This window comes from Microtus oregoni, unplaced genomic scaffold (assembly GCF_018167655.1).
Source record: "Microtus oregoni isolate MIOR12 unplaced genomic scaffold, Mior012 000015F_ref0000493, whole genome shotgun sequence".
NCBI classification, from domain to species: domain Eukaryota; kingdom Metazoa; phylum Chordata; class Mammalia; order Rodentia; family Cricetidae; genus Microtus; species Microtus oregoni.
The window spans coordinates 45,855,125-45,926,259 of NW_024543074.1; the positions used below are offsets into that span (position 1 = coordinate 45,855,125).

The window sequence follows — 71,135 nt, forward strand, 5'->3', positions numbered from 1 at the left end:
TAAGAAGTGGTAGAATCAGGCAAGGCTGAAGGAAAGAGGGCGTGGGCCCTGGCGGAGGAGCCAGAAGGACGTATGCCACTTCCTGCTAGAAGCTAATGTCCATGGGCTCTGCTTAGAGGTGGATGACGAAGCTGCTACGTACACCCTGTGGGCCCTCCCACTGCCACAGCAAGGCTCTGGCCAGCCCTGTCATCTGGAGCATGCACCTATGTGCTGAATCTGCTGTCCTCACTCCCAGAACAGACCCTCCGCACCCTGGCAGTCCCCAGAGCTCCCTCACTGGGACCCCTCTGACTCAGCTTGACTGAAGCTCTACTGGACAGAATCTCAAATGAGCCAACGTGACCTTGCTGTTTCCAGTTCCATCGAGATAAGAAAACCGCACAAGAAGTCCTTCAGAGAGTTAATAATTTAACAATGCAATAGACCTTGTAATTAAAAATAAGCTGAAGAAGGCCACAAAATGATTACAGCCATGTTTCAAGGGCCAATTACCTCTGACTCGCTGAGTCAGAAGAGAGAAGGGGAATGGGGCCCACCAGGCCTCGGTGAGGTCACCAAACACGAGTATCATTTCTAGTCCATGCAAACACCTCGGGTGCACGCGGTCAATACCGGCAGACATCTGTTTTCCCCAAGAACTTGGACCTCTACCCTCTCCCCTGTCCCTTCTCCCTTTTCTGAGGCATTTCTGAAAAGTCTCAAGCTTCGCCCCACCCCACCCTTTAGCCTCCCCTCCCTGGTGAGCTCTAGCAAGTATTATCCAATGGCCTCCTTGTTTTCTGTCCCACGCCAATGAATAAAGCAGTGTTCTCTCCCCAAGCCCAGCATCCATGCCTGCCCCGCTGAGAACAGGGGGAGCCTTGCGGCCCTGGCCCAGGTCACAGCTACTGGCCCCCCGAGGCTCTATGCAGTTTTCTCTGTCTTCACAGAGTTCAGTGACCCACTCTACCCTCAAATCACAGCATCCCACTGGGTCCAAATATTTGTACTTGAAGGCTTTCGGGAATGTAATTTCCAGACCTAATTGTTCTCTTTAATTTTTAATGCATAAGCTTCTGTCGTCTTCATTAATCCTGGTCATCGTATCACAGATATTTCCTCCCTAGAAATAAATATGTCTTCTGATGAGTCTCGGCTTACCCACGGAAGGCATCGTGCATATAAACATCACCCTGCCAGGAGAGATGGAGGAAAGGGTGACAGCGGGAGGTGCAGAGAGTAAAGGTGGGCACAGGACAAGGAATGGCCAAGGCGCATACCACGCTGAACCCCAACCTGGCAGCTTTATTCACCATTGTGTCCAAAACAACTCCTCAAACGACAGCCCTACCTTCTTCTCCTTTTCTATACTGGAGTCAGAGGACCCAAAGACCGTGACCAAGGAAGGAAGTCAGGAGTATAACTCCACGATGCAAAGAGGAAGTCAGGCCTGTGCTTCTGCAGCCCTAGCAGCTTCCTGAAGCCTGAGGCACAGGGCCTTTCAGACCCCCTTTCATGAAAAACTGAAGTTTCAGAGAAAATTCAGGCACAGGAACCACAAGACCCATGCCAATTCCTGCCCCAGTGTACAGGGGCACAGGAAAGAGAACTACCACTTTCTGCTTCTTAGAAACTTACCCACGGGTGGGGGTGGGGTGCTAGGAGGCTACTGCTCCCACAGAAGACTATTTGGGTCCCAGGGCCCATACCAGGTAGCTAATGTACCACACCAGCTCCAGGGGATCCAATGTACTCTTCTGGGTTCTGTGAGCACCTGCCCTCACATGCACACACACATAATGTACACACACACACACACATATAAATAAAAATAAATCTTACTGCCGGGCAGTGGTGGCACACTCCTTTAATCCCAGCACTCAGGACGCAGAGGCAGGTGGATCTCTACGAGTTTGAAATCAGCCTGGTCTACAGAGTGAGTTCCAGGACATCCACAGCTATTACACAGAGAAACCCTATCTCAAAAAATCAATAAACAAACAAACCTTACAGAAAGAAACCCAGAGAGAGATTGAGGAGATTGAGGGATTTTGAGGATGCTGAGAGGCCAGGACCAGCCACCCTCATGGCAGTTATCCCTTTCCAAAACACCAAGTGGTCCATATGCTGTGTTCTTCTAAGAAAGGGAGTTCACTGGAAGACTTTTTCTCAATTGTCTTTGGTGCTAAGACTTGATCAGAGAGCAATTTAAGTGCTGAGGCTTGAAGAATCTTGCCCTTGCCCGTGCCCTGTATCTGTAACTCAGCCGAGGCCTGGCTCGGTATGTGCCATCATTAAATGCCTTTGGCGTGAATGGACTGCCTATGGGTTCCTGGGGCTGAAGGAGAAGCCAAGCTCTCATTACTCTGTAGGTACAGTATGTCTTGGTGCCAGGCTCTATGCTGGTGTTTGGCTTGGCTGAGCCACCTTCCTAATGAACTCAAAGACATCCCTTGTGGGCCCCTTCTTCTGGAACACTGCTTGTTGATATGTGGTTTTCTGCCTGCAGGCCCAAAGCCAAGAGCCTGGCTTATGTGTCAAAGGCATTCAGCAGGAAAGTATCAGTACACCTTAGAGAAGACGGTTTCCATCCCCCCTCCGTGGAGCACCAGGACAGCCTCAGCCTTGGCCTCCTCGTAAACAGGCAGAATCAGATACTTAATGAGAGACAAACAGACTTTCTTATTGACAACAACAAGGCCAATGACTCCCAGGATCCCAAATACTCTTACCAGGTCACGTGGGGGAACCGCCTCTGCTTGGAGTATGACTAGGAAAGCTCTCACACACACATTCTCCAGCCCACCATGGCACTGTATTGCTGCTCGTGGGCACCCGACTGAGGCACAGGACCAGGGAGGGAGGCTGGCTCCTCCTCATGCCAGTCTCAGCACCTCTACCAACACATGGTTCGCTTCATCCAGAAATAACCAGCAAAAAGGGGCTAGGGGGAAGTTGGGGATGTAGCTCAGTTGGTAGAGCTCACCTTCCATGCACAAAGCCCTGGGTTCGACCCCCAGCACAGCATGTACCAGGCCTGGTGGCATGTGTCTGGAATGCCAGCACTTGGGAGATAGAGGTAGAAACAGGAGCATCAGAAGCTCAAAGTCATCCTTAACTACATAGAGGTCAGCCTGGGTAGCTGCCTCAACAGAAGGAAGGGAAAGGAGATGAAGGAAAGGGAGGGAGGAAAGAAGGGGAGGAGAAACAGGGGAGGGGAGAAAGAGCTTTCTGATGGAGTATGGTCCTTCTACCACAAACAACTATAAAACAGGGGCCAGGGAAACAGCTCACAGGCAAAGGTACATTCCATGCAAGCCTGGAGACTTCGATCTCTGAAACACACAGAAGTGGAAAAGGAGAGCCGGGCGGTGGTGGCAGGAGGATCTCTGCGAGTTTGAGGCCAGCCTGGTCTACAAGAGTTAGTTCCAGGACAGGCTCCAAAGCTACACAGAGAAACCCTTCAAAAAACAAAAAAAGAAAAGAAAAAGTGGAAAAGGAAAGCCAACTTCACAAGTCGCCTCTGACCTTGAACACACACATCCACATGCATACCATGAACACACACAATAATAAACAAACTAGAAATAAAATGAACAGAACCTACAGGACCCATGTGGGACTCCAATATAGGCGTTGTGGAAGCCCCAGAAGTAGAGAGGCAAGAAAGAATAAAAGAATATTTGAAGGAATAATGATCAAAAAGCTTCCCACATTAAACTAAGAACTCAGCATTCAGGAGGCAGAGACAGGGAGATCTCTCTGAGTCTGAGTTCAGCCTGTCTACAAGCAAGTTCCAGAGTAGCCAAGGCTGCACAGAAAGACCCTGTCTCAAACCATGAATCACACATCAAGGCAGTAGCTCACCAAACTCCGAGTAGGATGAACTCAGGAGGTCCTCGCCAGCATGACACACTAGACCAAGCTGTGAAAAGAAAAAGACGAGGACCTTGAAAAAGGAAGGAGAAGCAACTCACCACAAGCAGGAGACACCAGCGAGGCTACAGGCAGGGTCTCATCAGAGACTCAGGAAACTGAAGACAATGCCACAACCAAGGTGCTGAAAGAGCTGCTGGCGGCAACACACACCTATAAATCCCAGCCCTAGGGAGGCCGAGGCGGGAGGATTGCCTGAGCTACACAGTGAGGACAAAGTCAGCCAGGACTGCATAGCAAGACCCTGTGCTCGGCATCTAAGAGCACTTCCTGCTTCTCCAGGGATTCCAAGTTCAGTTCCCAGCGCCAACACCAGGTGGTTTACAAATGCCTATAACTACTGCCCAAGGAATCCAATTCCCCCTGCTAGCTTCTGTGAGAAACACACGTGTGCACACACACATACAAGTAAAATAAAGCCGATGAGATGGCCCAGCTGGTAAAGGCATCTGCCACACCAAGCCTGATGATCTAAATTCAATCCCTGGAACCTGTATGATCAAAGAGAAAAAGTGACTCGTGCAATTTGTCTCCTGATGTCCACGTGTGTGCACACATAAATCTAAACAAACAAACAATAGACCTTGCCTCAATAAACTGAAGCCAGAAAGAGAAGCAGGGAGGTAGGGAGGGAGAGGGGAGGCAGGGAGGTAGGGAGGTCAGTTAAGACTTTCACGAATTAATAAAAGATGAAAGATGTTTGTGGAAGGGGTAGCAGTGATGGTGGTGGGATGGTGATGTTGGTGACACTGGAAGTCACGATGGTGGTGGGTGTGATCATGGTGATGATGTAGTAGCTGTGGTGGTGATGGTGCCATAGGAGAATATTTCAGAGGGCTTCTAGTCTAGGGATGGAATCACTGCTCACAGGTATGTCTGCCCCACTGGATGCTGTCCACAAGCTCTCTAGGTGGCCCAAGCCATCCTCCCCATGTCTAACATTATGAGATTTGTTTTATTATCTATGAGACATTTCACTATGTGACTCAGGCTAGCCTTGAGCGCTCAATCCTGCCTCAGTTTCCCACATACTAGGATTACAAGCTTATGTTATAAACCTTGTAAAATCTTTATAAAGATGGTTTTTTAACTTATTTTATGTGTCCAAGTGTTTGCCTGCATATATGACTACTGTACCACATGCATCCTGGTAACCACAAAGGCCAGAAGAGGGTGCTGGATCTCCTGGCACTGTAGTTAGAGAAGTTTATCAGCTGCCATGTGGGTGCTGAGACTCAAACCTGGTCCTCTGGAAGAGTAGCTCTTAACCAGTGAGCATTTTCCCGGGCTCCTTTATTTTAACGATGTTTATTATTTAGCCATTTATCCCAGCACTCACAAGGCAGATCTCTGAGTTCAAGACCAGCCTGGTCTACAGAGAGGGTTCCAGGACAACCTGAGCAATGTTACACAGAGAAACCCTGTCTCAAAAAAAAAAAAAGTGTATTTTTTAACTAAGTATGTCTGTGTGTGGGCAGGTGCCTGCAGCACTCAGATGAGGGCATCAGATTCCCTGGAGCTGACAGTTGTGAGCAGCCACGTGGGTGCTGGGAACTGAACTTGGGTCCTCTGCAAAGCCAGCAGGTGCTCTCGACACTGAGCTGTCTCTCCTGCCCTCTGGGAAACATATTGTGCTCCACCGCAGCTTTACCTTTTTATTGTATTTATTGTGTATAAGATATGTGTGTGTGCAGAATGCAAGGGCCATGGCATGTATGTGAAGGTCAGAGGATAACTTTAGGGAGTCAGTTCTTCCACCTCTCCTTCGGGGTTCAAACTTCACTTGTCAGATTCAGTAGCACCCACTTTGACCTGCTGAGCCCCTTTCTAGCTCGAATACTCATTTTCCCCATGGCTGGCAGGCTGGCTGTCCGCCGATGTCACCAGCATATCACACCCTTTCTCCCTTTGCAAAGCTGCCGTTTTTATTTATGTGTGGCTGTTTTTCCTGTTCACGTGTGTGCACCATGTGTGTAGTGCTGGTGTTTTGCCTGTTCGTGTGTGTGCACCATATGTGTGTGCACCATATGTGTGCAGTGCTGGTCTTTTTCCTGTTCATGTGTGTGCACCATGTGTGTGCTGTGCTGGTGGAGTCCAGAGGAGGGCATGTGATACCCTGGATCTGGAGTTCCAGACTCTTGATAACAGCCACGTGGACAGTGGGGATTGAACCCAGGGCCTCTGGAAGAACAGTCAGTGCTCTTAACTACTGAACCATCCCTCCAGCCTGCCTCGCATCCTTTCTTAAAGCCATTTTCTTCACTTATTTGAAGTTACTCTACCCTAACAAAGTGTTTCAAACATTAAGAATAAAGACATCACAACTATAAACATATGTAAGTTAAACAACAAAGGCCCAGAATGTATGAAGCAACCTGAGGAGAGACGGGAACGAGACAGCGCTATAAGAGTAACTGGAAACTTCCACAGACCACTTCGTTAATGGATAGAGGAGCTAATGAAAGAGCAGTAAATGGGGCTGGAAGATGGCTCAGCAGTTAAGAAAATGTACTTCTTAAACCCGCATAATTCCTAACTACTTTCTAAGTATTTCTCCTTATAGATAAGACAGGTCTCACCCCTCATTAAGAACATCAAGCAACAGATGGAGGCCATTACAGAAAAACCACAACCATCAAAAGGCAGAGAACTCGTGACCCTGTGGTGCCCAGTGGGGGCCTCGGATTCCCTGAACTGAGCACCACTGAAATCTACAACTCCTATCCCTAAGTCCAATGACTGCGGAAAAACGGCTCCCATAGGCTCATGGAGGTGGCACTGTTTGAAAGGATCAGGGTGGGTGGCCTGGGAGGAAGTGTTGTCACTGGGCATGGGCTTTGACTCTGCCTGCTGCCTGCAGATCCAGATGTAGAACTCTCAGCACCTTCTCCAGCACTGTGTCTGCCTGTGTTTTGCCATAACGATAATGGACTAAACCTCTGAACCTGTAAGCCATTCTCAATTCAATGTTTTCCTTATAAGAGCTGGTGTGGTCACGGTTTTCCTAAGACACAGCAGAAAGGTTGTAATGGCCAGAAGACCCTAAGTTTGCTGTGTGGTTGCATCTCCTAGAAATGTCAGATTAGTTCTATCTGTCAGGCCTCATCAACATGGCCTAAACAATACCAGGACAAGGACACACCAATAGACACGTTAACATGGAATGGGAAAATCTTAGGGCCTCGACCCTGAATAAAGAGCTACAGGCAACTAAAAGGTGCTGAGCTGGAAAAGAAATCTTGCCAAGCAAAGGCACTTGAAAGCAGCCCTGCGGCCCGGCCCGTGTCTTGCTCAGTCCTCACTCCCCAAGCAGAGGAGCCTAAAGTCAGTTTCTCTCTCCTCCCACCTCTCTCCATCCCTCCTCTCTCTCTCCATCCCTCTCCCTCCCCCATCCCATTGGCCCATTGTTTCAAGACAAGGAGGGAGAAGAGTGCGACTGGAAAGCTCTGTCACCTAGCAGGGTAACACACATCTGGAAGGCTCAGCACGGCACAAACCTACCCTTGACCAACCGTGTGCCTCAGCAGCCCTAGGACTATAGCCCACTCCTGCAGTTTCCTAAAGAACTCCCTCTCTGGTGGGCCCAAGGCTTGTGCTGGCCCTTCTGTGGCCAATGACAAGGTAAGAAATTTCTCCACCTATGACATCTTTGGGAACAATTAATCCACTTACTTTTCCCAACAGCTCTAAGAACTAATCAATTACCCATCTCACTCAGCACAAAGCTCAAGTGTGCCCAGCACTGGCTTCAACCCACACTCCTCCTTTCCCTCCATGACTGCCTCATCTGATTTTCCAGCAGATGAGCTAAGAGCAACATGGACCAGCATTACCTCAGCTCCAGAGGACGGAGCAGCATGGACCAGGACTACCTCAGCTCCAGAGAGGACAGAGCAGCATGGACCAGGACTACCTCAGCTCCAGAGGACGGAGCAGCATGGACCAGGACTACCTCAGCTTCCATGAGGATGGGACATTTAAGTCAGCCCTTGAGATACCTCTCTTCCTCCCAAGAAACAGACATGAATGTATTGACTTCTCCCTAAGATTGAAAATGGGAGGCCTGAGCCTGGAGGCCAGATCTAGCGGGGGAATCCAGCACAGGCCCTGTGACTCCAAGGCACACTGTAGCTCCCACCCAAGGGTGCTATCTCCCTGGGGAGCCTCAGGTGCACCACATATGCACCAGGAAGTGCGGCACAAAAGAAGGGTGACAGGTGTGTCAGGACATGAGTCAGCAGAAGACAGTGTCTCTGGAGTTCTCTACTAGGTTTCACTACAAAAGTACTAGGGCGACAGATGGCTCTGTGAGCAGGGGCCTTAAAGGCCTTTCGTGAGCAGGCGATAAACATGCCTGGGCTCCAACAGGGTTGCAGGAGCACTAGGCTTAGGGCTCATCAGGTAGAAACTGCTGCTTGCCCCAGATCAGACCTCAGCAACATAAACGGCAGGCCACCACCACAGAAGGCTAAAGACCTGTCAGTATGGCCCCCACTCTGACCCCAACATCTCCCCTCCTAAGAAAGTTAGACCGCAAATGAACAGAGCCCGAGTTAAGGACTGTGACATTGTGAATCTGGCTGAAGTTCTGCCCCGGCAGGCTACACAAATCTCAACTGCTTCATGGGGATCCCAGAATGGGTACAAGCTGCTGCAGCATCAAACCCGGTGGAAAACTGAAGTGCAGCCTCCTCAACACACCTGTCACATCCAAACACCACGGAGGCCTCACCATCAGCGGGCTCTATCTTCCCAGAGGGCTGTGCAGGTGTCACCCTGCAGGCTGGTTCCTACCCACCCTGCAGGCAGGTGTGTCCTCACTGCTAGCGCAGGAGACCAGGTGTCAACTATACAATCCTGGGAGGAGCCAGGGGCTGCTTTGCTCCTAATTCCTCAGATACTGTAATTTAAATAAGGGTTAAAGGAATGTGGGAACTGCCCAGGCTGGGGGTGGGGAAAGCAACAGCCATTTCCTGGTCAAGCAGTCTGTGGAACAATCCACAGGAGCAGCCCTCACCCCAAAGATACCCTAGCCAAGCCAGGCATGGCGACACATGCAAGATCTTGTCTCAAAACATGAAAGACAGACAGACATATCAAGACAGGCCTGCCCACAGACAAACACCATTTCCTCCTACCTGACAAGTTTTACCACGTGCCTCTTCAGCTAACAAAGAGAGAAGTCATGCAGGGCCAACCCTGGTGGCCAGTCTGGATCCACCAGTGCTGAGGTTCAAATGTGGATCATGGGTCCCTCACCCAGCAGCTCAGGCGCCTGTCTGACCCCAGCATGACCTGGTACTCCCAAAGTCGGAAGCTACTGCAGGCAGCACCTTTAGCACCTACCAACACCAGGAGGTTCCTGGGAAGCCCAGATCTGCCACCAGGGACACAGACAAGGAGCCCACGCAGGGAAACCCTGCACTGACCTGCACCTGCAAGCCTTTTTCGCCATCCCAGTTTGCTGGTGTTAGCAGACGTCAGCACCCAGTGACAACCTGGGCCTAAGGAAGTATTCAGAATGTAAGTGGATCCTAGAGGCAGAGTTCCTAGGCTGAACAGGCCTCGCAACAACTGGCTGGGGCTCACTTCCTCCCAGCACAGGCCTGCTGTAACCACCAAAAGTCAGTACTATAATAAACACACTGATAAAAGCACAGATTTATACCTTTGCCATTTATTTCTTAAAATCTTATTCAAAATATTAAATAATACAATTTCAAATATGAAAAAAACTACTGCAATAAAACAGTCCAGGTACATTTCACTACGCTGCCCATCCTTCGGACAGTCACCTGTCCTGAAGGGGAGGACAGCGCTGCTGCTTCTGTGCTCACACAGGCAGCGTGGCTGCTGGCTCGCCTGGGCTCTGCAGAACATACAGTGAAGGCTATGCTTTCTGGAGAGTTGCAGTGAAGCTCGGTAGTCAACCATGGTTCAAATCACACATTTACATTCTGACCAACTCTAAAAGACAGGCTAACATGAAACACATAAAGAATTCCAGTTTGGGGGGGGGGCAACATAATAAAACACGGCAGGGAGTCTGAATGTCACTGCTATATTCAGATTATCACGTTAACTGCAGGCACCATTTAAGTGATAATGGTCTCTAAAGTCTCTTCAAATTTACTGTGCAGCAAAAAACAAACTGAAAAAACTCTGACTGGAGTTTTAAACTCTGCTCATCGCCTGAACCCTTGGAACCTGGGCTGAAATCAAATGCTTGACTGACTGTTCTCCCAGCTTCCCCTGAAGCGCCATCCAGCAGCCCTAGCCAATGGCTGATATCACCTATCACCTGGCTGCCTTCACTGGGAACTGCAGGCCATTTTGCAGGGATTCCTAACCAGCTTAATGTGTGGTGAGTGAAACAGCGGCCACGTCATCTTACACTGTCTCAAGTGCCAAAAAACATCCAAAGCGGGTTTCTTCTTAATAATTACATTTATTTACTATGTGTGTATAAGCATGTGTGTAGGTGCACGAATGCCATGCACACATGTGGAGGTCAGAGAACAACTGCAAGAATTCACTCTGTCCTTCTACCATGCAGGTCCTGGGGACTGAACCCGGGCTGTCAGGCTTGGCGGCAGGCGCCCTCACTGACTGAGCCTGCCTTGCCATCCATCTTTCAAAGCAGTTTGGAAAGAGTGGCAAACATGTTGCTGTAAAACAAAGCAATATATCATGATATCCTTGTATAATAAAGTTTGTACCACACACAAACAGAAATATGTTTGAAAATAGGCTATCTGGAAGTGGGTGGGGCAGCCACACCTGTAGTACCAGCATCTGAGAATCCAACGACCAACTGTTCGAGGCCAGCCTAGGCTGTTCAGTAAGACCCCATCTCAAAATTAGAAACAGAATAATAGAAAGAGGAAAACCAGCATTTGGACAGCAGCGAGTGATTAAAAACAGCAGTGCTGGGCCCCATGAGACTTTAGTTCTGGTTTGGGGTCTTTCAAAGGGAACAGTGCTGCCAGAGGCGCGATAAATGGAAAATAATAACTACTACAAAAAATATACAATAAGGTTTAACTCACACTTCAGATACCTGATTGAATCTAGCTCTAAAGAACCAATTAAAAAATTATATATTCCACGGGCGGTGATGGCGCACGCCTTTAATCCCAGCACTCGGGAGGCAGAGGCAGGCGGATCTCTGTGAGTTCAAGACCAGCCTGGTCTACAAGAGCTAGTTCCAGGACAGGCTCCAAAACCACAGAGAAACCCTGTCTAGAAAAAAACAAAAAAAAAAATTATATTCCTTGTTTGTGACATTTAGTTCCCAAAGCACCAAGGCAAAAGAGAGGGCCCCCTCTTGGTTAAGCGCCACTTGCTTGTGACAGAATTTGCAGGACATCATATAAAAGTCAAGCAAATAAAATGACAGAAGAAGCAGACTCCAATCACAGTGCTTTAGAAAATATAATCATTGGTGATCTTCAGAGAAGGCATGGCCTCATTCACATTCTGGTCTAAACGACGGTACTCCACTGTTTTAGAACACAAGCCATCACGCCACTTCCTGCTTTGAACCAGAAGGAAGATCTGAAATAAAACAAAGCAATTAGACATGCCAAAGAGAAAACTTATCTGGTAGTGGTTTTGTAACAAGAGCAGGATCTTGATTAGGCTTTGGGACACAAAACTAATTATCACAATAATAAAATGACACCTGTTTCCAGCCTGTGAACAAGGCTGCATGATGCTTCTCAGTGGGCACGGGGTGGAGACCAGGAGACTACCTGCCCCCCAAGTGCCAGCACACAGCTCAGGTCAGTTAAGAAGGGACTCCAGGGTTTGTCTGCTGCCTTCTGTCACTGGGTCACCAACACTCAGAGCTGAAAGACATTCTGAAATTAACTGGTCCATGTTGTAATTTTTCAGGTAAGAAAATTAATGCCTCAACGAGGAAGACAGACAGCTTGAGTCACAAGGCAAGTCACAAGAACCACGCTCTCGAGAGGATCATATATTGAGAAAGCTGTGCCTGAACTCCTCTAGCATTCTGAAAGGCGCATCACCTCCATTAGCTTATGCCTAGTTTATTAGGTTACTCCTTAACCCAGGAAAGCAATTCCAGCACAGACATGGTCATCATGAACCAAAACTTGGAATCATCTAACTGTCCAATAGGATCAGAGCATAATCAATTATGCAAATATAAAACTATATTTTTAAATAGTATGTTATGGTGCCTAAGTGGACAGGGAAACCTAATGAGACCTCAACCCTACACAAAGAAATACAGGCAACTAAGAAATGTTGAGAACTGGTAAGAGCACACCAATTGCTTATTCAATACTAAACAGTCAGCTCTGAAAACATATACAAGTCAGGCAGTGGCACCTCTTCAATCCCAGCACTCGGGAGGCAGAGACAGGCGGATCTCTGTGAGTTCAAGGCCAACCTGCTCTACACAGTGAGTTCCAGGACAGCCAGGGCTACACAGAGAAACCCTGTCTTGAGAAAGAAAAAAAAAATTACAGCATACATGTATATGTATATTTGTGGACCAGAAATACACTAAAATGTATTTTAATGCTCTGAGTAGCAGCTTAAATTTTTTTTTCCCCTAAAGTCTTCAGATTTCTGAATTTTCTACATTAAACATATTGTTCTGGGCATCCGGGGTTTTTTTTATGGCCAGATCCATTTATTTATTTAACTTACTTAATTACTTATTGCCAGAACCTCTGGAACTGGAGTTACAGGTTATGAACCTGTGGGTGGTGGGAATAGAAACCTAGTCCTCTGACCAATGCTCTTAATCACCGAGCCATCTCGCCATCCCTGGTTGTGTGTTTAGTTTGGAGACACACAGTTTTGCATACTCTAGTTTGGCCTTGAACAACAGTGGTCCACCTGCCTCTACCTCTACCTCCCAAGTGTCAAGATGCCAAAATTACAAGCATGTACCTACCACTACACCTGGCTATACATAAAGACCTTTTATTTCCTCCTTTTTTGGTGGAGGGGGGAGCATGAGGGGCATGGTCTTAAATATATATCCCAAACTAGCCTGATCCTCAATATGCAGTCAGAGATGACAATGACTAGCCTTGAATCCCTGATCCTCCTGATTTTCCTGTTACTACAGAAGTGTGCTGTCATCACAGGTTTATGTAGTGCTAGGAAGTGAGCCCAGGGCTTCATGGATGCTAAGAAAGCACTCCTATCAATGGGGCCACATCCTCAGCCCAATCCTCGTACAACCAGAAAATAACATTACTGTCAAATCATTGTCAATACATAATAAATTAAAAGGAGCATTCAATTAGTATTCACGCCCCACAAGTATTCCCACCAAACTATCATTACTAAATTAAGAAATGCAGATGAGGAGTGCATGCCTTTGACCCCAGGACTTGGAAGGGAGACAGAGACAGGTGGACCTTTGAGTTCAAAGGTCAGCTTGATCTATACAGTGAATACCATACAGCCAGGGCTATATAGTAAGACCCTGTCTGAAAAATAAGTAACTTGCTAGACTTTGGCTTCATTCATTATGGGGGAAAAACAAGTAATTTCCTAGAAGCACATGGAGCATATCCCCACTGTCTAATGTACCAGAGTCACAGCTTCAATAGAAACACTACCATTTTATCACCACGGTCAACCCAACTGAAAGGATATACACAGTATGGCTGAGACAATGGAGCACTACAGAAGGGGCTAAAATCCCAACTTACCTTCCTTTTGTTGTGGTACGTTACATAAACAACAGCTGCACAGAAAGCAAAAATAAGGAGATGGAAAAAGAAATGGCTATCTTCTCTGTTTGGGGGCGGGAGCTTCACCACCTTCACTGAGTCCTCAAAGCCCCTGAAGTGCCTGTCCTCTCTGCTTATCTCTATGTTTATATTATCATCAGGCTCCTCGTCCCTGGGGTTGGTGGTCCAGTCGTAGTCTGGCTCTCCATAGTCCCCATTGTCCAGAGTGTCTTTGGCTGTGGACGGGGAACTGTTGAGCGCCAGAAGATCCTCCTCCTCCATGCTGGGATCTTCATTGCTATCAGCCTCGTCCTGGGACACAGAAGGAGCAGTGGAGAGGATGGGTGCCACAGAGGTGCCTCCATTTTTCTGTGTACTGGCTGGCGGAGGAGAAGTGGTGCTGATCTGGGAAACAGAAGGTTCGGTGCTGTTTCCAGCTGTCAGTGCAGCTGGAGGAGAAGCAGTGGGGCTGTGTGGCATGTTCTCTGCAGTATCTGAAAAACAAAAGCACCCCAACATTGCCAACTTTTTCTCTCTAGTAAGAGAAAACAGCATTTATCAATTTTTTTACTAAGCATTTCTCTTCAGTATAATAAATTCCTGCAGCTTTCTCTTAAGATCCAGTGAAGTCTCAATGACCAGCATTCAATTACATTTCTTCTTGGTCAATTAATCTCAGGTAATAATTGTTTTGCTCAGTAACAAATTGAACAAAGCAAAAAACTCATTGCTTTGCTACTCAAAGAGCAAGCGAACATTTGATTTCAGGTCAGGCAAAGTCAGCACAGACAACCTACTGTTTCCCTTTACCAAAGAATGGATTTCAGCCAGTCTTGTCCAGACTCCACTTCACCCCCACAGCAGAAAGAGGGGAGGCTAATCCTAGGTCAAGTGAGTCACAGAAATCACCTACTACTACTACACACACACACACACACACACACACACACACACACACGTACACACACACGCACACACAAGCTAGAACTAAGCACACTATGAGACAGGTACTTAGAAACTGCTTTTGCTAAAAATTGGCCCCTCAACTGGAGAAAGTGACCACGCTTAAAAGTCTTCATTTCTCTGTGTCCTGCTTCCCTCTGCAGGCAAGACGAGCACTCAGGACACATCTGTCTAGTCTGCATCATCCCCTTTCAAGGCTGCAAGCAGAGAAATAAGTTGCTGCCCTAACCCTGCAGGCACGCAAGTCTGCTGAGCAGACCCTCCAAGGACAGAGCAGTTGCCCACTGGAGAGACGGTGCACCCCGAAACAGAAGTGCATCCCCCAAACCACCATGTCTCCTCAAGCAATAGGATCTTCTGATCACCTTGCAAAACCAAACTAGAGACAAGAATCCCAGGCCACACCCTGAACAGGATGCTCAGTTATGCGCAATCTGCCCCCTCCCTGCCCCATGCATAAACTTAAAAGGTTTTAGGATCCCAAAAAGAGGACTTTGGGGTCACTGTGCCCCTTTCTTGGTTTCTACCTCTTCCCAGTATGGCCACATTAATTCTCTGCTTTTCACCAGTCCTTGATCTAACTTGCATATTGGGGATAGGTGGCAGAGCCTAGTTTGCCAGGGCAGCCAGAGTCCAGGCTTTTACTCTAAAAATTCCTGTTTCAAGCACATAACCAGCACACAAGGTTACAGACTCGTTGTTGACAGCATTTCTAAGTCATACTTGAAGATTCTTCAAAAAAAAATAAAAATAAAAAATAAATAAAATTTAAAAAATTTACAAAACACCAAAATTCTAAGGGATGGGAACCTGAAACTAGAACTTGCAAGCAAAGTTACAGCCTATTTTAAAAATAAAGGCAACCTCCGGGTGGAAAATGAAGCCGAATGCTTGCACAATCTTCCAGCCTGTGCTAAACTTCCAGAAGGAACTCCTCACAGTAGAAAGAACCAATGCGGTCTAGTCCAGAGGACAGCTGTTGAAGCTAAACAGGCCAGTCTCTAGCTGAATGTCGCCTCTGCTGAAGAACTTTGGGGCCACCTTTAATTACTCTTCAAACAAACAAACATATCTTGTTATGTGTGCTCTAAACCTTCAGCCTAGGAAGACAAGTCCCAGGCCTTCACAAATATGCACACGCACAGAAAACAACTGTTCATACGAACACTGCTCTTTTAAGTAACACAGCTGACATCTACTTCGTACACAGAAAAGGGGACTGGGTCTTAATAGGACAGAAGTCTCCCAGAAAAATACTTTCTAACAACAAAAATCCTTTCAAAAGACAGTAGGATTAGGGATGTAGTCTAGTATATGTGGGGCACTAGGTTTGATTCCTAGCACCAGAAAAATAAATATTAATATAGTAAATTAGAGCCAAGCATAGCAACACACACGAGCGATGCCAGCATGGAGCAGAGGAGGCAGGAGGCTCACCTTAGTCTACACAGTTACATTGAGGGTACCCTGGGCTATATGAGACCCTGTCTCCAAAACAAACAAACAAACAAGTCAGCCTTCCTGTCTAACTCTTTGGAGGTCTCTAAAGGACCTGAGCTGGGACGGGCAGGGGTGACTACACAGAAACCCTCACTGGGCCCTGGGGAATCTCCTCAGGCATCCCTGTTGGTCTAACAGAAACCTGATTCCTTCTAAACACACTGGTCCTGCAGCCCTTCTACTCCACAGCTGGCTTCTCCCCCGCAGCCTTGCAGATTGGAGGAGGGGTGCAGCCCTCTATGCACACCATTTCCCCATTCTTCTCCGGAAAATGGGGCACACATCTCCCTATCACCAACTCCTAGAAGGCCCCTCATTCTAAGACTTTAGCTGCTAATTACAGGGTCCTCACTCAGCCAAAGAGCTCCTATCTGGATTTCAAAATCCACAACCTCTCTTCTGCTGAGTCAGCCCAACCTACCCCAGGGCCTCTGGGCCCACCATGACCAGCTCTCCCCCACACCCTCTGCAGCACGCTGCTTCCAGGAATGCTGGTGGCTTTCTGATTCATTCGCTGGTCTTCTCAATCCATTAAGGCTTAAACACCCACCCTCCCTTTTTCAGCACCTGGTGGCCACCACCAAATCTTACCGATAAAATCTCTTCTCCTAACGGTTCAGTGCTGTGGCCAATGCCCAGTTGCCTTCATGCTCACACACTGCCTCACTCATCTGGCAAGAGCGTCTGTCCCCAAGTGCACCACGTAGCTGCCCACAGCTTTCATTTCATCTGAAATTCAATGTGGAAGCTTCTACACTGTACTTAACACTAAGTGCTTATTCTGTAATTTCCTAGTCCATTTCCTTCCTGCTCCCTGAAGCGTCCTCACACCTCCAACACCTTCTCTGGTACTCCCCACCCCATCCCCACCCCTTCACCCGGTGACAACCACTGTCTAACTTCTCTCAGAAAAATGATCATCCGAAGAGAACTTCCACAAACCAGCAGAACGCTGTTCATTCAGGCTCTACAGGTAAGCAGCCTCCTCTGCCACACGTTCCTCCACGCTCCAGCTCACCACAGAGCAGCAGCGATGCACCAGGCATCCACAGACGGAACCCTCTGAAATAACAGGCACTAACCCTGCCTCCTGTCAAGTCTCCTCAGGTTCTCTACCCCAGCAACAGTAAGGAATGATGGACCCAGCTGTGTGAGACAAGGTCCTGGGTTCAACCCCCAACACTCACAGAAGTTAGGAAGAGCACATGGGGGAGCTGCTGCTGTTTACGCTGCAAGACCGACAAGATGTATAAAGTCCACCAGTGTAATCCACACACTATCGAGCCAGAGGAACCCACAGGGAACTTTTACACCTTAAACAAAAATTAACTAGGCATAAGTCATGCAAAATATAAAAAAATTAAAGGATAAAACTAGAAAAAGACAAAGCAGAAAAGTCTTTGATATCTGGAGCTGGGAAAGGAGTTCTTAAATTTCACCTAGAAAGAGAAAGCACAATGCATTAAAGGGAAAACTGGCAACTGCTAGTCTCCAAAAGACAAAATTCTTGTTCTGTCAGAGTCTCACAAGATAAAAAGACAGCTACTTGCAAGTCCCATACCCAACAAAGTATGTGTTCCTAAAATAAAGAACTCTCAGAATTCAAAAGTGAAGGAAGCAAACTAATCCAACTAGAACAAAAGACATGGTGGAAACTGAGAACCCTGAGTTCCTCTGGCCTCCATTCACACTCTGGCACCCCACCCCACCCTACAAACACACACACACACAAGTAAATAAATGCCTATACCTAGCACCAAGCATAAGAGTTGAAGGTTTTCACTTCCATGCAATGGCTAGTCCAAGCCACCATCCTCTCAGCTTTGCAAGTGACCAGCCTATCTCCACTCCAACCCCACTGCCATCCTGTAGAAACTTACACAAGTTTCTACACATTCTTCTATTTAAAACTTCCTTTAGCGGGCTCGAGAGATGGCTCGGAGGTTAAGGTGACACACTGCTTTCCAGAGAAACAGATTTCTGTTCCCAACACCCATACAGGGTGGCTCACAACCACCTGCAACTCAACAACGCTCTGCCCTCGGCTGACACCCACCACACATGTCCATAGACAGCAGGCAGGCCTAGAGACTAACAGTACACAATTTTTTTCTAAGCCTTTAAGCTCCCATTTCTTGAAAATGCCAGTCTTAGTAACTGTCCACAAGATCCGATCTGAGGGACAGAGAAGTGGCTGAGCAAGTAAGGGAGTCTGTACTTTAGAACTCACACAGTGGAAGCAAGGACTCCTCAGTCCTATACACATACAGAGAGAGAGAGAGAGAGAGAGAGAGAGAAAGAGAGAGAGAGAGAGAGAGAGATAGAACACCAACAACCTGATCTTCGGAACTTTGGCCACTTCCTAATCTCCCTAACTGCTCCCCATACCATCTTCTGAAAAGGTCACACCACTCAAAGAACAAACACTAACCACACTCACATCCGACCTGATCTCCTCACAATGCACACTACACCCTAAAGAGCATCTCTACACCACTGTGCCTCCTCAAAGGCCCTTCCCTCAATCCGTCAGGCGGGCTCCCTCCTCATTGGTGAATGCCTACACCTACGCACCCAGGAAGCCAGGACATAAAATGTGGAAGAAACACACCAGTAGAGCACAGAAAAACAAGCCAAGGTTTTACCTGGACCACCTGATGCAAAGATGAGTTGATCTAGTCAGATAAAGAGAACTCAGGACCAGGGAAGTCAGACAGCTCCGACTTCACGGACTTCATGTCTGAGCTTCACAAACACAGATATCACTGAGAGTCGGCTAAATGTCCCTTCTGGACCCCATCCAAATTGGTACTGCCCCTAGTTTAAAGGCAACAGGTGTAGGCATGTGTGAGACACACACACACACAAGCTTAGGAGTGGGGGGGTGGTTTGTGTGACACACACCTAGGTGCAGCCCACAGAGGCCAGGGGTGTCAGATCCCTCCTGGAGCTGCCGTTAGATGATTAAATAATCAAAGCAATTACGTCTGCATCCACCGGGAAATCCTCATTATATTCTACAACGATAGAAGAGCCCTGGAAAGGCCAGTTCTTCCCCACAAACTCCAAAATCCTCCTGGTAGGACAGTCGGTTACCTGTCTTCAGTGTTGCTGAGGAAAACTGTGTATGCAACCTAGCACTAAAATAAAGGAATCAGTGATTGGCTGGACCGTTCCCCTTGGCAAAGAAAACTATCGCTGGTCATGCTATTTTTCATCTGAAGAAAAAAAACAAAAAACTCAACAAGGATTTGGGGAGAGAAGGATGGCAGCTTGGACGGAATGAAAAACATAACTACTCAAATGTTGCTTAACTATTAAGTTCTCAACAGTAGGGTTTTCCCACTAAATCTCAGCCAGAGTTTACAGATTTCCTTTTCAATAAAGGCTTTAATATCCTGATTTATGGTGTAACATCTGCAAAAACTTCTGTCTCAAATACTACAGATCCATTAGAATGAGGCAAAGGTGTTCTAGTTAAATCTCAAGGCCAGGAGGTATCACTACTGACAAAGACTGTCCTTTGTTTCTAAACTCCGCTCCTCCTCCCAAGACCCTCAGCAGTCCAGAGCCCCTGGACTCCGCCTGTCAACCGCCCCAGAACCACCCAGAGATGGAACCCACAAATAGTTGCCCCCTCTTCCACTCTGAAATAATCAGTTCAGTCCGGGCACTGGGTCACTGACGCTATCTTATCTCTGACCTCACCTTTTCCAGGAGAAAACAAAACAAAACAAAAACTTGCCTAGCCTTGCTTGCCCCCCAACTTCAATCCTCTCTCTAGATGACATAGCTCTCCCCAACCCCGGCCATCACTTCAAGCTGTCTCCCAACCAATCCGCAAGACCTCCGAACGCCCCATTCTCAAGCACAGTGGGGACCTCCCGCCCCCACCCCGAGCGCTCTTCCTCCAAGGAGCGTACTCTTCGAGACTCTGTCCACGCCACGGCCACCTCCCGTCCCCGCCCACCCACTGGGGTCCCGGAATCTCACGACCCCACTTATCGGGCCTGGGGAGACCGCACTGGGAGCGCTCCAGACGCCCGGGCCCAGCTCCGGCCGCGGGAACTCCGCGGGTGAGAAGCGCCGTGAGTCGGCGGCGCTCGGTCCCCACTGAACCCGGCCCGCACCCTCGCCGCCACCCCGCGTCCATTACCAGAGCACAGGACGGGCGCGAGCAGCAACGCCAGCACCAGTGACCGCACCAGCGCTCCGAGGCCCCGGGTGCCCGGCCCGGGAAGCATCTTCTCTCGCGCAGCCCGGCTCATCCTGCCCAGGGCGGCGGCAGCCATAACGGACTCGGCCCCGAGCCTGCGCTGTTGCTAGGTTCTGCGTGGTGACGTCATGTACACGTCTGAAGGCGCGCGCCCGAAGCAGCTACGTCCCTACGTGATGACGCCGCATCCCTGAAGCTGGGGAGGACAAGAAGGTTAACCCAGGAGGATTGCAGAGGGGAGCTGAGAAAGATGGTTTATTTTCAACTGCTTCTTGTTGTTGCCATCATCGTCTTTGAGATTTATTTTAGGGGCTGGAGAGGTGGCTCATCTGTTAAGAGAGCTAACTGATCCTCCAGAGGACTTGGGTTCTTTTCCCAGCACCCATGCAACTGGTGCAGAGACACACAGGCAAAACACCCAGACAGATAGTTAAATAGGTTTTTTAAAGATTGTATGTATGGGCCTGAAAGATGGTTCAGCTGTTGAGAGCACTTGCTACTCTTGCAGAGAACTGGGTTCCCAGCACCCAGGTTAGGCAGTTCACAAATGGCCCCAATGCCAAGGGATCTGACCCCCTCTTCTGGCCTCCACAGCGCAGCCTCCTCCTACGCACTTCACGCCTAAACTAAAAATAAATCTTACTTTGCTTTTTCAAAACAGGGTTTCTCTGTATTAGGACCGCTAATGAGTTTCCTCGTTTTTTCACGCTCCATCTGTTATGAATGTTAGGTGTCAATACACGGTCTTGTCCATATCGAATGAAGCAATCTCACTGATGGAAACCATGCAGGCTAATCTTAAATAATAATAAAAAAAACTGTATAATTGCACAAACCCATTACAGTTGCATTGTGTTTTGGTCATTCAAATAGTCTTCATCTTCAAGTTCCTGACGCTTTTAGAAATGCCCTTTCTCGGCCGGCGGTGGTGGCACACGCCTTTAATCCCTGCACTCGGGAGGCAGAGGCAGGTGGATCTCAATGAGTTCCAGGCCAGCCTGGTCTACAAGAGCTAGTTCCAGGACAGGCTCCAAAGCTACAGAGAGACCCTGTCTCGAAAAATAAAAAAAAAATAAAAAAATAAAAAAAATGCCCTTTCTCAGAAAAAGAAAAACAACTGATGTACTTCCAGAAGTATTTAATAATAATTTATCAGATATTCCCAGTGATATTGAAGATGTGAATAGCTGGTTGGACGATTGTACTGACAGTGAAATTATTAGACCTGTAAGGAAGGGCAAGGTGGCCGTGCTTCCGAAAGATCCCTACACAGATGAAGCCACTGATAATTGTTGGTCAGGAATTGACACACCGCCATACTCACAGATGTGTGAAGGTCATGCTGGGGTCACTACATTTCTGTCTCAGTGTTACTCTGTACTCTCTGGGACCAATTTCTTTTTTGGTGGTGAATTGTTTGAGATGCTGTACAAAGAGCCGTTTAACTATCAGGTTCAAACTGCAATGAACACAAAACACCATCTAAAACGCTCAAGTGGTTTCCAGTTACACAGAAGAACATCAGAAAATTCCTTGGCCTAATCTGATGGATCAAACAAGAAAAGATAGTTTGAAAGACTAGGTTAATAGAGAGTCATCTTGGGGGCTGGAGAGATGGCTCAGAGGTTAAGAGCATTGCCTGCTCTTCCTAAAGGTCCTGAGTTCAATTCCCAGCAACCACATGGTGGCTCACAACCATCTGTACTGAGGTCTGGTGCCCTCTTCTGGCCTGCAGGCATACACAGAGACAGAATATTGTATACATAATAAATAAATAAATATTAAAAAAAATAGAGAGTCATCTTTAATAGTCAAGCTTGTAGTCATGTTAGTTAGATTTTCTAGATTTATAGAGATATATTTCAGTTAGATAGGTATTCTTCAAGTCTTTCAGAATATGGCATTTAAATGTTTTAATAACTTAGGACAATGAGACGCATCTGCTCCTGGCAGCACCAGCTACTTTAAGAGGAAGATGGGCATCGAAGAGACTCCTTATGGAGTTTGCTAGTCATTTGTGCAAGAAACCTCTTTTGCCTGGACTGCTTCACTGGACATGCAGGACCTGTAGAGAAATGACTACTGAACTTGCCTAAAGGTGAGATGGTCTTTCGGGGTTCCTACTTCATAAGAGTCTGTGAGACATTCTGCAGGATACAGAAGAAAGTGACTGAACTGTCTTTGAATTTTCCTACTTCATGGAAAAGTCTGCTGGATACTATGGGCCTGTAGGCTGAAGATGGATGCCCCAATGGTATAGAAGAACTTCAGGTAACTGTTCAGGCAGTGAAATGTCTCTGTCATTTCTAGAGTTTTGGAAGTTGCTTACAATGCACTTTCTGTTTACTTAGGTAATATTATATCCTTCTGGAGTCTTTGATGGAGTTAAAGAATTTATGGTTATAGTTTTCCTTAGTTATGATAAAAGATAAAGTTGATATAAATATTGTAACTGTAATTCTTGCTTGATAACTGTTTTGTTATATGTAATTTTACTATGTTAAAGTTAAAGCCTTCCTTTTTGTTTAAACAGAAAAGGGGAAATGGTGTAGCAGTTCCTTCTGTTTGTGTGTCACTTTCATTGGTTAATAAAGAAACTGCCTTGGCCTAGTTGATAGGGTGGAACTTAGGTAGGCAGAGAAGACAGAACTGAATGCTGGGAAGAAGGGCATAGTGAGAGAAGCCATGGATCTTCTGCCTGAGACAGACACTGGTTAGAATCTTGCCAGTAAGCCACAGTCATGTGGCGATACACGGATTAATAGAAATGGGTTAAATTAAAATGTAAGAATTAGCCAATAAGAAACTAGAGCTAGGGCTGGAGAGATGGCTCAGAGATTAAGAGCATTGCCTGCTCTTCCAAAGGTCCTGAGTTCAATTCCCAGCAACCACATGGTGGCTCACAACCAACTGTAATGGGGTCTGGTGCCCTCTTCTGGCCTTCAGGCATATACACAGACAGAATACTGTATACCTAATAAATAAATAAAGAAGCCGGGCGGTGGTGGCGCACGCCTTTAATCCCAGCACTTGGGAGGCAGAGGCAGGCGGATCTCTGTGAGTTCGAGGCCAGCCTGGTCTACAAGAGCTAGTGCCAGGACAGGCTCCAAAGCTACAGAGAAACCCTGTCTCGAAAAACTAAAAAAAAAAAAAAAAAAAAAAAAAAAAAAAAAAAAAAAAAAAAAAAAAGAAACTAGAGCTAATGGGCCAAGCAATGTTTTAATGAATACAGTTTCTGTGTGGTTATTTTGGGTGTAAGCTAGCCGAGTGGCAGAATAAACTAGCTGCCCCTCCTTACAACACGTTGCCCAGGGAAAAAGAAGTGAATCTAGATACTTACATAAACTGTTAAGATGGACATGGTGGTGCACATCTCTAATCCTAGCACTCGGGAGGCAGAGGCAGGCGAATCTCTGTGAGTTCGAGACCAGCCTGATCTACGACGAAGCGAGTTCCAGGACAGCCAAATATAGAGTAACCCTGTCTCAAAAAAAAAAATTTTTTTGTTTGGTCCCTCTTCATAGAGGAAAATGTTTTACGGAGTACCATACGTTAAAAAAAAATACTAGTAACTTCAATTGTTTAGTTAATTGTTTTTGTAAGTAAAAATATTATAATTATTGAAAAACAACACCTAAAGTGCACTATGATCTGTAATTATGATGATTTAAATCATGTGCAATTTGCCCAAAAATGTACCATCCCTGGTGTATGTCTTAGCTATTTCTATATGGCACTCAATGTGTCAAAGGCATGCGCCACCATGCCCAGCAAAAACTGAATGTTAAAATTGTGTGTAAGAGGCCGGAGACATGGCTCAGAGGTTAGGAGCACTGGCCACTCTTCCAGAAGTCCTGAGTTCAAGTCCCAACAACCACATGGTGGCTCACAACCATTTATAAGATCTGGTACTCACTTCTGGCCTGCAGGAATACATGCAGGCAGAACATTGTATGCATAATTAATAAATACAATCTAAAAAAATTGTGTGTAAGTGCAGGTGCCTTCAGATGCCAGAAGAGGGCGTGAGACCCCCTGAAGGGGGTGTTAGATGAGCCATGAGTGTGAACCACCCCATGTGGATGCTGAAAACCACTCCAGTATTCTTTCTTTTTTTTTTTATTTTCGAGACAGGGTTTCTCTGTAGTTTTTGGTGCCTGTCCTGGAACTAGCTCTTGTAGACCAGGCTGGCCTCGAACTCACAGAGATCCGCCTGCTTCTGCCTCCCAAGTGTTGGGATTAAAGGCGTGCGCCACTACCAGTGTTCTTAACTGCTGAATAATTTCTCCAGTACCCTTTTGTACTGGGTACAAAAAAACAAGATCTCATGTAGCCCAGGCTGGCCTCCAAATCCCTTTGTACCCAAGGATGACTTTGAACTCCTGCACCTCCACCTCCCAGGTGCTGAAATTTCAGGTATAAACCACTATCCCGGTTTATCCTTTAGTGTTTCCTCAAATATTTAACATTTCTCCATACTTAAGGGTGCATCAATAAACAAAGCAAACTCAAGCCAGCCTTTGCAGGCCTTGCTTCCCCATGAGGCACATTGTAGAATGTATAGTATGTAACGGTGCGATAGTGTTACGAAAGAAAAGCAAAAACATTGGCCAGAGTCAGAATGAAAGACTGCCATTGAGAATAGCCTCAAATTTTCCAAAAATATATTACTATCACCTTTTTTACATTTTGTAAAACAAAGCCCTCAGTATATGAAAATGTAAATTTAGAAAGTTTGCCTAGGGCCTTGGTACAGAGTGTGTCTGTGGGTACATTGTGTGACTGTCTCCTCAACAAACAGCTATAGGTTTCAATTCGTCTGTTCCACTTTATTAATTTTCAGGAAAATCGGTGTAGCATCAAGCTGTCATTTACACATAAATGCCATCTCTTCGCTTTCCAAAGAGAGCAGAGCTGCCTCTGCAGGATAGAGAAGGGCTTGTGTTCTCCCAAATCTGATATATTTGGCCCGAGGACAGCTCAAAAACAGACTCAGTGTTAGAACTAAGAAGTCAGTCCTCCCAACTCAGTCTACCCAAGTCCGTGCGCATGGAATGGAGCCCAAACCTTCCAGGTCAGCATGCAAAGGCCCTGTCCTTCCAAATGCCCCAAGCTTTGCTTTCTGCTGGTCCAGAAAATACTGGTGTTCAGAGAATAACCTCAGCCCTGCATTCTGCCTGTTTAGAGGTGGTTTTCAGATGAGTGACTTCTATGACACCCTCCGTCCTCCTCCCAAATCTACTGTGTTCTTTTCTCCTCAGTGACAGATTAGTGAAATTCATTTTTTTGTTGTTATCTTAGTTTGGTTTGGTTTTCTTCGTGGCAGGGTTTCTCTGTGTAGCCCTGGCTGTCCTGGAACCTGCTCTGTAGCCCAGGCTGGCGTTGAACTAAGAGATCCACCTTCCTCTGCCTCCCAAGTGCTAGGACTAAAGGCGTGTGCCACCACCACCCAGCTTCAGATTTATTTTTAAGTACGAGTATGTGTCCTGTGGGATTTCTACATGTGAGTAGAGGATCATCAGAGACTGAATGAAAAAGGAAAGGACCCGACTGCTCCTGGGCACAGTGGAGGAGAACGTTTAGATAAAAGGAAGAAAGAAAAGCGTAGCCAGAGGCAGAGACATCTGGGAGAGTCCAGAGTGCTGGCGACCAGACTGAGCTGGGCCATATGGGGAGAGGGGGAGGGGAGAGGAGAAAGGAGAGAGGGAGACCAGGTGCAGCAGGTACGAGGGCAAAGGTACAAAAGGAGCAGATAACCACAATGTCTAGATTATACAGGGAAGAGCCTCTGGGGAAAAAGCAGTTCAACCCTGCACTGGAGGGGGGTAGGGGGCTATACCAGCCATACCCTGTAACAGGTAAGGACGGAGGGATGTTGGGAGAACCTGGCCAGGTCCACTTGATTTGTTACATATGCACCACAGCCATTTGTCCCATGGTGGCATCAGATCCCCTGGAACTGGAATTACAGTTGTGAGCCACCGTGCAGGTGCTAGGAACCAATCATGGATCCTCTGCAAGAAGAGTCAGTGTTCTAACTGCTGAGCCACCCAGCTCATCTAAATTCTTTTAATTAATTGAGTTATTATGAACTGAAGGCATTTTACAGTGATATTTCATCCAACACACTGTATACTGCAGGCAGACATTCAATAAGTAAGTAGTGAATTAAATCCCCCCTCTACTCGGGGACCTTAGTACACTGCACAGCATTTAATACTATGCCTGGCCCTTGACTACATGGGCCTGGTCTACAGAATGAGTTCCAGGACAGCCAGGGCTGTCTCAAAAAACCAAAAATAAAAATAAGCTTGTTTCTTAGATCTGATGTAAGCTGCAAAACTTGAAAATGTTTTTCAACCTACACTAAACTTTCACCCTCATTCACACATCTGCCCTTAGGCTTTCTAGCAGTGTATAACAGCCGACTCTCATCCCTGGGAACATCTTTTTTGTTTTGTTTTGTTTTTTTCAAGACAGGGTTTCTCTGTAGCTTTGGAGCCTGTCCTGGAACTAGCTCTTATAGACCAGGCTGGCCTCAACTCACAGCCGACTCTCATCCCTGGGAACATCTTTTTTGTTTTGTTTTGTTTTTTTCTTTTTTTTTTTAATATTTATTTATTTATTATGTATACAATTTTCTGTCTGTGTGTATGCCTGAAGGCCAGAAGAGGGCGCCAGACCTCTTCACAGATGGTTGTGAGCCACCATGTGGTTGCTGGGAATCGAACTCTGGTCCTCTGGAAGAGCAGGCAATGCTCCCAACCACTGAGCCATCTCTCCAGCCCCTGTTTTGTTTTTTTCAAGACAGGGTTTCTCTGTAGTTTTGGAGCCTGTCCTGGAACTAGCTCTTATAGACCATGCTGCCTCTGCGAGTGCTGGGATTAAAGGCGTGCGCCACCACCGCCCAGCCCATATTTTTCTTAACAAAAGTAACAAGAGGATGAGGTTTCAATATTTTATTCAAGTTTTATTTTAAGTGATGTTAATTACAGCATTTGAAGGGGAGGAGCTAATTCCACACAAAATGGAAGACTCTCTAATGTACCCATTAAACTGCTAAAAAAAGAGTGGTGTGGCTTTAACAGGTCACTTTAGATCCCTAGTGTTGTCATGGTGACCACAATCACCTGCCCAGCTTAAAGCTGTCTCATACTCTAGTGCAATGGTGAGAGGGTGAGAGAGAGAGAGAGAGAGAGAGAGAGAGAGAGAAAAGAAAAAAGAAGAGAGAAAAGAAAAAAACCACGCCACAACACAAGGAAGAATGAAGTCCTAAATGACGGCTCCATCGGCCCACTCTCTCCACCCTAAAATGGCACAAAGGAATAGCTAACCAGAAGAGTGCTTTTGGTGTAAAACAGGTAACTGGGCAAGGACGGGAAGAGGCCACGGAGATCTGTCTAGGAAAGGCCCTTTCACACAGGTGTGTGTGCACATGCTTCTCAGCAGTTAGGATCGAGATGCCAAGGTTGCTCAGGAAGTCACAATTTCACCTGTGGACTCGATACAGATTTACAAAGGGCCCGCATATTCCGAGCTTCCACACGTGGCCTGGCATCTCTAGAGGTCCCCGGCCCAAGTCTACAGCTAAAAGGACCCTTTCAGGAATGGGGTGTCTGCTGTACCTCTGAAATGGTAAACACCGGAAAGCTGAGTCATCCTTAACCTGGAGATCTAACGTGGTATTTATCGATTCTCGCATCCCCCAACGTACAACATTAAAAGGTTCACTAAATTCTGAAGGTAGCTATACTGCAAAATAGTTTAAAATTAACGATTGTACAATATTCATTTATGCTTGAAATTCTAGTCCTAGACCAAGCTTGTGGCCACCCGCATTGACGTTCTTGCCATCCAGCAGAGCTGACAGCGTCAGCTTGATACCTGGAGGAGGGGGGAGGGATGAGAAAGGCGTGGGTGTGGGGAGGGAGGGGTGACAGTTGGAGGAAGGAGGAGGAAGAAGGGGGAAGAGACAAAGGAAAGAAAAAAAAGGTTAACACCAAAGTCCAAATTTGTTCCAGCTACAATCAGCAGTGGCCAAACAGCCAAACAAAGTAACCCTTCAGAGCAGAAACCCTGCTGAAACACCCACTTTCCTGTCCTCAGCCCCCATTACAATGAGCATTTGACCTCTGGTACCACACAGTAAACAGCTTGAGCAATGCTGCCTTGGAGGGAAACCCTATCCTGCATCAACTTTACGTTCATCTTGGTAACATGTACGCACCCACACTAGCGCGCACACACAATAAACTCCTCTTCCTGGGACTTACTTGTAATTTTAGATGGAACAGGCTGATGTTCCCAGGAGGAACTCGACTCTCACATCACATAATCAGCTTCGAGGGCTCAAAAGTGGGATTAGCCCCTGGAGCCCTCTTACACCAGTGAGTGGCTGGGACAGCTACGCAGAGAAGAGGCGCTAACCACCATTTCTACACCCGTGTCTTTCTATAGTGAGGATGACTGACAGGCTAAACCTGCCAGCAGCCTGGAGACAACAAGTATCAGACCCCAGGAAAAGGATGGAAGGAAACGACCAGGACGTAACATCATATACATGGTATTTCCCAGAAATAACCAGGATGTTACGTCTTATACATGGTATTTACCAGTGTTTCCCTTCTGACTTGCTATGTCTCATCCACCTTTTTTCTTTTGACAATGATCCAACTCCTTTATAAACATTCAACTACAGACGCTTATATACATTCATTTACAACGCCCCACAACAACAGCAAAAACCCACAAAATGTAACCATTACTTTTTTCGTAAGACAGAGAACTAACTAGCTTCACACCAGCGATACATACCTGGCTTGAGGGTCTGAGTGTATCCTAAGCCGATCAGGCTAGAGTTGTTCACTTTGGCCTGAAAGGAAAAAGAGAGGCCCAATGAAAAGAGTGTCCCACAACCGTGAAAAACAGCGCCCCACGTGTCTGCCTCCAAATGGGGGTGAGGGCTTCTTCTCAGGTCCCAGCCGTCAGACACAAACTGTGCTCACGGCCATCTCCGAAGACTCAATGCAGGTGTGCGTGCCTTCCTGCTCCTGGGACCTCCCAAGCACAGACAGAGAGAGGAGAGTAAGGGCTCTTGGCAGGCCATGCCCCCCGAACCATTTCTTTAGGCTCCCAACAAGGAGGCCCCTGTCCTTTGGTTTTACGTGCATGGCTGATGCTGAGGGAGCCAAATCCTGTTCCCAGGTCAGGATAATTAAAACAGACTGTGAGTTACACCAACCAGCAGGAAATTTCTACATGATACTTCCTCATTCCACCCCAAAAAGGTGGCTTCCTATAGGGTAACAACAGAAGCCAGTTCAACAGGGTTCGCCACAAAACATGTGCAGCTCGGGGCCTCTGGCCAGTGAGTGCCACGGGGTAGGCAAGACAAGATGCCCACCGACCAACTAACTGGCTTTGTCTTTTTAGAGATGCGCTCTCATGATGTAGTTCAGGGTTATCACAGCCAAGAAAGGCCTTGAACTTCTGATTCTTCTGCCTGCTGTTTCTGTTGTGCTGGGGATCAAGCACCAGGCTTCCTGCATCCTAAGCAAGCAAGCACTCTCCCAACTGAGCTACAGCCCTGGCCTTGTTTTGGTTTCCTTTTCCCCCCCAGTAACATGACTTAAGCCCAAGCCCCTGCACATGCTAGGCAAAGGCTCTGCCACTGGAATACATCATCCTGAACACTGAGACTTTAATGTGGACCATAGGGACTGAGAACAAAATGAAAACAAGGGCAAAAATAAAACATTGAAGGGATCCCTCCTTACAGTTTTCATGATGGGACAGGACGGGTTAGAGAAAGAGGCTCAATAGCACAGCAGTCTACTCAAAACCAGGTCTGGGAACGTACTTCCTCTGCGCTGGGTGCCTTTAAGGAAGGTTACTTGATCAACGTCCGCAAGTACTCAGCTCCTCCAAAGTAAAAACACTAATGATTTAAAATCCATGCAGGTGCCAGGCATGGTGGTGCACGCCTTTAATCCCAGCACTCAGGAGGCAGAGGCAGGTGGATCTCTGAGTTCAAGGCTAACCTGGTCTACAGAGACAGTCAGGGCTACACAGAAAAACCCTGTCTCCAAAAAATAAAAAAGCCACCAGTTGTGGTGGCACATGACTTTAACCCCAGCACTGGTGAGGCAGAGGTGCATGGATCTTTGTGAAGTCTATATAGTGAGTTCCTAACCAGACAAGACCACACAGTGAAACAGTGTTCCCCTTCTCCCTCGCCAAAAAAAAAAAAAAAAGAAAGAAAAAAATATTTTTTTGAGGTATCTGTTTCAAGTGGGATTAAGCCCAAGAATGGTCTTTGCCCAATGAGAACCTTTAAGCTGAAGCACAGAATGCTCTCAATCGTGAGCTGGATGATTCTTGAGTACCCACCGAAAAGCAGGCATCAGGGTCGACCTGGTACTTGGCAGCTATCCCAAAGCGAGTGTTACTGTTCCCCGCTGTCCAGGCAAGATTGACAGCGGTCTCCAACTTCTTGTTCACCTTCTGGTAGATGGAGCCACCAAACTCCGTCCCATCATTCCTGCAAGGAAGCACAGCAATAGATGTCCAGCTGCCCGGGAACACAGGCTGAAATGTCACCAGCACCAACAGGAGAACTGGGGTGCCACAAACAGACTGAACAGAGTTCTCGCCAACGCCTGGGAACTCTCAAAGGCAGCTCACACAACCACCAGGCCAACACAAAACCTCAAGCTCCCTTCCAAATGCTCTTTTAAAAATGGGGCTGAAGTGGTTAAGTGTACTTGTTGCTTTTCCAAAGAACCTAAATCTATCAACCTATAACAACTGCCCTTAACTCCAGTTCCAGAGGCTCCGATGCCCTCTTGTGGCCTCCATGGGCACCTGCACACATGTGACACACACTCACACAGATATACACATGCACACACATGAATAAAAACAAACTGGTTTTTAAAAAATGGAAGTGCTGTGGTTTGGATGCAAATGAAGAGAACAGGCTCCCTGCCAGTTGTACTCTAACTTCCACATTTACACTGAGACAGAGGTGTTCACACAAATAAATGCTTTCATTGTTATCAGTGGAAACAGTATTTGTTTAGAGCAATACCATTACTGGTCTGAATAAGATGTTACTTCTTTAGCACCCTCTAGTGGAAAGAACAAGTTAGCGCCTCATGGAACTAACCCAAAATTAACTGCCCCCCCCCTTTTTTTTCTTTTTATGTATGGAGGCTAGGGTGTACCCTTCAGGGGCCAAAAGAGAGTGTTAGAGCCCCTAAAGTGGTTGTAAGCCAGGCAAAACAAGAGTACTGGGAATCAAACTTGCATCCTCTCCAAGAGCAGTAAGTGTTCTTATCTGATGAGGCATCACGCCAGCCCCAAATAAGATTATTTTTATGGTTGAAAATTTTGATTCCCGGGGCTGAAGAGATGGCTCAGAGGTTAAGAGCATTGCCTGCTCTTCCAAAGGTCCTGAGTTCAATTCCCAGCAACCACATGGTGGCTCACAACCATCTGTAATGAGGTCTGGTGCCCTCTTCTGGCCTGCAGGCATACAGACAGACAGAATATTGTATACATAATAAATAAATAAATATTTTTTAAAAAAAGAAAATTTTGATTCCCTCAAATCAATGTCCTTCAGCCTCCCAGTCCAGCAACAGACTCTCTCCAGCCTAACATGCAACCTCTCTGCCCATCATCCCACCATTCAGTCAGTACAATACTAAGCACATTAACAGAGAGAACATTCTATACATTGCCAGTTATCCACCATAGGATGGGATCTGACCCAAATGACTGAAAAGTGATCTTGGGAAAAAATAAAAAGCAACCACCCTAGCCAATACATGACACCCTGCGGTGTTCTGAATGAGCCTGGCCCCTCTTTGAATACTTGGTCCTCAGTTAGTGGAACTGTTTGAGAAGGATTGGGAGGTGTGGCCTTGTTGGAGGAGGTGTGTCACTGGGGGCAGGCTTTGAGGTTTTAAGAGTCCCACCATTCCCAGGGCACTATCTTTCTCTCTGCCTCTTGGTTGTGGATCAAGATGTGAGCTCTCAGCTGTTGTGCCGCTGTGCCTTTGCTACGCTGCCGTGGACTCTCAACACCTTCTTTTATAAGCTGCTTTGGCCATGGCATTTTGTCACAGCACTAGAAAAGTGACTGAGACACCCCCCGACACACACACTTACACATTAGTATGAAGCTGGAATTCATCCGTCTTGTAGCCAACTGCAAAGTTGCTCTGGGTCACTCGGGACTTGGAGGTCTCAAAATTCATTTGGTAGCCAGCTAGCCAGCCCTCATAGCCAAGCACCAGGGCACCCCGGATCGAGGGCCCAGCGATGTCAAAGTCCACATCACAGCCCAGGTTGATATGCTCCCTCTTGTACCCTGTCTTGATTTTAGCATTTTTTTTCCTAAAAGAAAAAGAAAAAAAAATGTATTAAAAAAGTGAAGCTAACTAACATTGACACAATCATGGTGAGAACTATGCAAACATGTTGTCTGGTCACAGGAGGTGGTAGGGAATAGAAGCGAGGCCGGTGGCCAGTTAACCCTAAACAGCCGCTGAGCCACAAGCAAGATGCAGCTTCTCCTGAGCTCAAATCTTGTCTGGAAAAGACTCCATCAACACTGTGCTGTGCACACCATGGGAAGTGAGCGCCAACCACACTCCTCTTCCAGCCTCTCCCTACGCTCAACACAACACCCTATCCTGGCATCTATTAGGCATGTTTGTTGTCTGCCAGACCCACAGAAGAGCCATATATCACAAAGCTACCCAAGCAGCAATTTGAGGGAGATGTTCACCTTTGCGGCTCACCCAGTAGGCAACAAAAAAAGAAATAGCAGATCCCTGGGGCTGGAGAAGAGTCTCAGAAACTAAAAAGTGCTTGTGTAGAAGATTGGGATTCGGTTTCTAACACCCACACTGGTAGCTCACAGCTGCCTGCAACTCCAGTTCCTGGGAATCTAACACGTTTTCTTGCCTCTGCAGGTACCTGCCTCTATGTGGTGAGCGTACGCACATACACACACAGATACACACACACATGGATCTAACACCTTTTCTTGCCTCTGCAAGTACCTGCCTCTATGTGGTGAGCATACACACACACACACACACACACACACACACACACACACACAAATAATAAATCTTTCCCCTGCTTACTGAGTGCAGTAGGAAAACTTTCACTGCCATGGTTGTGAGACCCCACTTGAGTTCACAGCAGAGAGTTCTGGATACTGATGAGGAACCTGAGTCCCTCAGTGATGGGGGCTGGAAGTCCTGATCTCAGGCCCAGTGATGCCAGATTTCTCAAGACCCAGTGTCCCTCAACAAGGGTAGGTGAGTCATAATTTTTATCCAACCAAAGTCCGGAGAATAAGAGAGTATCTACTGGGCTGAGTATATGGCTCAGTGGATAAAGTACTTACCAGACAAGCCGAAAGACCCAAGTTCAAATCCCCAGAGCCCAGCAAATGCTGTATGCATAGCAAAAGTATCTGCAATTCCAGTAAATCTCTCTAGAGAGATGGGATGGAGAGGCAGGAGGCTCGCTGAAGCTCAAGAACCAGCTAGCCTGGCTATACAGCAATGAACAAAAGAAATTCTGGAGAGATGGCTCAGTGGTTAAGAGCACTGACTGCTCTTCCAGAGGACCTGGGTTCAATTCCTAGCACCCACATGGTAACCCATACCTGCCTATAACTGTGGTTCCAGGGGATACAACACCCTCACAGAGACACACATGCAGGCAACACACCAATGCACATAAAATAAAAATAAATAAATCATTAAAAAAAATACAGAAATCCTGCCCCAAGAAGGTGAAAGAGAAGAGCAAACCTGAAGCCACCCTCTGACCCCGACAAGTGCACTGTGGGGGGTGCACACATACCATGCACACACAAAGACATTAAAATAATTTTTTTTTTGGAGATCAAACCTATCAAATAAAATTGAAACTATATCACATGATTGCAAAAAAGATGATTCCCTGGCCAATGGCTTTCTCAGCCCAGCAAACAGAAACCAGGTCTGGACAGAGTGCCGAGGACCACACAGACTTGCCTGCTCCTGGCCCTATTCACAGCGAGATTAAAGCATGCAGACTATAGGCTCTAAAAGCATTCCCTCCCCAGAGGCCCTGCTGTTTTGTGGGAAGTAGCCAGTTACAGATTCGGGGCAGGAAACATACAAAGGAAGCCTGGGGCTGCTCTCCAAGCTACCAGAGACTAACCAGGAACTGGGCAAATGGATCTGACTGTTAAAATAAGAAGGTTCCCACCCAGGAGCTTCAAAGATGGGAAAATGTGAGCACTGGTAAGAACAGTATTGTCAATAGACCAAAATATAGCAGATGTTTAGTTTAGTGCCGGTAATACGGCTTAGGGTAGTGGTGCTTGCTGCCAAGGCTAACGACTTCAGTTGGGTCCCCAGAACCCACAAGATAAAAGAAAAGATCTCCCAAGGCTGAGGCAAGATGATCATAGCTTGGAGGCCAGCCTGAGCTACATAGTCAGATCCTCTCTGAACAAAACATGAGTGGTTTCCTCGTTAGTATAGTGAAAAAAAAAAAAAAAAAAACATGAGTGGCACACAAACCTGGACGTGGAGGCAGGAGGATTGGAGTTCAAGGCCAGCCTCAGTTACTCAGCCGGGTGGTGGTGGCACATGCCTTTAATCCCAGCACTCAGGAGGCAGAGGCAGGCGGATCTCTGTGAGTTCAAGGCCAGCCTGGTCTACAAGAGGCTCCAGGACAGGCTCCAAAGTTACGGAGAAACCCTGTCTCGAAAAACCAAGAAGGAAGGAAGGAAGGAAGGAAGGAAGGAAGGAAGGAAGGAAAGGAAGGAAGGAAGGAAGGAACAAACTCACTCACTCAAATCCAGACTGGGCTACTTGAGACCTTCTCTCAAAAGACAAAACCAGTGAAAAGCAGTATTAACCAAAGCGTAGTGCCTGTAGCAGAATCTCTGACCAGCCACAGGCACCACCCACACCGATTCGAACAATGCCTCCACTCACTGTCTCATGGGATTCTAGCCAGGAGTCCATGCATCCAAAGAAAAAGGACAGAGACAGAGCTAGGGTGACTCAGCCATCCCCAGGTCTCTGCTCCTCGTGAAGCTAGGGAAGCTCTCCTTTCTCAAATGTCACTGGGATTTTTTTTAAGCTACTTAAGCGGGGGTGCTAATTTGACAAGCACTCAAAAGAGACATGACACACAGTGATGGTTAGCAACAGGCTTTATCTGTGGAAGGCAACACTTGTGGGGGTGCTAATCCCTCAGTGGGGTCTGAAGTCCCGCCTAGCTGTGGCCCACATTTGGCTAAGGGTGGCCAGTGTTTTCCAGGCATCACCAAAGCTTCAGGAAGTCAGTGTTCATTTCCATTCTGTTGAGAGCCATCAAAGCTCCACTACCCAGCACACCTCGTGCCTAAAGCTCTACCCTATAAACAGTCTACCCAAGGCTCCTAGGAGGAATGGCTGGCAGCAGGACTAGGGAACAAAGCCTTCAGACGAAGCTCTTCTAAAACAAGAAATACAGATGAGCTCAAAGGGAGATGAGCTCCCCAGAAGCCCAGACATATCAACCTGACAGAGCTCCAAACTGTCACAACAAAGACGCAAGCCACAGCATGCATGATGTAATAGAACATAACTCACAGAATAAATGTCCATGAATCTATCCTAACATAAAAACTGATCAGAGACTGGCAAGGTGGCTCAGCAGGTGGAGGTGGTTGCAGCCAAACCTGAGCCGAATCCCTGGGATTAGCATGGAGAAAAGTGAAAAACAAACCCAGCAAGTTGTTCCAGTCCCAGGGCATCCAATGCTCTCTCCTAATCTCAATAGGCACCAGGCACACACACGATGCACACACATACATGTAGACAAAACACTCACACACATAAAGATAAATACATCAGCCATTCTTCAAAAATGTCCAGGTCACGAGAGAAAAAGATGCAGAGTGTGTCCCAGGAAGAGACTGCAAGGGAGACCTGGGCGCTCAATGCAATGGAAGAGCCAGAACTGGATCCCAAGCCAGAACGAGAACATCAACAGGGCAACGGTTTAACAGTGCGGTACCAACGTTTGCTTGCTGGCACTCATCTTCGCCACAGTTGCTCTATGACAGGGACACAGTCTGCAAACTGCATCGCTGGGCCATTTGGTCCTTAAGCAAACATCATGGGGTGCACTTACAGAAACCCCAGATGGCCGTGGTTAATCACTCAATCACGGCCTCCTGGTGCACCCAAGGGACCGAGCACACATAAGATGCCCAAGGCAGGCAACGGAACCCAGCACAGGCGTTCACAGGAAACATTTTATAAGGAACACACTAATGGGAAACGCACAGTGAGTACGTGAGCCATTCACACACTCAGTCTGTATCACCACCAAACACCGTGACATGTGCATATCTGTACAAGCTAGACTTTTATGGAGAGGTGGCGGAGTGGGTGCTGTTTATATCAGTTATCGTACACTCAGGAAATACACTCTGCCTCGACGGCAATAGGAATGTTTGAGCTGTTATCATCTCAAGTTCCCATAGGTGTGCAACTGAAATACTATGTAGCAAATGGCCGTATATTCTTTTTTTTGTTTTTTTTTAATATTTATTTATTATGTACACAATATTCTGAATGTATGTATGCCTGCAGGCCAGAAGAGGGCACCAGACCCCATTACAGATGGTTGTAAGCCACCATGTGTTTGCTGAGAGTTGAATTCAAGACCTTTGGAAGAGCAGGCAATGCTCTTAACCACTGAGCCATCTCTCCAGCCCCCTGTTTTGTTTTGTTTTTCCAGACAGGGTTTCTCTGTGTCTTTGGAGCCTGTCCTGGAACTAGCTCCTGTAGACCAGGCAGGCCTTGAACTCACAGAGATCCGCCTGCCTCTGCCTCCTGAGTGCTGGCTGGATTAAAGGCGTGCGCCACCACCACCCGGCTTAAATGGCTGTATATTCCATATACATTATGAGCTGTGTTATAATGTGATGGTAGACAGAAGATTTCAACATTAGAAGGAACTAGGGGAGAAAGAGAAGAGAATTCTACATGTTACTTTTATCACAATTTTCTATATAAAAACTGTAAAGTTATTTCAAAATAAAAGGTTAACCTGAGGGGGCTGGAGAGATGACTCAACAGTTGAGAGCACTGGCTGCTCTCGCGAAGGACCCAGGTTCAGTTCCCAGCACCCACACAGCTCACACCTTCAATCCCAGCACTAGGGAGCATAGACAGGCAATCAAAAAAAGGAAGAAGAAAAAAAAAACATCCCAGAATCACAAAAAATAAAAGCACATGCCATGAACTGTGAATATTAAAGATGATGCAGATGGTAAATTTTATACATGTCTTGCCAAACCAAAAGCCTGCCAAACCAAAAACCTGCTAAACCAAAAAACGAAGACATGAGATTTAGTAAAAGCCTAGACTCGATCATCAGCGGGCAAAATAAGCTTCCCCTGATTTAGGAGAATCACCACTCCGAGCACAAAATCACAAGAGTGTAGACTATTCTAGAAGGGAAACGTTCTGTCTGGTCCTGTACAGCCTCAGGAGCTAAGGAAGGCCAGCTTGCTCTCTTTGACCTCTGATGTGTCAACAACCAACAGGCCTAATCTGTTTCTGGCTGAGATCTCAGTGTCTCAGAAAACTGGGAGGAGGGCCCTCCACACCTACAAAACAGGCAACAGTGACCGGAAGCCCCTGCTTCCAAATGCCACTTCTGCCCTTCAGCCTTGGCCACTTTTGTTACTGGCAGCTTTAACTAAAACACATCGACAGGACAGAAAGCTGCTGCCTGCAGCCAGACATACAATGGGCATCATGGGATCTAAACACTGGTCTGAGTCCTCTGCTACCAAGGACAATCCTCAGCCCTGGGGACACAGCTCAGTGGGTGGAATGCTTACCTGGGAGCACGAACCCCGGCTTTGACCCTTACACCCCCAGAAACTGGATCACATACCCGTGATCCCAGTACTTGGGAGGTGGAAGCAGGAGGATCAGAAGTTCAAGGTTGTCCCTGCCTACTTAATAAATTCAAGGCCAGCTTGGGCTACAGAAGACCCAGTCAAAAATGGCTTCAGGATTGTCTTAAAGTCTTACAATATCACTCTCTGTTTCCAGTAGGCATGTCTTGTATTCCAAACCCCCAAATTGCAGAAGGAAAAGGGAAGCTCCTTGGGGCAAACAGCATCCTGACCCTGGCAACCTCGGTCCCCAAATGTGCAGAGGAACACACAAAACCATGTGTAAGACTTTAAGACAATCCTGAAGCCATTTTTGACAATTCTGAATCCTCTCAGCCTCTGTGCCATAGTGCTTCCCCCCCTCCCCTGGGAACCAAGGACCTAACAGCTACACTCACACGTACTCAGTTCCTGAACAATTACCCATATACGTATGCTTAGGTTCGGTCCCCTGGGAAACGGGGTCAAAATGACCTCTTACCTCATCTGATCTGGCAACAGCTCTCCAGTCAATTATTGGTAATAGCCCTTTCAAATAAGCCAATCAGAATAGTCAAAGAACAACCTCCCTTGCTTCTGTGGCCCCTTTAAAAGTTGACTGTCTGTGGCCCCTTTAAAAGTTGGGGTCCTCCCCATAGGTCTCGAGAAAAAAAAATAAAATAAAATAAAAGTTGGGGTCCCTCGGCTTCCCGAATGCTGGGGGACCCTGTCAAGACAGAATTAATAAAATCCTCATGCTTTTGCATCGGCTATGGTGTGTGAGATGGTCTCTGGAGGCGACTCCTCCTCAGTGTTTGGACGCTAGAGTCCAACACACGCGTTAGATAAATGTATTTTCTTTTTCTTTTCTTTTTTTTTTTTTGTTTTTTTGTTTTTTGAGACAGGGTTTCTCTGTAGCTTTGGAGCCTGTCCTGGAACTGTAGACCAGGCTGGCCTCGAACTCACAGAGATCCGCCTGCCTCTGCCTCCTGAGTGCTGGGATTAAAGGCGTGTGCCACCGCCGCCCGGCTGATAAATGTATTTTCTAATGCTTGCTACAGCACAGCCCATTAACAGATGGGTATCTGTGTCCTGGCCCAAACACCACCACAGAACTCACAGAATATACAGAGCTCGGACCCTACTGTTGTCTCATTAGTTTCTGTTCTTTGATGCAGTATCTCACTATAGCCCTGGCTGGCCCTGACCCCTCCCCACCCCCCAGTCTCTCGGTTTGGAGGCTACCTTTAATATGATGTCACCCTTAACACCAAAATCCTTTGTCATGAAGGACTTTTCCAAGGCCCGCAACATCCTAAAATGTCCTCGTGGGACAAAGGCGAGACCCTTACCCAGTGTTAGGTGAGAAGGATGAGTCGAAGGTCAGCTTCAGCCCACGCGTGAGCTGCACAGAAGAGAGAGGTGGTACAGGTTAGCTGAGGGCTGGGCTGTGGACGCTGTGATGAGAATGGGTGGAGCCAGGATAGGAATGGGTGGAGCCAGCACTTCTGGCGGGGAGGCCTTACCTGGTCTTCCACGGTGATCTCGGTACCCAGGGTGTTGTCTGTGTTCCACTTTTCTGTAAACGTCAGGCCGTACTCAGTCCATCGATACTTGGTTTCCAGACTGCCGTTCACTTTGGTGGTCTCTGTGTTGGCGGAGCCTGAGCTGGTAAATTCCTTAAAGGAAAGAGAGTCTCAGCCCACAGTCCAGCCTGCCCTCAGTGCCTCCCAGAACCTTATGCAACAGAGTCCCCAGCATATCCAACTAGAATTATTTCTACAGTTCAGTTAGATACTGAAAATACAAAGGACTGAAAGATCCTGCTACCAAAAGGAAGCTTCTGGGGAGTTCTTTGGAAGACAGCTTCCTTCTTCCCCTACGGCCCTTAAAGTCTTCATAAGAAGCCACCCAACCTCCAGCTGCCTCCAGCCTCAGACAGAGAGAGAGTCATTGAGCGAAAGCTGACACAGCAGAATTCTAAATCCACACTCTTCCTTCCAACAATCTAAAAACAAGAATGTTCTCAAAATAATAATGAAACATTAAAACCATAGGTGGCACACATCTTTAATCCCAGCACATGGGAGGCAGAGACAGGCGGATCTCGGTGAGTTCGAGGCCAGCCTGGTCTACAAATCGAGTTTCAGAACAGCCAGGACTGTTACACAAAGAAACCCTGTCTCAAACGCCCCCACACACAAAAATATAGGTAGAACATGCCTTTAATCCGGTCTACACAGTGAGTTCTAGGTCATCCAGGGTCATGTCTCAAAAAACAAAACTAGCCGGGCGGTGGTGGCGCACACCTTTAATCCCAGTACTCGGGAGGCAGAGGGAGGTGGATCTCTGTGAGTTAGAGGCCAGCATGGTCTACAAGAGCTAGTTCCAGGACAGGAACCAAAAAGCTATGGAGAAACCCTGTCTCGAAAAAAAAAAAAAAAAGAAAAAAAAAGAAAAACCTAAACCAAAATAAAATAAATAAATAAAAACACATGTCAACAGAGCTGAAGACAGCTCAGCAGTAAAGAGCACTTAACTGCTCTTGTAGAAGATATGGGTTTTAATCCCAGCACCCACAATGCAGTTCACAGTGACCTGTAAAAGTAACCCCAGTTCCAGGGGATGCAATACCCTCTTTTGGCCTCCCCAGGTTCCTTCATACATATGGTACATACAAACTCATGCAGGCACAAACACACGCACACATATGCACACACACACACACACACACAAAAATAACTCCTTAAAAAGAAAAAAGCAGCTGAGCAGTGGTGGCACACGCCTTTAGTCCCAGGACAGCCTGGTCCACAGAATGAGTTCCAGGACATCCAGAACTACAGAGAAACTCTGTCTCAAAAAACTAAAAAAAAAGAAGAAGAAGGCAGGAGGGGAGGGAGAGAGAAAAAAGAGAGAGGAAGGAAGGAAGGAAGGAAGGAAGCTGGAGAGATGGCTCAGTGGTTAAGAGCACTGGCTGCTCTTCCAGAGGACCCAGCTTCAGTTCCCAGCACCCACATGGCAGCTCACAACTGTAACTCCAGTTCTAGGGGATCCAAAACCTTCATACCAATGCACATAAAATAAAGTTAAATAAATTATTTTAAAAAAAAAAAGAGAAGAGAAAAAGAAAGGCCAATTTTAAAGTAAGAAACATCAAGGAGTAACCAGGCTAGAGGTTTAGGTCAATGGTAGAGCATATGTGTACAGTGTGTTAGGGTCAGAGTTTGATTTCCTTCCAACACCACAAAATAACTTGCAAAAAAACAACAAACATAAGGGCACTTTACCAGAGGCCACTCTCATTTTCCTATGAATATCAGCAGCTACTACAGTCCCAGACCACCTATCACACAGATAAGATGCCGGACAAGCACAATCCAAATAGGCAACTGCTTCCGGCTCAGCCAGTCTGGACACAGCACCCCCTACTGGCCAGAAACAAATATACTGTCCCGTGCAAGCGGAACAACTTACCAATCCATTCTCCGACTTCGTTTTCAAATCAAGTTTTATTAAGCCAAAGCCTAAAAAAGGAAAAAGAAAAACAACCATAAACAGGTTAACTAACCAAGCCAGAGGGGTTGGAGCTGCAGCTCAGTGGTAGAACGATTGCTAGCAAGCTCAAGGCCCTAGGTTGGATCCCCAGCACTAGAAAAATAAAAACTTGAAGCTAGGACACCTCTGCCTTCCTCCTGGCCAACTGGAGGTGCTTACAGAAACTCACTACAGCCCTAAGCGCTGGGGGCACCTGACGCCTGCTACTGCTTATGAGAAGCCGATGCAACAGGGGCACACTGAGAACGCAGGCCCCACCTGTGCCCATGCAGGGCCGGGGAGAAGGGAGTGGGGGAGATTCCCAGCAGCTGGCAGAGACACAGTCATCAGGGCTGGTAGGCCGGGCAGGCTAAATTTAGAATGTCATTCTTCTACTGGGGCAGACGCAGCGTCAGCTACTTGTCCTGCAATGCCTGAGCCTCGCCACTGGGTGGCGCACAGCCGCAGGAAGCTCAACTTTTTGACTGCACAGCTGGGAACAGACCACCAAGTGTCTCAAACACCGTTTGTAGGTAAAAGGCCCTCCTTCATCCCTCCCGACTCCCTCCCTCCAACACTCACCATAGCCCTTGGTGAAGACATCCCTGGCAGACTTGCCAAGATCAGCATATGTGGGAGGCACAGCCATCTTCTGCCACAATAAAAGAAGCACCATATGAATGAATGCATCGGTAATTATGGAAATTAGTTTACCACCAGTAAAAGTTATTTGATATAATTAAACAACCAATAAAAACCACCCAGCTCTAAAAGTCCCAGGCATCTCCCTGCCGGGTGTGGGTGTGACGTGAGCCGTCTCGCCCTTCCTCTGAGGCCAGACGTGCAGGAACTTTAGTGATCGACCTGACTTTAGCAGCCCCAGGCCTAAGCACAGACCAGAGCACAGGGAGCGTCAGTCAATATTTGACGATGAATGAACTTTGAAAGACACGTTCCCAGGAGCCAGCGACATTGCTGAACCGCAGAACTCTCGCCAATACGGCATATCTTCTTACAAACGCCGGCTGTTTCAGCCGGTGACTGCGCAGAGGGGAACCAGAGTTCCCCAGAGCGATCAATGTATTCCACACACACGGCTCTGATTTCATTCTCTCGACTGGTATCAATTAGTACGTTCACGTGCCTCCTCCAGGCCAGCTTTTCACATCATCTTCACATTCGGGGACCACTTTTACAGTATGACAAGCTAGGTAACTCCTCACATGAAAAGAAACCCAATCACATGCTACAAAAGGGAATCCAGGGCCCACGGGATGGCTCAGTGGCTCTTTAGCCTTTCCCTACCAAGCCTGGCTACCTGAGTTCAGTCCTTGGGACTCACAGGGCAGAGCTCCCCCAGGAAGTTGTCTTTTGACCTCTGCACCCACTACACACACACACACACACACACACACACAAAACAACTAAATATAATTTTTAAAAATTGTAAAAAAAAAAAGATTTTTTTGTTTGTTTTTTGAGGTCCTATCTTTCTTGGAACTCACTCTGTAGACCAGGCTGACCTTAAACCCAGACACCCGCCTCTGTCTCCTGGAATACTGGGATTGAAGATGGGCACCAACAACACCCGGCAATTATTTTCATTAGTATTTTTTTAATTAATGAAAACAGTATTAACTGCAAACACTCTTGACTAAATCCTGCTCACATTTAAATGTAAGGCACCAAGAACAATGTCTAGACCATGCAGAAGAGAGAAAATCTCAATTTACAATTGCCCGATATTATTTTATCCCATGCGAATAACTGCTCCTGCTACTGAGAGACTAGAGCAGCAAGTAAACGGGAAGCATTTTTTTTTTTTTTTGGCAAAAATCTCATATAGCATAGGTTACCCCGGAACTCACTGTCTCACTGTGATGGTTGATATTGTCAGGCTTGCCAGAATCTAGCATTACCTTGGAAACGGACCTCACTGCACCATTCCCTAGACTAGCTCCCAGGCTGTCTAAATCGAGGAATGGAGCAGAGAACAGCACTCAGCAGCTCCCTGCTTGCTTCCTGGCTGTGACCCGCTGCCAAGACCCTGCTGCCTTGACCTCCCGCCCCGCGCATGGCGCGCGCGCACACACACACACACACACACACACACACACACCTGCATATGGCATCTCCTGCCCCTTGTACAGCACCCTTGAACACTGAGCCAGGACAAACTGCCTCAAGTAGCTTTGGTCAGAGTATTTTCTCACGGCCTCAGGAAACTAAGTAGCCCATGATGACCTTGAACTCCCAACCCTCCAGCCTCTGGGATTACAGGAATGTGCTGTTACACCAAGCAAGGCTTTAAGCATTTATTGTACTCCAGTGTGGCTTTTAAAAGTTTATTCATTTTTATTTTATGCGTTTACCTGCATGTATGTAAATGCACAACACTCATGCCTGGTGCCTGAGGAGGCCAAAAGGGGGAAAGTCGGTAACCATCTGGAACTCCTTAGAAGTGGAGCTACAGATAGTTGCGTCTCCGTGGAAGATGGGACTTCTGTAAGAGCAGCAAGTACTTGCTGAGCCACTTCTAGTCCCACTGGGCCTTTATTTTTTTTTTTTTTTTGGTTTTTCGAGACAGGGTTTCTCTGTGGCTTTGGAGCTCGTCCTGGAACTAGCTCTGTAGACCAGGCTGTGGGCCTTTATTTTTAAAAGCAACTATCAGCCAGGCAGTGGTACTGCACACCTTTAATCCAGCATTTGGGAGGCAGAGGCAGGAGGGTCTCTGAGTTTGAGGCCAGCCTGGCTTACAGAGGGAGTTCTAGAACAGCAAGGGCTACACACTGAGAAACCCTGTCTTGAAAACAAAAACAAAACAAAAGCCACTATCATTATCTGGGGAGCTGAGCCTAGAGCCCAGGGGTAGCACACCCACTAAGCATACCCACTAAGGCCCTGGGTTCCATCAATAGTATCACCAAATTAAAAACTCTTCCTTTTAGCTTTTCTTTTTGTTAATGTGTCTGTGGGTGAGTACGCACACATGGGTGTGGGTACCCTAGGAAGCCAGAAGAGGGCGCTGATTGTTACACATGACTGAGTCAAATATTTATTCAGCATATCTCAGTGGTCAGGGAAAGAGTAACTGTGATGGTCTCTGCTGTAAGGATGACATTATATTCCTGGAAGGTTTTATATTGACAAGCTGTATAGAAAAAATTTAAATCCTACTCTGGGACAGCGCACACTGTGACAGCTGTCCTAGAAGAGAAGGCGCCATGAATGAAAGTTCCATCTCAGCATCATTAACTTCACTAACCTAAAGAGTGGTTCCACTTTTTTCCCTCTTCCTGAGGCAGGGTCTCATGTAGTTCAGGTCCACCTGGAACTTTCTATTGTAGCAAAGGATAAGCTTGCATTTCTATTCCTCTACCCCTGAATTGCTGAGATTACAGGCACACATCACCACGCCTCCTTTGTACTTTGCTGGGGTTAAACTTAGGGTTTTGTGTACACTGGCAGGCACTTTGCCGATTGAGCTAAATTCCCAGCCTGGTTCCTTTCACTTCTAAGATATCGTACACCTAAATTATCAAACTGAATCTGCATATATGCCGCGACACACGTATGCCTGGTGCGACACACGCACGCCTGGTGTGACACACGTAGGCTTGGTGAGACACATGCACACCTGGTGTGACACATGCACACCTGGTGAGACACATGCACACCTGGTGAGACACATGTACACCTGGTGAGACACATGCACACCTGGTGAGACACATGCACACCTGGTGAGACACATGCACACCTGGTGAGACACATGTACACCTGGTGTGACACATGCACACCTGGTGAGACACATGTACACCTGGTGAGACACATGCACACCTGGTGAGACACATGTACACCTGGTGAGACACATGCACACCTGGTGAGACACATGTACACCTGGTGAGACACATGTACACCTGGTGAGACACATGCACACCTGGTGAGACACATGTACACCTGGTGAGACACATGTATACACACACAAACAGGAATATTCTTTTTTTTTTTTTTTTTTTGGTTTTTCGAGACAGGGTTTCTCTGTGGTTTTGGAGCCTGTCCTGGAACTAGCTCTGTAGACCAGGCTGGTCTCGAACTCACAGAGATCCGCCTGCCTCTGCCTCCCGAGTGCTGGGATTAAAGGCGTGCGCCACCACCGCCCGGCAAACAGGAATATTCTTGTATGTTCTCAGCAACTGGGAATCCCCTGGGAAAGACTTCAGGTTATCCCAGGAAACAATGAATCAACTGACCAAAGTCTTCCCTTCAGAGACCACAGAGAGCCCAAAGCAGGGCCAGCAAGATAACCCAGCAGGAAAAGGCACCTGCTGCCACACCCGACAATTTCAGTGGGCTCCTTGAAACAAGCAGGGTGGAAGGTAGAACTAACTCCCAAAAGTTACCTTGTGACCTCCACATAATAAATCAACCTATCAATAAACAAATAATTGTCATTAAAAAAATTAAAAGACAGCCCACAACCATATAGTATGCAGTGCATACTATAGTAGACCCAACCATGGGCTCCAATGCTGTCTGCAGTCCGGGCTGGATTTCACATGTTCAGAGGCTCTGCTCATCCTGCCTTGCTTTCAGCTCTTCTAGAACTGGGGACTCTCCTCTTCCCACCAGCCCCTTCCAGCAGGCACACACACCCCAGTGGCAGGCAGCAGACTTCACACCCAGGCCTTGGAAAATGGCACACACACCTCAGGCCAGATGGGCCTGACCCTTCCTAAGAAAAGTCAGCAGCATTCAGCCCTGGGCTGGAAGGTAACGCAGCCCAGCAGACCTGCAGAGCATCTCAGTGGAGAGCCCAGAACATTCCCCATCTCTGCCTGGGCTAAGAACTATCTGTGAAAACACAAACACAGGGATATGGAGAGATGGCTCCTTGTTTAAGAGCACTTTGCTGCTCTTGCAGGGGACCCAGGTTCAATTCCCAACACCCACATGGTGGCTCACAATTGTCCATAACTCCAGTTCTGGGGGGATCTAACGCACATAGTGCACACACACATGCAGACAAAACATTTATACATATAAAATAAAAGATTTAAGAAATGAACAAAATAAAGCAAACAAAAAGAGCCACCTGTAGACAGAGCTGTCTCTCCCCAACAGGCGGGAACAGAGGGACCAGGCCCATCTGAAGGATCCAAGGTCGCTAAAACCCACACTCTGACCGATTTTTAGAATTTCATTTTATATTTGTGTGTACCTGTGTGTGTGAATACGTGTGTGTGACCTATGTGCCGCATGTGCTGAGGTGCCTGCAGAGACCAGAAGACACCCGATCTCTTGGAGCTAGACTTACAGGTGACTGTGAACTACCCAAAGTGGGAGGTGGGAACCAAACTCAGGTCCAGTGTTAAAACACATCCTTATTCCCAGCACTCAGGAGGCCAACGTGGTCTGCAAGTGAGTTCCAGTACAACCAGGGTCACAGAGAAACCGTATTTCTAAATAAATAAATAAATAAAGTAAAACATCAGAGCTCTTAACCCCTGAGCCATCTTGATAGTGTGCCTACCCACATATGTGCCTGATTTTCAGTTTTTAATTTTTTATTTTTCTTTTGAGACAGGATCTTATACAGTCCAGGCTGGCCTCAAACACACTACGTGGACAGGGATGTCCTTGAACTTCTGATCTTCCTATCTCTATCTGAGAGTGCTAGCAGACCAACCATTTGGGATGTGTGCAGTGTTGGCAAAGCCTCCGCCAACGGGGCTGTGTCTCCAGTCTGTCGTCTGTCAGAGGCCAGCTCCTTCCCACTACTCTTCCCTGACCTCCAGAAAAGTCTGCCCCCAGGACCCACCCTGCAGACAGGCATCTCTGCATCTAGACCAGATCCCACCTTGAGTAAACGGCAGAGCGTTCACTATTTAGTGTTCCCCAAATGCGTCTTTAGACACTAATTCCAAGCCCAGCATGGAAAGCCACCTGCTAAAAAAGAAAAAAAAAAAACCCACAGCAAACATCAGCTACATTATCAGCACTAAGGAGATTAGTGTCCAGGACAAGAGATGGGACGCCAGCGCTCAGAGCGGCGGGCGGGGGGGTGGGGGGTGGGGGCTCTATGGGGTCCCCTCTGACTATTCTACCATGCTGCCTTTATTTGGCACCTGCTGCATGTAAGTGAACTTGCAGCACACAAAAACAGTCCTAGCTGCCAACGCTTTACGTCAGCCACTGAGGATACCAGCTTCCCCACTTGCAAGTTAACACCCTTTCCTAAGTCCCATGAACAGAGAGGGGAACATAATGTCCCCAAGTCCAGGCCGTTAGGACAAGGTGACAGGCTTGTCCACATCCAGCCTGGAAGGTGTGCCCTCCACCTTTTGGGGGAAGGGGAATATATACAGGAGAGTCAAATTTACTCTTGGGCCAGAGGCAACACCCCTCTGAGCATGATCAAATGCCCCCTGCTGCTAGGTTTCAGTGGCTTCCCCTTCTGCCCCCCAGGCACCCATGCCCCATCCTGTGATGCATTTATCCAGCAGGATTAAGGGCAGCCTGAGACAAGAGGAGGGTTCTGCCTCTCCAGAGCAGCGCAATCTCCCGACAAAAATAAACAGCACCCATAAGACACCCATTTCCTCACATCTCAGAACTCACTCAGAAATGCCTCCCTGGTGGGAACATTTTTTTTTTTTTTTTTTTTTTTTTTTTTGGTTTTTCGAGACAGGGTTTCTCTGTGGCTTTGGAGCCTGGCTGGAACTAGCTCTTGTAGACCAGGCTGGTCTCGAACTCACAGAGATCCGCCTGCCTCTGCCTCCCGAGTGCTGGGATTAAAGGCCTGCGCCACCATCGCCCGGCTCCTCTCACTTTCTTAACCCTGCCTGGAGGTAGAAGCCAGCCCAGGCCCCTCTGAGGCCTTCCTCCCACCAGAAGGTCAGTTACCAGGCACTGTGGATACACAGCTGTCTCCACAGAACAGCCCTCTGCAGCATCACCCACACCCCTTCAGAAGCCAGCACTGAGCATGAAGCGGAGCAGCCCAACACAGGCCAGGCAGGCAGTCCCGCACACAGTCAGGCAGGCAGCCCCGCACACAGTCAGGCAGCCAGCCCCGCACACAGTCAGGCAGCCAGCCCCACAGTCAGTCAACCCCTGCACACGATCAGACAGTCAATCCCACACAGTCAGGCAGTCAGCCCCGCATACAGTCAGAAGGCGGCCTGAAAAGACTACAGCTCTGCCTGAGTGTTGGAACCGAAGCACAGCCTGGGGGCTTCATGCCAGTAAGAGGTAAGAACACAGGAGGATGGGTAGGGCACGTCAAAGCAGACCAGCTCTGAAGAGGACCAGCAAGTCACAAGCGGCAGAGCTCCCTGCCTCCCCTCCAGTCTGCCAGCCTACCAACCCAAGTCTTCCCTGGCCGACCTTGAACAAATGAAGCCAACCCCTCCAGCCTAAGGAATGGATACCCAGCCATACTGGAAGCTCTGAGGGAAAGGATTGTATATCACCTAGCAGTCTACACAACACACTTACATAACCCCCATCGTGGGGCCTGGGGGGTGGGGTGGGGGGAACGGCAACATCTTCCTGACTCATCAACTACATGCAAGTGACAGCTGCTCAGTTACCACGCTCCCACCCCCCCCCTCCCACACCCTGAACTCAAGGCTCCTTAGAGCCTCAAGCATATGTTTGTCCAAATGTATCTACAGATGTCAAGGCCTGGCATATAATGGGCATTTGTGAGCAAACACGCAATGGGTGGTGCATGTCATATTTTTAATTACATGTATTTAGTGAGCCTGTGTGTGCCACGGTGCACCTGTGGTAGTCAGAGGGCAACTTGCAGTTCTAAATTCTCACCTTCCACCATGTAAGTTCTGGGAACCAAACTCGGGTCTTCAGACCTGGCAGCAAAAGCCTTTATCTTTAGTGAGCCGTCTCATCAGCCCTACCAAAGTGGTATTGCAAGATGAATTTTCGGAGTGTTTTTTGCCGCAGCAGCTTCAGAGAGCTTCAGAGGGGTGGGATGAGACTCAGCTGGGAAGGTGTTTGCCTAGCATTAGCACAAGGCCCCCAGCACTACCTAAACCAGGCTTGGTAGCACAGGACTATAATCCCAGCCGTCAGGAGGTAGAGTCAGAAGGAACGGAAGAGATTCAAGGTCAGCGTTGGTCACAGAGTGAGTTCAAAACCAGCCTAAACCACATAAGACTCTGTTTCAAAAATGGAGGGGAGGAGAGGCTGGAGATGGTTCAGAGGTTAAAAGTACTCGCTCGCTGGTCTTGCAGAGGACCTGGATTTGAGCCCCAACTCCCACACGGGGCTCACAGCTATCTACAATGCTAGACTTCTTCTAGACTTATGTGGACACATGATACACACACATGCGCAAAAGCAAAGCACTCGCACACAGAAAATTTAAGGGAAGGAAGAAGGGCAGAGAATAAAAGGGGCAGGGAGGGAGCGGGTGCGGAGAGCTCGGGATGAACCAGGGCTATTAGGCCCACGGTGCTTAGTAAAGAGTATCATTGTAACAAAAGGAGGAAAGTAGAAGCTCTGTCTGACAATAGGAACAAGAAAATTACAATGTAACCAGGAAGTAGGCACTTCCCACGCAAGGCAGCTGCGAAGCCAGAGTAGACTAGACCCGGAGACCCCCAGAGCAGGAACCTCTCTAAGGAAGAGGGGAGCCCAGGCCGAGGGACCCAGTACCCTCAGAGTTTACTGTTTTAGGTCTCAACACCAGGCACGGGTTTCATTCCAGGAGCCACTGCAGAGCGACAACCCCAAGACTGGCAAAATGCCAATGCTGAGATCCAGGAAACAGGGTGTGGATACAGTCCCTTCGGAGGGCAATAAAGGGACAATGAACTCAGCCTTAATCTTACTCCTAGGAACACACCCCACTGTAGTGATCCTGGGCACCCAAAAACTATGCTCACTGCCTAACCACACCAAACCTAGAGGTGAAGTTACCAACATGCTCATCATTAGGAAAATGAACCAAGAGCAGGGGTACTAACAGACTAAGGACTACCAAATAGTCACTGAAACAATGAGGTGGGTGGATGTGGAGGCAGAAGCCCGAAATTCCAGCACTGGACAGGAAGCAGAGGGATCAAAAGTTCAAGGTCATCCTTGACTGCGTGGGGAACTTGAGAAACCTGAGTTAGGAGACTGTCTCAAAACAAGAAAAATAGTGGTAGATTTGTATGTGAGAATTTAGAACACTAAGTACAGCTGATGGAAGGAAGAAATTCAAGCTGTGTGGTGGCACACGCCTTTAAATCCCAGCTCTTCAAAGGCAGCTGCAAGCAGAACTCTGTGAGTTCAAGGACAGCCTAGTCGACCTAGTGAGAGCTGCACAGTGAGACATTATCTCAAAAAATAAATAAATAAATAAAAAGAGGGGCTGGAGAGATGGCTCAGTGGTTAAGAGCACTGCCTGCTCTTCCAAAGGTCCTGAGTTCAATTCCCGGCAACCACATGGTGGCTCACAACCATCTGTAATGAGGTCTGGTGTCCTCTTCCAGCTTGCAGACATACACACAGACAGAATATTGTATACATAATAAATAAATATTTAAAAAAAATAAATAAATAAAAAAGAAAAAGAAAATAGTGCACCACAGGAAATTTCTAACTCCTCGTCATTAATGTAAGGTCCTTTTACATGCGCCTCTTTACACAATTGCCAACTTGTGAGTAAGCCGGAGGGTCCCATGAACAGGATGGCTGCCTTGGGGAGGAACAGGGAGTCAGGAAGGTAGATATGAGGGTCAGATGTGGTTTCCATTTTTCATTCTACTTCATTATTTACATGTCGTGAAGAGCAGAAGATACCGGAAGTCAGCAATGTTTCAACATGTCACAACGACAGTCAAGACGCCAGAAGGCTAGAGGAAAGGCAGAGAGGCCAAAAGCACTGACTGCTCTTCACAGGACCTGGGTTGGGTTTCCAGCACCCACATGGTGGCTTACAACCATCAATACAACCAGCTCCAGGGCTTCTGGGCCCTCTTCTGGCTTCTTGGGCACTGCACACACATAGTGCACATATAGAATATAAAATAAAAAATAAATCTTTGTGTATGTGTTGAGACAGGGTTTGTCTGTAGCTTTGGCGCCCATCCTGGAACTTGCTCTGCAGACCAGGCTGGCCTTGAACTCACAGAGATCTGCTTGTCTCTGCCTGTTTCTGCCTCCTGAGTGCTGGGATTAAAGGCATGAACCACCACCACTTGGCTTTTTTTTTTTTTTTTTTTTTTTGTCTTAAGAGACTGGAGAGATGGCTGGTTGGTTAAAAGCAATGGCCGCTTTTCCAGAGGACCTGGGTTCAATTCCCAGCACCCACATCGTAGCTTACAACTGTCTGTAACTCCAATTCCAAGAAATCCAATGCCCTTTGAGGACACCAGGTATACAAATGGTGCACATACATACATACATACATCATACATACATGCAGTCAAAACACCCATTGATATAAAGTTTTAAGATGCCGGAAGGAAAGAGATATACAGATAGTGTCCATATCAGTTCTAAGACAGTAGCCCTATCACTGGGCAAGGCCTATAGGGGCACATTCCATTGCCAAGGGACCACCAACATCTGAGCCACTCTGCCCAGGAGGCAAGAGCAGGGCAGAACTCCTTAACTCCAGTGTATGTGAGAATTGCCAGGGCAAACTGCCTGGGAGCAGGCAGCAATGCTCTACAAAAAAGACCAGGCTCATTCTTCACTATGTACCCACCAGAACCCCAAAACTGACATAGACTCTGCCTGTGGGTGTCACAGGCATCGGGGTGGCTATGGATCTCACACCCAGTCAGGAAATAAAGTCTTCTGAACGCTGATAACACCCGCAGAGAGCTCAGACCCCCACCTCCAAAAGCCAGGGGAAACAGGACAACTTCCCAAAGAACAGGAGCCACCCTGCTACAGCATCTCCCAGACCATCCAGGTAGCTACAGTTGACTGTGGAAGGACATTAGGAAGGCAGAGGAGCCCCCAGGTATGAAAAGACCCACAGCCACACCCCTTCTCAGGTACCCTAAATCCCGGTCCCATTTTTGCAAATGACTTCACTATACGCAGGGATAACCAGACAATGGTGTGCTAGATACTGTCAGGAGCCAAACCAACACAGTGACCAAACTCCCCCATCACCATCCAGGAGTCCCCTCTGAAGGAGAGAATCATGAGACAACTTTTGGCTCTGCTGTTTCTCCAACAGTTTTGGGTGGTTTGCCAGAGCAGAAATGGACCCAAGCGGTATCAGGGGATGGAGAGATGGTTCGGCAGTTAAGTGCACTGGCTGCTTTTGCAGAGGGCCACAGTTTGGTTCTCAGCACCCACGTAGAGGTTCACAACCACCTGTGACTCCAGTTTAAGGGGATCCGATGCTCTCTTCCAGACCCAGATGAATGTGGTGTGCTAACATATGTTCAGGGAGAACACTCACACACACACAATGAAAATAAAAGAGGCCAGGTTCAATTACAGCAAAATCAGCCACCTATCCCCAGCCATTGGGACCGAGGTGGGGAGTACGGGGGCGGAGAATCAACCTCCCAGAGGAAGGCAGGCTCAGCACAGGAGTCCCCACACATACAACAGACAGACATAAACATAAACACACACACACACACACACACACACCAGCACAGCACTGTCTTTGCAGCAAAGACAGTTCGGGGAACAGTCACCGGTCACTGGATCCAGAGCTGGCAAGGCACTGGCCCTTGCTCTGGAAGCAAGCTATGTTCCCAAAGCAGCTGCCCTCCCTCCCCCCTCCACAGAGTCTCACAGGGGGCAGCCTGGCTTTCCAGGCGTTGCTTCTATTTTAAAACACTCTGGAAGCTGGGACACCACCAGCAGCACAGTCTTCCAAAAGGCTTGGGAGAATACAGCTGACTCAGTGCAGCCTGCCTACCCACTCACCCACCCATGAAGAGGGGAAGGCTAATGCAGGCAGCCAGCACTTTAGGGTCGAAGGTCTAGCCACAGGCACCTCAAGAGCCCTCACAGGAGCATGGTGGTTGACACAGACAGTTCTTTAAGCACTCAGCCTTGGGAATCAATAGCATCTGGACCCACATCCTACTCCCTTTTCTAGGTAAAAGACCCCAGGTTAGTCAGTCTCTCTGACCCCATTTTTCATCAATATAAAGCATTTAATACTGTGGCTAGTACACACAGCAGGCACGAAACAAACACAACTAGAATTCTATCAAGATGATAGATGACAGATCAAATTATTGGTTAATGAGCAGATGGATAGTGTTTTTGTTTGTTTGGTTGGTTGGTTGGTTGGTTTTGGTTTTTCTGTGTAGCCCTGGCAGTCCTGGAACTCACTCTGTAGATCAGGCTAGCCTCGAATTCACAGAGACCTGCCTGCCTCTGTCTCCCAATCTGCCTCGTCTCTGCCTTTAATCCCAAGTGATGGGATTAAAGTTGTAAACTACCACTGCCCAGTTTATTTTTGTTGGAGACAAGGTATAAAGTAGCCCATCAGTGAGTCTCAAACTCGTTAGGTCACCAAGAATAACCTTGAACTTGATCCTTCTGCCTCCACCTCTACCAGAGTGTACGCCTCACCAGACAGACTTTCTACAGTGCTGGAGATGGGACCCAAGGCTTCCTGCATGCCGGACAAGCATTCTACTGCACTCCATGCCAACCCAATAGCTTCTGTTGCCGTACCTGTGGCCAGGGATCTCACCAAGCCCTTGTTTTGCACATTCACTATTATAATAATGGTTTCTGAGCATCTTGTCAAAGACTCACCCTGACCCACAGGGTCCAGAGTCCACCTTGTCCATAAAGAGGAATTGTTCAGCTGGATGCTGTCTGGCCAGGCCCTAGAAGAACACCTCCCATGTCATCCCAGGGAAAACCAGCCCTTCTAAGACTCAGCTCTAAGGTCCTTGCTGGAAACAGGACTGATTCATCTGGGCACTGTCCACTGCAGATGGCCAACACCAGCTATGTATCTCTCCCCCTGTTCCCGACCAGACGGTGATTTCTACTTTACAAACTCATACCTACCAGCACCTCACAGCACAGCAGCAGTGCAGCGTAGGGGGAAGAGCAGAGAACTACCCTGTGCCAGCCGCCAAGGATACACAGTGGGGTCACAGAATGACCAACAGCGACAATCACACTTCTACAGCGGGCCCCGGTGTGATGGAACACAGCTACAATCCCAAAACTCAGGCGGAGACAGGAAGATCGGAAAGGTGTCCTCCGGCCTCCACATGGGCTGCCACCTCCAAACAAATAACTTTTTTAAAAACAAAAGCAGAAAAAAGAAAAGAAAAAAGAAAAAAACCACAACGAAACAACTAAACAAGCAAATAAAAAAAAAAAACCCTCTATAACAGAAAAAACTAAGACACAGGAAAGTTACTTAACCTGAGCTAGACCCTGTGCCTCTTGTCAGTCCAGTCAGTGTTGAGAGCCCAGGCTGCCCTCTGGAGTTTTTTTCTTTCTCAGCTCTAGGTAAAGTGCTTAGATCCCGTGACTAACAGTAAAATGGAGGTCTGTGCCCAGGCACAGCTGAGCATGCTCCCAACCTCCTTTCTTGATGACTACCACGGGAACCTGGGGAAAGCACAAAACTACAGACCACAACCTTTCTGGAATCCTGGGGGGGGTTGACCTCCTGGCTTTGGCAGTTCTCGGCCAGTGTCCCTCGGTCACTACCACCGGAGGTGTCCCTCATACCGTGGGAAATTTCTTTAAGAGTAAAGGGCCTTAGATCACCTTGACGATGGGGAGTGGGGAGGGGGTGGGGTTACCCTTACCACCACCATCTCAAGAGTCCAGAGTCTACACCTGCCTCTGGTCCAGCATGAGTACTCTGTGGTCCCAAACAGCCCATCTAAAGCCTCATTCTAGAGATCAGAAAAAAAACAATCACCTGGGAGTACCCACTGCTACAGCGGGGGGGGGGGGGGGGGGGGGGAGGGGTGGGCACCTTACTCGAAGCCAGAGGATAGTGGGCACCACCCCACACAGACACCTGTCAGAAAGGGAAAGTGCATCAGGCCTAAGACCTTGGCCAGAATCCCATTCACCCGCGTCACTCTAGCTCCAAGCCCAGAAACACCCGTTTGACAAGTCCCCACAAGAGCTGGGAAGTTGTGGAACGTTAGAGGAGTTGGTTCTCATCTCTCATGGCTACCGCTGTAGGTGAATATGTGCCCTATAGCTCTTTAAACGTTGGTGACTCTGCGAGGCCAGGATAGCTTCCGGAAGTGAGATTCCCTGTCTGCTAATGGGTGTTCAAGAGTCCAAAGTTGAAGGTGGACCTACCATGTGCCACTTGCTGGGGTAGTGAAGGGTGGCACATGGTAGGTCCACATTCATTTTTTTTTTTTTTTTTTTTTGGTTTTTTGAGACAGGGTTTCTCTGTGGTTTTGGTTCCTGTCCTGGAACTAGCTCTTGTAGACCAGGCTGGTCTCGAACTCACAGAGATCCGCCTGCCTCTGCCTCCCAAGTGCTGGGATTAAAGGCGTGCGCCACCACCGCCCAGCTTTTTTTTTTTTTTTTGGAACATTCATTTTTTTTTTTTTTAGTGAGAAAAAAAATGGAGAGATGGCTCGGGGGTTAAGAGTGCATACTGCTCTTGCCGAGGTCCCAGGTTTGATTCCCAGACCCACATCAGGCGGTTCACAACTGCCTATAACTCCGATTCAGGAAATCCAATACCCTCTTCCTGAATTCTGAGGGCCCCTGCATGCATACACACAAATTCACATAGGCACAGACATGTACATTTAAATAGACACTTTTAAAAATTAAATTTAGTCCCACAGATCTTTCTTACCCACCTACTGTGGGCCAAGTGGTTCCACCCAAGATCCTGAAGACAAAGCTGCCTGGGTAAAAAAGCCCTTCACCCATCTCTCTGGTCAAGGGGAGGGGGCTTTAGAAGGCACAGGACTGGGCTAAGCCCAGACCCTTCCTGCAAGCCAGCTGGGTCTGCAGGCTGACCTGATGCTCTCTACCTGACAGCTGACAGTGTTTCATAAATTATCCTCCAGTTGCTCAATACCTGGCGGTGCACAAATGCTTGTTACTAACATTGTATCAATGGCATTAAAATAACAGAACTAGACTTGAGTTCCTTCCAGGACACTGTGAAACAAATGATCTGGTGGGCAGGGGGGTGCCGGGGTGAATAAGGTGTCCTTCTGCATGCCTAAAGGCTTCTTGTTAATCGATAATTTTATTCTTTCCCCCAAACTCAATGAAGTATATATAATTGTTCCTAATTCGCAGATGAAAAAAAAAACTGAAGTTTGAAATCTTCCTACCAGTGTGACCTTGGACAAACCACGCAGAGTTGTGGGCCTCCAATGAGATGTCAGGCCCTGAAAACAGTTTCCTGAAAGCACAGTCGCATTTGACGACCCAGAACAAGGAATCCATCCCTAAGGCCAAGGAGGCCAAGGCATACGGCTCCCCTTGGGGTCTTGCCTCCAGTCTAGGCCCAGGTGCTAGTCCCTGAGGCCTAAGTCCACCCAGGACTGCCAGTTCCGTCTGGGAAGGCAGTGGCCTGCGCGGGAGAGACCCAGCGCCACCTACACCGGGTGTGAGCCGACCAGGGTGTGTAGGGGCCAGGGGCACCAGGGTATGGCCATGCCTGGAGTTCGTCCTCTCGGCGGAGGAAGCTGGGTCTGCACAGACTCTCGGGGCTGGCGGGGAAGAGTTTGGGCTGAGGAAGGGTCTCTCTTCCAGATCCACGCCGAAAGATCTAGAGCCAGAGGGCGCAGCCGGGGAAGGTCACCTACACCCGCGGCCCGCCGGGCCTGCACGCGGCTGCCCTTGCCCTTCCGCCCGTTTGTCCAGATAGGCCCTCTCTCCCAAGTGCAGATGTTTTGCATGCTCTGACTCGAATCTCTCCCTCCGGAGATCCGCTCGGCGCCCGCCCTCCAGGCCTCCTCTATCCGCCCGCTGACCCTACAGGCCAGCGATGATCCTCCCTGGTTCACCCTTCCCTGGGCCCTTCTCCTAGGCCCTGCGCCCTCGCCCGATCATCCCTCGATCGCCTCCTTCGAGATTCCCCAGGAGCGCTGCCCGAGGCCCCCAGGGACTCAGGCATTGCCCGGGCCCTCTCTGCTGCGCCTACCTCGGAGGTGGTGACGGCGGGAGCAGCGACAGCTACGGCGGGGGCTGCGGCGAGGAGGCTGCGAGCGCGGGGAGCGGGCCGAGGGAGGAGCGGCGCGGATCACGGCGGCGCGGACACGCCCCAGCTCTGCGCGCCCGGCCCCGAAGCTCCACCCCCGGCTCCACCTCGGACAGCGCCCAGATCTGTCCCGGGGTCTTTCTCCCACCCCTCGCGCAGTGCTCTGACCCTCAGTGGCTCTGTGACCGTGTGCGACAGCGCGTAAAGGCCTGCGTGCACCCGGGCACGGAGCGATAGGGAAGCGTGGGGCTGACGTGCGTGAGGTGTGTGCGTGCGCGGGGACACGCGGGTCACTGCTAGAGCCTCCAGGCTACTGGAAGCTTTTGGGAAGACGGGGGAGGGGAGCTTCCGGTACACTGAGCGGTGGCCTGGGGACCTCAGCGGATAGGGGCGCCGGAGTCTTGTGGCTCCTTGCGCAGCCTCGAGACTGCGAGTCATCCAGAGGCCCATTGGGACCACTGGGGCTCCGGAGGTGGCCCAGAGCGGCTACTGTCTTGCGTTCCGACCTCGCTACACCAGGTTTCCGGAGCCTGCGACACGCTCACGTGCGTCAACGAGTGATCTGCGAATTAAACTCCCCTGACAGCCGGCTCTGCACTGCAAATTTGCGTGCTATTTTCCCTCGTGGCGAAGCCACTAGCCGCCATTTCCCAAGCAATTGAGAAACTAGAAAAGGCAAAGTGAGTTTGGGGGGACTCCCTGCCGAATCTCACTGCGTGGAGAGGTCACGCAGGTTCTGGATGTCTGCCCTCCTGCAGTGTGGCGCGGACCGTCACTTTCTCCCAGCCTGGCATCAGCACATGGTCTCCTTCCCTAGAGTGGCTCTCAGCGTCCCGTGCCAAACCAAATCAAAACAAGCTTGGAGAATCTGTGTAATCGCGGGTGAAAGAGGATCTCACACCCTTTTCCTGCAACTAGCAGACGTCCTAGGAGAATCCAGGCATTTGGGGTCCAGCGAAGAAAGCGCCAGTTGGTTGGTTGCTCACAGCCAGTTGTGGCTGAATAAGGCAGCTGGGACACTGGCGGCCGCTCTGGGTTAAAATGTTGTTCCAGTGGGCTGAAAGAAGGGAACTGATGTGTGTGTGTGTGTGTGTGTGTGTGTGTGTGTGTGTGCGCGCGCGCGCGCACGCGCTTGGGGGACAGACAGACAGACATAGAGTTCAGTGGTACAGAGCTTGGAAGAACCCGAGTTCAAGCCACAGTTTTTCTATAACTTCCCAAGTCTGCAGATCTACCTGAGAACAAAGACCAACCCACTCCCAGAGTAAGGCAAGCCTAGGTAAGCTGCTGAGTCACCGGGGAGCGAGCAAGGTGAGACAGAGTCCGAAGAACAAGACCGAGAGACAGAGAAGACTTGTCTCCAAGAGTCTTACATTTGGCCCTGGGCTCTGATGCCCAGTTGTGGGGCAAAAAGCCAATGCTCAAGGTCCTCCTCGCCCTCCAAGTACCAGCCCAGCATCCCTTTCAGGTCCCCCAGCCTGGAGAGCTCTAGGTGGCCTCCCCTATGCTCCCCAGCTGCCCCAGGTAGAGTTTGAAATCACCAAGACAGCTTCCAGGCAGCTTTGGGCTGTGTGGCCATGGGCACAAAGTCTGGCTGCTCAGAGCCTCAACTTGGGAATGTTGGTGTTAGCTTAAAACGAAATGCATGGGGCAGGGGATGAGGCAGACTAAGACTCAGTGAGCGGTTTGTGTCGCTTTTCCTGGAGAGGATAAACAGCTACTCACTGATGGCCGACTAAAGCGTTCCACCCAGAGTCTCCCTTGGCAAACCAAGAAAGGTGTGAAGGCTTTTACAAGATGACTCAAGGTAGCTGAGAAACCCAGCCCATCATAGCTCCCAGCCCCCAAAACTGCATGCATCCCTGGAGCAGTGCACAGCTAGCAGTCTGTTCAACCCGAGTCTTCAGCGACTGTTAGCTATCTAGATAGGGACCCCACGAGTCTGATAACTGAACTTCCCAAGCCTTGGATCTTTCAACAGCTTCCTGGTTTTTTATTTTACTTTCTGGTGCTGGGGAGGGAACCTAGGACCTGGAGCTTGCTAGGCTGCTTCCTGCCCTTTATGTATCTCTTTCCTTCCAGAAGGGAATGTTTCTATCCCAAGGAATTAGCTGCACACGAAAGGTAAAGAAAATAGTTAGGATAGGGAGTGAGCCCTTGGGGTTGGGTTCTAACCGCACTGGAAGGGTGACTCATTGATCCTTCACAGTCACAACCTTGAGGGGGAGGTAGCAGCAGGTCCCCTCCTCTCCCAGCCTGCCTAAGCTGATTGGGCAGGGACAGAAAACCTGACCAAACCCCGACCAGTAGGATTCTTCCTTGCAAATTTGAACTAAGAAAAATCAGCGTCAGAGAGAAACAAGGGGAATGGTCCTGGAGTCGGCGAACTCCTCCGCACGCTTTGCCTCTCGGTCCGCTCTGAAAAGCAAGCAAAGCACTGTGGGATTGCAAGAAGCTTCGGACTCATTTCCTCATGTACCCACCCCCAGAGCTAGTCAATTCCGTGTGAATCCAGAGAGGTCTTGCTGACTTGTGGGGACATGCCAGCCCTACCATAGTTTCTCTGGGGATAAACGGACCCAGTATCACTTCCAGAGTGTGTGCTTCTTTGGAGGAGGCAGTGTCACGTGACAGAGCCCTGCTCTCCCCTGGCTCCGAGGAGGAACCGGTGAGACCCTGGAGGAGATCTCTAGCTGTGGAAATAGACGTTCCCTAAAATCCAAGCCGGGCAGAGGTCAGCTGTGGCTAGAGTATGCTGCCACTAGCCTCCCCTGCCGCTTCCCAGCTGAGACAGTAGGTTCCCAGCTGTGTGTGTGCCTAGTTTGTTTACATTGGATTTTTTTTTTTTTTTTTTTTGGTACTAAACCTGGTTGCTGCCTTCCTTCACACAGAACAAAGTAAACCATCTAGGGAGGGATTTAGGGAGTTATGAGTGTAAGACTATTTTACTCTATAACTTTAGAGGCTAGATCAGTTCAGTGTATCCTTGGCCACATAGTGAGCTCAAAGTCAGCCTAGGTTACATGAAACCCTGTCTCAAAAATAAAATAATATATTCTTTCTTATACTAGATATTTATTTGTAATTATATTTTCAATTTTTATTTATGTATGCACAGGTTATGGACAGCTCGCAGGGGTCCCCATTCTTTGATTTCTCCATCTGGGTCCTGGGGATTGATGAGCCCTCAGACCTGTCCCACCCCCATCATCTGCAGCCTGTTAAAGTGTTCCAGAGATTTCTGTGGGGAAATCCTCATTCATAATTGTTAATGGGAACAATCATAATGCTGTCTGCATTATTGTGACATTACAGACTACAGGCAGGTTATGGCAAGCCAGACAATGGCAAGAGATTCCCATCCTAGTTATGGGGCCCTGTGAGTATATTCCTTAAGGCAGGGTCTTTCTATATCTGAAGCCGACCTTTAACTCATGGTGATCCTCCTGCTCAGCCTCCTAACTGTTGGGGTCACGGATATGGGCCACCATACCACCATATCCAGCAATTATGCTTTTTTTTTAAAGATCCATATATTTTACTTTTTGTATGTTACCTGTCTGTATGCCTACGTGCCAAATGCATGCCTGGTGCCCCCGGAGATCAGAAGGTAGTGTCGGGTCCCTGGTGTTCTGGATGGTTGTAAACCATGATGTGGATACTAAGAATTACAAACCACCAAGTTCGTGCTAAGGATTGAACCCAGGTCCTTTGCAAGAGCAATCAGTGCTCTTAACTACTAAGGCTTATCTCTACCCACCAGCAAGGATATTTTTGTTTTGTTTGTTTGTTTGGTTTTTGTTTTTTTTTGTTTTTGTTTTTTGTTTTGTTTTGTTTTGTTTTTGAGACAGGATCTCTCTATGTAGTCCTGGTTACCTGGAGTTCCCCAAGTAAACCAAGCTGGTCTCAACTCACAGAAACCCTCCTGTCTCTGCCCCCTGAGTTCTGAGATTAAAGGCATACACTACCATGTAAAAAGGATCCTTTTTAAAACCTGGGACTTTTCCTGGGACTGGAGATGTCTCAGGGATTAAGAGCACTTCCTGCTCGTCCAGAAGACTTGAGTTCAGTTCCCAGCACCCACATCAGGAAGCTCACAACCACTTGTAACTCCAGCTACAGAGGTTCTGATGCCCTCTTCTGGCCTCTGCAGGTATCTGCACTCATGTGACACACATTCACAAACGTGCACATTTACATATATATATATATATATATATATATATATATATATATATATGAAACCAGAAAAATTGAAAAGAACTTTCCTGAAGTGTGGCTGGCATATATAAAACTATACATGCTTAATACATAGAATTCCCACCTTTCAGCTGTGTTTGGTGGCACACATCTTTAATTCCAGCATTCAGGAGGCAGAGGCAGGTGAATCTCTGAGTTCGAGGCCAGCCTGGTCTAAAGAGTGAATCCCAGGACAGCCAGAGCTACTCAGAGAAACCCTGTCTTGGAAATAAAAAGAAGAGAAAAGAAAAGAAAAAAACAAAAACAACAACATAAAATGTTCCCATGACTTTAGATACAAACATCCAGGAAACCATCACCATCAACAACCTGTACAGATCACATCCCTACGTTTTCCTGTGATTGCCCTTTTTAGAGACATGAGAGATGGCTCAGCCATTAAGAACACTGATTGTCCTTACAGAGGGCCCAGGTCCCATTCCCAGCCTTATTTATGGTGGCTCATAAATGTCTATGATTTCAGTCCCATGCAATCTGGCCTCCGTGGACACCAGGCAATTGTGTGGTAGTGCATCAACATACATCCAGGCAAGCGCTCATACACGTAACATTAAACTAAAGAAATCTGGGGCTGGAGAGAGGGTTCAGGGTTTAAGAGCACTGACCGTTCTTCCAAAGGACCTGGGTTCACTTCCCAGCACCCACGTGGTGACTCACAGTCACCTGTACCTCCAGTCAGTCCTAAAGGACCCAACATCCTCTGTGAGTACTGCACAAACATGATGCAGTCATACAGGCAGGCAAAAAATCCATACATATGAAAATATAATTATTTATTAATTAGTAATTATTAATGATTATATTTATTTTTATAATAAATATAAGAAAAAAACTAAAGAAATCTTTTGGAAAAGAACTATCTGCTATTTATTATTAGGAAGTGTGGGGCACATGAAAAATGTGCGTGAGTGTGAGAAGACGATGTGTAATCAGCTCTCTTCTGAAAACAGATTAAATACAGGTAGGACGGCTTGCACACCAGACATCTCTACCCGCTCGCCCATCTCACCTGCCTTTTGTTTTGCTGCCTTTGCTGCATCAAAATGATTCTGAGTTGGAGCGAGTGAGGCCACTCACTATTTCCGCTATTGGGTAGCAAACCCAGGCCTCCATCTGCCCGCCCTCGTAGCCGTGAGGTTCTTGGATTGGGGTCTGAGTGTGGAAAGTTGATGGAGGCTGCACTCCTACCAGAGACCTTTGGGCTAAGGACACCACTGAGCCGAGAAAAAGGCCAGCGTTTCTCCTTTCCTCAGCACATTCTGGCCAGAGTGTGTGTGTGTGTGTGTGTGTGTGTGTGTGTGTGTGTGTGTCTAAGGTTCCATAGTACAGCAAGGACAGCATTGTCTTCTCAGGCTACACAATGACTAGAAAGATGGGGTCTGCCCCAGAGACGAAGCTGCACCTGCCTCTGTCACTTAACTTAGTGACACAAGTCTTTGAAGAACCTGACCAAGTCACCTGTTACCATGGCTCTGCTAACAGGTGCAACTTCATGTTTGTGTTGTTGTTGTTTTGCTGTTTGTTGTCCTTGTGGTTATTGTTATTAGGCAGAGTCTCACTATGTAGCGCTGGCTGCCCTGAAACTAAGTAAGCTTGGCCTTAAACTCAAAGAGATCTGTCTGCCTCTGCTTTCCAAACGCTGGGAACAAAAGTGTGTGCCACTCCACGGCTGTTTGTTTTTTTTCCTTGAGACATGGTCTCATGTAGCCCAGGCTGGCCTCAAATTCACTATTAAGTAGTCAAGGATGACCTGAACTCCTGATCCTCTTGCCTGCACTCTTAATGCTGGGATTATAGGCGTGAGCTACCGTACACAGTTTGTTCAGTGGTGTGGCCTGACCCCTGGGGCTGCCAGCAGGCTAGATGCTAAGCTCGAACCCCTCCCTGAGCTACATCCTTGGCCCAGTGGTCACTTCCTCTGCTCCTAGCCAAAGGCAGGTTCTTTCTCCTGTGTTTCTTCATTCATCTCTTTGCTTCCTTCACGGAACTACAGACTAATCACAGTTTTGCTAACTTCCTTATTGGGATGAATGCCATCCAGGGGTCAGGGATGGCTTTGACTTGTCTGCCTTGTCTTTTTTTCAGAACACTGTCATGTGACTGGTGTCCGACACACCACCAGTGGATGATGGGTGACCCTCAGCATGAAAGCAGGTGACCAGCCCACTGGGCTCCTGTGTCCTGCATTCTACTGTTGCTGTGGACAGCTGAAGACCGTGCTCTGGGGGGGGGGGGTCAGTCTTCCCATAAGATTGGACTCTGCAGCCTGATGCAGGCTGGGGGTTGAACTTATCCACATACAAGTGAAGAATTCAACCCTGTCCAGAGAGAGGTCTGGACTTTGCCCCAGCTCCAGAAAGCACTGCCCAAGGGGAGGATCTTCATTTAGAGAGAGTTGGCCACACAGGATAAATCAACAATGTGGTTATGGGCTTTGACCCAACATATGCAGCTGGACTGTGGAAGGTCTGGAGGACTGGGGTTGGCCTCACGGGCAGCGAGTAGGGAACCCCAATACACATTCTAGGTAGCAAGGCAAGGGATGGTGCTCTGTGTGAGCTGGCACACGGGGAGAGTGGTGGAGGCCAGCTGGGACTCCATCTGCAGAAGACAGCAGACAGCTCCTTAGGGATCCTTCTGGCCTTGCCCACCCTACTCTTTTCTGGGTTGGCTTTACCTGAGACTGTGAGGAAGACAGAGTTCTCAATGAGTTCTGAAATATGAGCCTTGGGGATCCCTAGATTTGCAGTTGGTGTCAGCACAGAGGGGGTGTGGGTGTGGCCTAATAGACCATTTCCTATGTTAAGAGCAGTGTCTGTATTACCTCCATTATCTCCATTATGGTAATGCCGTACCTCCATGCATATCAGATACATACACACACACATACACACACACACACACACACACACACACGCATACACACACACGCACGCACATACATACACACACACGCACACACATACACACACGCACGCACATACATACACACACAGATTGAGATCAGATGTCAAACTAGGCACTATGGCACTATGCTGCCTGAAAAGTCTGGACCCCCTCAGGCATCCTCAGCAGAGGGGTTCATTGTTGCCCAGTGGCCCCTCCTACAATGCCCCGCTCTCTGTCCCTCCAGGGAGAGGGACTTTTCTTTCTGATCTTGGCAATGACTACTAGGCAGAGAGTAAGTCAGCAGCCACGTTTGTTGGCTTTCTGGGTGCTCTAGAAGAAAGAGGCAGGAGACTGAGCTTCAGGGCTCGCTGGGACACACCCTAACTTCTTCCCCCCAAACCCATAGGCCCATCCTCTCTCTTAAAGCCACCATTTTCCAGGTGCAGGGCACACACTGTGGAGCCCAGGACACAGCCCTTCTTGCCAGAGCCACCAGCCTCGCATGCCTTTCCAGGATTATAAGTTTCAGGTTCTAGTCTAAAGTTAGCAGCTCTGCCGCCTGGGCTCACAAAACAAGTTGGTTTGTGACTCTTACATAAGCAGGTCAGACCTTTGCTCCTCCTCGGCCCCCCAGCTCCTCCTCCCTGAAGCTTTCCTGCTCACTATGCCAAAGCTGCCTCTATCAGGGACACCTCCCCTTCTCTCCACAGGCGAAGTACCAATCACACACTTTATAATTCTATCTGCCAGTGGAGAGAGAGAGAGCGGGGAGAGAGCAAGTGCTGGGTCTTGGGGCGGCTGCCAAGTGATCCTGCAGGACTAGAGGACACCGAACCCCCTGCCCAGCCTGTAAAGGGAAACATAGAAGATTGATTGTTTCCAAAGCCTTCTATGGAAATCAAACCACAAAGATCCTAAGAGATACAAAGTCCCTGTGTTGGCTCCAATGAGAACGGTCCCCATAGGCTCATGTGTGCTGTGGAATATTATTTTAAGACAATAAATGTGTTACTTTTGCTTATACTGTGGAAGGTGTTGCTTTCTTTTATGCTTCATTTGTTTAACTCTGTGAAGCAGTATTTGCCTGTCTAAAATACCTGATTAGGCTAATAAAGAGCTGAACGGCCAATAGCCAGGCAGGAGAAAGGATAGGTGGGGCTGGCAGGCAGAGAGAATAACGAGGAGGAGATTGAGGAATGAGAAAAGTAGATCAAAGAGCGAGAAAAGAAGAAGCCAGCCATCCAGCCACACAGCAATCAACAGAGAAAGAAGAAATGTATACAGAACTAGAGAAAGATAAAAGCCCAGAGGCAAAAGGTAGATGGGATAATGGGATAATTTCCAGTTAAGAAAAACTGGCTAGAAAAAAGCCAAGCTAAGGCCTGGCCTTCATAAGTAAGAATAAGACTCAGTGTGCATTTATTTGGAAGCTGGGTGGCTGCCTTCCCCCAAGAGTAAAGAGTAATAAAACAACCAACACCCAACTACACATATGTTTGAATCTTGGTCCCCAATCGCTTCTCGGCCTTTTGGCTAAGATCAAGTGTAGAATCTTGGTCCCCTGTTTGGGAAGGATTAGGAGATGCATCTTTTATAAGACTTGCCTTTGTCCTAATGTCTCTTCACAGCAATGGAAAAATAACTAAAGCAGTACCCTAGAGGAAAAGCCAGTTGAAGAAAAATCCCAATTTGAAGCCAGGCATGGTGGTTCATGCCTATAATCCCAGCTCTTGGGGGAGCAGGCAGGAAGCTTGCAGAGAATTTTAAAACAGCCTGGGCTACATAGTGAGTTCCAGACTAGCCTGGACTACAGAATGAGATGCTGTCTTCAAGATAAACAAACAAACTGAGCCTTGTCTATAATCCCAGCACTTGGGAGGTACAGGTAAAAGAATCAGGGACCCAAGGTTATCCTCAGCCAATGCAACATCCCAGGCCATCCTGGGCACCCTGTCTCAAAAAAGAAAAAAATCCCAATTTCAATTTTGTGCTTTGTTATTGATGATGTTTTGGTTTGGGTTATTTATTTTTTATTTATTTATTTATTTTGAGACAGGATCTCACTATGTATCCTGGCTGGCTTAGAACTCACAGGATGACTTTGAACTCACAGAGATCCATTTTTGCCTCCCGGATATTGAGGCTAAAGGAGATTGCCACTGTGCCCTGAAGAAGTCCCAGCTTGGTGGAGAGAAATGGAGAGAAGTAGATTCTGAAAAGGTTGCACACCCAGGAGTCCTGGAATGAAGGCTGGGAATGCTGCTCATGGACTTCACCCCACCTCAAGGGTTTCCGTCTCTCTTTGGGGAGTGTGGCTGTCACTCAGGTTCCCCCCAGGGACCTTAAAGCATCTGAGAGCTGCCGGCCTGGAGAGTGTGAGCCCTTAGCAAGAGGAAAGAAATCCAGAGTGGGGCTGTGTTCAGAACATGGCTGCTGTTCCTCTGTACCACATTCTCTGTTTCCTCTGGTGGCTTAGCCCGTTGAAGCCTGAGCCCTGTTCTGGCCTCGAACTTGTGGCAATCCTTCTGCCTCAAACCCTGAAGTGCTAGGACTACAAGCGGGCGCTATCACACTCAACCTGTCTTTAAAATAATCCAGAACTTTTTTTCTCCTTTATTTTCTTTGGAAATAAGAATCCTTCTGTATTCTAGAGTGGCTTAGAAATTGTCCTGCCTCAGCATCTCAAATGTTGTGGTTACACTACCATTCTAAGAACTTTAGGACATTAAAAAAAAAATTTTCCCAGGAGTGATGGTGCACATCTTTAATTCCATCACTTGGGAGACAGAGGCAGAGGCAGGAGAATCTCGGTGTCTCAAATAAGAAAAACCCACTTTAAAAAAAAAATGCGGCCATAGAGATGACTCAGCAGTTAAAAGTACTTGCTATTCTTGCAGAAGGCCCAAGTTCTGTTTCTAGCACCCACATGGTGGCTCACAACCATCTATGCCAAGGGATGTGGTGCCCTTGTCTGGCCTCTTTGGGCACTAGGTGAGCACATTTATGTATATGCAGGCAAAATACTTGTACATATAAAATAAAAATAAATAAATATTTTAAAATATTGTGTGTGTGTGTGTGTGTGCAAGCGCATGTGAGCCACAGAGTGGAGACAGAGATAACTTGCTGAAGTTGGCTCTGTGCTCTTTCCATTACGTGGGTTCCAGGGATTGAACTCAGGGTGTCAGGCTTGGAAGCAGGTGGTTTCACCTTCTGAGCCATCTCACTGGCCCAGAATGTTTTTCTGGGTTTTTGTTTTGCATTTTAAAACCCATGTGCCTTTGTGTGTCTGTGTGTATATACACATGAAGTCAGGTACCTGCCATGGCCAGAAGAGGGCACGAGCTTCCTTGGAGCTGGAGTTACAGATGGTTGCGGGCTGCCTAGAGTGAGGGCTACAAACCGAACTCGGGGCCTCTGCAAGAGCAGAGCTCCGTCTTAACTGCTGAGCCATCTTTCCTGCGTCTAGTTTGTTAGTAGTGCTGTCACTGACTGGGTAGGTTATGTTAAAGAGAAACAGATGGCTCACAGCTGTAGAAACTGGCAAGTGTCATACCAGACCAGCAGGAGCTTCTCCGTGCATCTTCCCGCAGCGGGGGATATCACATCACATGATGGCGGGGTGAAGGTTGGGTGAGCAAGAGAATACAGCTCCTGCTACCCTGGCATAAATCATCGCATGAGGTCAGAGTTCTCGAGATTTAATGACCCCTGTAGTCACCTTAGCAGTTAAGTTTCAACCTAACTTTTGGAAAGGACAAACAGTGAACTTTAACCCTTGTCTTAGTTACTTTTCTGTTGCTGTGAAGAGACACCATCCCAAGGCATCTTATAAAAGGAGTTTGCTTACTATTTCAGTCCATGATCATCACGGCAGGGAGCGCAGCATCAGGCAGGCGTATCACTGGAGGAGTAGCTGAGGGCTTACATCCTGAACCATAAACACATGGCAGAGAGAGAGAGAGAGAGAGAGAGAGAGAGAGAGAGAGAGGAAGGGAGGGAGAGAGGGAGGAAGGGAGGGAGGGAGGGAGGTAGAGAGAGAGAGTGGACCTGGCCTTGGGCTTTTGAAACCTCAAAGCCCACCCCCAGTGACACACCTCCTCCACCTAGGCCTACTCTTCCCCCTCAAAAGTTTACCAACTAAGGACCAAGCTTTCAAATATATAAGCCAAAGCCAGGCAGTGATAGCACATGTCTTTAATCCCAGCATTCAGGAGGCAGAGGCAAGTAGATCTCTGAGTTTGAGGCCAGCCTTATTGTGAAATATTTGTTTAACTATGCAAAGATGTGTTGCTGTTTCACCTTGCCTGTCTAAGGCACCTGATTGGTCTAATAAAAAGCTGAATGGCCAATAATGAGGGAGGATGTATATAGGTGGGACCTCAGGCAGGGAGAGTAAATAGGAGGAGGAATTTAGGCTCAGAGAAGAAAGAAGGGAGAAAGAAAAGGAGACACCAGGGAGATGCCCGGAGACAGACAGACAGACATGGAAGAACCAGGAAAGTAGGACATACAAAATAAAAGAAAGGTAAAAAGCCCAGAGGCAAAATGTAAATGAGGAAAAACAGGTAAATTAAGTTAAAAGAGCCAGCGGGACAAGTCTGCCCTAAGGCTGAGCATTCATAATTAATAATTATTCTCCATGTCTTTATTTGGGAGCTGGTTGGCAGCCCAGAGAAAATTCCAAATACAAGCCTGGTCTACAGAGTGAGTTCCAGGACGGCTACACAGAGCTACACAGAGAAACCCTGTCTCGAACACATACACATACAGAAAGATATGGGGGCCATTCTCATTCAAACCATCACAGCCCTGTGTCTTCTTCAGGGTCGGGAACCCGCACGCTAGGAGGAGGCACGCCTGGGCCTGGATGCCTTTTTGCCTCTCAGCTTCTGTGCTGTCCCTCCCTCTCAGAGGTCCTTCACTCACCTAGTTTTTTTTTTTTTAAGAAAGCAGGAAATTCCCTTGCAAAGTACATGTCTTTTTTTAAAAGATATATTTATTTATTTATTATGCATACAGTATTCTGCCTGTATGTGTCCCTGCAAACCAGAAAAGGGCACCAGACCTCATTATAGATGGTTGTGAGCCACCACGTGGTTGCTGAGAATTGAACTCAAGACCTTTGGAAGAGCAGGCAATGATCTTAACCACTGAGCCATCTCTCCAGCCCCTCACCTAGTTTTTGATCCACGTCTTGCTCCCCCAGCATTAAGAACTGAGTCAGAACAGGATGCAGGAGAAGCAGACACTGTCACTTCCCTCGCAGACCTCAGTAAAGGATTAGACGGACTTTGCTCAAAATGCCACACAAATGACATGTAAAGATTGGTCATGGTGTCATGGGCCTGTAATCCAATCGTTCTGGAGTACAGGAAGGATGGTCAAGAGTTCAAGGTCATCTTGGTCTACACAGAAAGGTTAAGGCCTGGACTACGTGAAATCTTATCTTTAGCAAAAAATGGGGGCTAGTTGGGCATAGTGGCACCCACCTGTGTTGTGGGATGCCCTTCTGTACGCTGTGAATAGGTGTTGCTTTTATTGGTTGATGAATAAAGCTGCTTTGGCCTATGGCAGGGCAGAATATAGCTAGACGGGAAAGCCAAACTGAATACAGGAAGAAGGAGGGGTCAAGAGAGACTCCGGCAGCTGCCAGAGAGTGAGATGCCAGAGCATTACTGGTAAGCCATGGGCCACGTGTCAATACACAGATTAACAGAAATGAGTTAATTTCAATGTAAGAGCTAGCTAGTAACAAGCCTGAGCTAATACTTCAAACAGCTTGTAATTAATATTAAGCCTCAGAATGGTTATTTGGGAACTGGCAAGTAAGAGAGAAACCTCCAGTTACACGCTTGAATCCCAGAACTTGAGAGGCAGAAAGAGGTGGATCTATGAGTTTGAGGCTAGACTGGCCTATGTAGCAAGTTCTAGCCTAGTCAGTGTTATACAGTTAGACCCTGTTTCAAGAGAAAAAAAAAGAAGCTGCAGAAAGGACCCCAGCAG

At 47.8% G+C, this 71,135-nt stretch overlaps 2 protein-coding genes and 1 non-coding gene across 4 annotated transcripts; all 3 read right to left on the bottom strand.

Moving 5' to 3' along the window:
- Window positions 1-9,581: 9,581 nt before the first annotated feature.
- Window positions 9,582-20,431, bottom strand: CUNH5orf15 (chromosome unknown C5orf15 homolog). The gene is made up of 3 exons (XM_041665653.1): window positions 20,260-20,431; window positions 13,620-14,134; window positions 9,582-11,475 (listed from the first exon to the last, which is right to left on the bottom strand). Exons 1-3 carry the CDS (start codon window positions 20,393-20,395, stop codon window positions 11,344-11,346), a joined length of 783 nt encoding a protein of 260 aa, XP_041521587.1. The 5' UTR covers window positions 20,396-20,431; the 3' UTR covers window positions 9,582-11,343.
- A 6,832-nt stretch (window positions 20,432-27,263) lies between these two features.
- Vdac1 (voltage dependent anion channel 1) lies at window positions 27,264-58,193 on the bottom strand. 2 transcript variants are annotated; one of them, XM_041664710.1, is made up of 9 exons: window positions 57,924-58,193; window positions 42,401-42,467; window positions 41,759-41,808; window positions 39,811-39,963; window positions 39,637-39,689; window positions 32,494-32,721; window positions 30,709-30,859; window positions 29,134-29,191; window positions 27,264-28,203 (listed from the first exon to the last, which is right to left on the bottom strand). In XM_041664710.1, the coding sequence occupies exons 2-9, from the start codon at window positions 42,465-42,467 to the stop codon at window positions 28,112-28,114; spliced, it is 852 nt and encodes a 283-aa protein (XP_041520644.1). In that variant the 5' UTR covers window positions 57,924-58,193; the 3' UTR covers window positions 27,264-28,111. The 2 variants fall into 2 exon arrangements, with proteins under 2 accessions (XP_041520644.1, XP_041520643.1); XM_041664709.1 differs by having other exon boundaries at window positions 42,401-42,470; window positions 57,924-58,192.
- On the bottom strand, window positions 43,511-43,629 carry LOC121457197. The gene has a single exon (XR_005975697.1). It is a non-coding gene; the product is annotated as a small nucleolar RNA SNORA20 (small nucleolar RNA).
- Window positions 58,194-71,135: the final 12,942 nt, after the last annotated feature.

Excerpts from the sequence above, each read along its gene's own strand:
- CUNH5orf15 (XM_041665653.1), bottom strand. The coding sequence starts at position 20,395 with ATGGCTGCCGCCGCCCTGGGCAGGATGAGCCGGGCTGCGCGAGAGAAG. Across the intron at positions 14,135-20,259 it reads CGCGCCCGTCCTGTGCTCTG|ATACTGCAGAGAACATGCCA; the intron begins GTAATGGACGCG and ends TTTGTTTTTCAG. Across the intron at positions 11,476-13,619 it reads CGTACCACAACAAAAGGAAG|ATCTTCCTTCTGGTTCAAAG; the intron begins GTAAGTTGGGAT and ends GTTTTATTTCAG.
- Vdac1 (XM_041664710.1), bottom strand. The coding sequence starts at position 42,467 with ATGGCTGTGCCTCCCACATATGCTGATCTTGGCAAGTCTGCCAGGGAT. Across the intron at positions 30,860-32,493 it reads TTCCAGCTTCATACTAATGT|GAATGATGGGACGGAGTTTG; the intron begins GTAAGTGTGTGT and ends GCTTCCTTGCAG. Across the intron at positions 29,192-30,708 it reads ACCCTGATGCCTGCTTTTCG|GCCAAAGTGAACAACTCTAG; the intron begins GTGGGTACTCAA and ends TTTTCCTTTCAG.